The 71,436-nt window shown below is 38.4% G+C and overlaps 4 protein-coding genes and 1 long non-coding RNA gene across 6 annotated transcripts; 2 read left to right on the top strand and 3 right to left on the bottom strand.

Moving 5' to 3' along the window:
* Window positions 1-19,930: 19,930 nt before the first annotated feature.
* On the bottom strand, window positions 19,931-27,769 carry LOC148742849 (uncharacterized). 2 transcript variants are annotated; one of them, XR_016001387.1, is made up of 3 exons: window positions 21,779-27,769; window positions 21,356-21,427; window positions 19,931-20,792 (listed from the first exon to the last, which is right to left on the bottom strand). It is a non-coding gene; the product is annotated as an uncharacterized LOC148742849 (long non-coding RNA). The 2 variants fall into 2 exon arrangements; XR_016001381.1 differs by having other exon boundaries at window positions 21,356-27,769.
* A 1,918-nt stretch (window positions 27,770-29,687) lies between these two features.
* Window positions 29,688-32,610, top strand: LOC148742848 (uncharacterized). The gene is made up of 4 exons (XM_088748832.1): window positions 29,688-29,876; window positions 30,186-30,474; window positions 30,756-32,020; window positions 32,131-32,610. The coding sequence occupies exons 1-4, from the start codon at window positions 29,688-29,690 to the stop codon at window positions 32,608-32,610; spliced, it is 2,223 nt and encodes a 740-aa protein (XP_088604958.1).
* A 168-nt stretch (window positions 32,611-32,778) lies between these two features.
* LOC148742847 (uncharacterized) lies at window positions 32,779-34,881 on the top strand. The gene is made up of 3 exons (XM_088748822.1): window positions 32,779-33,000; window positions 33,346-34,054; window positions 34,154-34,881. The coding sequence occupies exons 1-3, from the start codon at window positions 32,779-32,781 to the stop codon at window positions 34,879-34,881; spliced, it is 1,659 nt and encodes a 552-aa protein (XP_088604948.1).
* Window positions 34,882-44,544: 9,663 nt separating this feature from the next.
* On the bottom strand, window positions 44,545-48,777 carry LOC148742846 (uncharacterized). The gene is made up of 4 exons (XM_088748814.1): window positions 48,707-48,777; window positions 45,777-45,859; window positions 45,171-45,208; window positions 44,545-45,038 (listed from the first exon to the last, which is right to left on the bottom strand). The coding sequence occupies exons 1-4, from the start codon at window positions 48,775-48,777 to the stop codon at window positions 44,865-44,867; spliced, it is 366 nt and encodes a 121-aa protein (XP_088604940.1). The 3' UTR covers window positions 44,545-44,864.
* A 3,506-nt stretch (window positions 48,778-52,283) lies between these two features.
* On the bottom strand, window positions 52,284-64,052 carry LOC148742845 (uncharacterized). The gene is made up of 13 exons (XM_088760432.1): window positions 63,976-64,052; window positions 62,791-62,862; window positions 62,248-62,319; window positions 61,521-61,586; window positions 60,597-60,668; window positions 59,794-59,865; window positions 58,867-58,941; window positions 58,021-58,092; window positions 56,823-57,843; window positions 55,719-55,800; window positions 55,084-55,122; window positions 54,237-54,659; window positions 52,284-53,813 (listed from the first exon to the last, which is right to left on the bottom strand). The coding sequence occupies exons 1-13, from the start codon at window positions 63,993-63,995 to the stop codon at window positions 53,674-53,676; spliced, it is 2,226 nt and encodes a 741-aa protein (XP_088616558.1). The 5' UTR covers window positions 63,996-64,052; the 3' UTR covers window positions 52,284-53,673.
* Between the last annotated feature and the right edge of the window lie 7,384 nt (window positions 64,053-71,436).

The raw sequence follows: 71,436 nt of genomic DNA, 5'->3' as shown, positions 1-71,436 counted from the left end.
TTCTCACATCAAATGAAGCACGCAACTACTTTGCACTCTGAGTATAATATTGATAATGTAATCAAAATTCATAAAATCTATTTCCACAAATTTTGATATGTTTTGTGTAACTTATAAAGATCATTTTATATTTGTATTTCACTTTCGCAGAATTTCTCACTTACGTTAGAAGGAAACTCTGCACACGCTGGTTCTACAGACTTGGACTGTATCTTTTCGGTTAACTTGACTTTATTCTTCCCAATCCAACATTACACGTTCTGTTCTACGACCTATCTCAATCCCATCTTCCTTGAGTTACAAAAATGCTATGTTTTATAAGCTACGGATATACACACCCTGATACGTAAGTCCGGAGTGGTAAGATAATTTAAGCTAACTTAAAAAAGTTCCAGTTTTGTTTTACACATTCTTCAAGGATTCGTGGTCACTAATTTCCTGTTACATCGGCTTGTTCGACAATCATAGTGTTAATCTATACATGCAGTTTTACTAGCGACTATTTGATTAAATACATCTTTGGTTTTGAAGGCTCGATTACACGACGCCGGTTAATACTTCCTTTGACATTCCACAAACCAATGTTGGTGACAAGAAATAATAACTCACTTAATCAACTACTAATTATACCGAAACAGGAAAACTTTATTATGAGCACGTGCAAACTTTTCACCACATTCACTTAGGTGAATAAAAATTGTTTTCTTTTAAAGCCTCCTTCATTTTTTCTACTATATTTCAACGAGAACAGGAACTCTATTTAAAATGATAGTTTTATCTTTTTCGACTGTTTGCCGTACTCAAAGCCTTTGTTTCTACTCAATTTTATCAAAGTGGTCGGCCAAATCAGATTAAAAACAATTATAACGAGAATAGAACCAAAGGAATGAATATATAAAAAGTCTATAAAAAGAACTGGAAACCAACGATAAGATTGATTAACGATACGATTAACGCGAGATTCAGGCAAATCTTACTAAATAAACTACAAAAACAAGCCAAATGTGACATTTTATTAGGTGCAAATTCTTCCTCCAATGTCTTGAAAGTCTTCTAGTTATACTAAAACTGCAAGAAAATCGTCTCCAAACAAGCATGTTTCTTCGTCACTGTACGCCATATTGAAAAGTTTGTAGAGCATATTCAGGGAGGCGTGACGGACTTTCAACATCAAAATCTAAACAATAGGCCGGCCCTCTGAAGTTCGCTGGATCTCATAACCAGTCCCCCTCTACTAACTATGAGAAGTGTGACTGTCAATGAACCCTTTACAATCCAGCATTAGTATTGTTTGAGTGTGAATTTTTGCAGACTCTTCGGCAAACATTAACCCTTAAAACTCTAGGTGTGACCAGTATCTAGTTTCTCCCTACAATATCACCCTGAATCACACCTCAAGGTCAGGAGAATTAAAGAAATGATCACCAAATCAAGAAGCTCTTGATTGCTACACAAATTCTCCCTATCGGCAACATAGGAAATGTATAGAGAACAGTAAAGAGAACATGCATTCTGATGTCAGGTCAGGGTGTATTGGGTAAAGCAATTACATAGCAACCGGTTAACGCTAGTTACACTCCAATAATAAGTTTCATGCTTGGTCTTTCAGTCTGAAACCCTATTTCCAATTCATCTTACGGTAACATTATTCATTATCAAAAGTGCATTTTTTTGCACGGATTTCAAGCCCTTATAATATTCCTAAAACTATGAGAATTTTTACATGTGTTTGATACCTCCAATCAGCTGCTAACACGTCACTTGCCTTTCACACCACTCTGTCAGGATGATGAACGAAAGGAAGTGCATTCATCATTCTCAATCAAAGGTCATTGGCAGTATTTCCTTGTCAGTAAAGGCCTATGGCGTTTATGTAATAAACAAAATAATACATGGCTGTTTGTAGATGTGGTCTGTTAATTTCTCTCCTTGTGTTCAACTCAATATCTCACGAGTGAGCGCAGCAAACGAGAAAATTTAACAGAGATTTAGTGTTTGCCGACATGCATGTTATCATGGCCAAGTGATTATAAAAGAGTTTATGATCTCTTCATTGTGGCATATCAGGACGCTTTTCATTAGTTACTTGTGAATTTGGGTTTTGGTGATCCGCTTCAAATCAAGTCAAACGTTTCCTTATATCTTCCCACACGTGAATTCACTGTCGGATAAAAAGTACTTTATCAGACTGTAACACTTCTACATCCACCATCAGCTCCGTACAATCCGCCAGAATACTACTTCGTCGTGACTCCATTTATATCCTGAATTCGGGGCAGGTGATTAGAGCAAATAAGAAAATTTAGGATTATTATGGCAGTTTGTTAAGGCACTGGAAATTTTCATTAAAAAAAATTCCCACATGACCTCTAAGCTGATAGAGGTACATCTAACATCAATATGCATATTATCGATACTGTCTTGAGAAGAATTTGTTTAACAATTGAGGGCTTCTGAATCTGGCGATTATTTCCTTTATTCTGGTGACCTTACTGTTTGACTCAGGGGTGATATGGTAAGGAGAAATTAGATGCTAGTAACTCTTAGGGGTCAAAGAGTTGAGGAACATGGGGGGAGGGGGTAATGAGAAATTAGATGCTAGTCATTCTTAGGAGTCAAAGAGTTGAGGAACATGGGGGGAGGAGGTAAGGAGAAATTAGATGCTAGTAACTCTTAGGGGTCAGAGAGTTGAGGAACATGGGGGGAGGGGTAAGGAGAAATTAGATGCTAGTAACTCTTAGGGGTCAATGGGTTTATGGGTTAATGGATAGTTATCTAGAACAAACCACGATTTTTTTTAAAATTTTATTTATTTAGGCAGACATGCTTGACAATATACAATGACTTCACTGGATAGTTGACAGTTTACCAACACAGATTTGACTGATACATATCACTCATTTGATGTTCGTCTTCCTGTCTTTCTGTATTAGAAAGCAGAACAAGGGTGAAGGAATAAGTCTGCTCACCTTTTGTGTCACGCCACAGATACAATTTAACTTATAATTTAGAATTACTTATTCCTCAAGTATGTGTTTATTTTTTTCGCAATCCCACATCCCCTAACAGAAAATTTAAATTAACCAAATAATACGACAGCCGCTAATGAACATTGCCGGATTACAGATGATCAGATATCTGGCGAAAGGTGAAGAATTTTTACTAGTGCTGTTAGGTATAATTTCCGTCCGCCATCTCGTTCAAATAAAACTGTTTACTTACTGAGCTGGTCTTTCAATTTGGACAAGCCTTGGAACTGATCCGGTGACAGGGTTACGAGGCTGTTTTTCTCCATGTATCTACGCGATAAATGAAATACACGAGACGCTCTGTATCACCATTTAACAGTAAAGATAAGTTTAAATAATTGCTTGGGCTTAGAAACGTTTATCGTCGGGTCTCGCTAAGATCATTCGTATCAGTTTATTCACCTCATATAAACGTTCCTCTTGAAATTATTCGTGCCTTGTTCTTCAGCAAACTGTTTCACTGCTCATCAAAGCTGTCCAAAACTTCATTAAAAGCATCGCTAGCCTGCTTTCACCGGGACGAGAAACATTTTGATCACACCACACTTGCACTGATTGTTCTGACCGCCGGTTATAATGGCTTAACGACGATTGATACTTGCGGTGTACATCATTATAATTATTATTAAAAAATATTGAAAGAGGGAGCCCAGTTCGCCATAGCGGTTTTCTGTGAGGCCCTCAAAATTAGCAATGTATGAAATAAGTAATCACGTAATTGATAAGTAAAAGCTCACGGTGGAAATTATGAAATATCTAAAACATGAAATGAACAGAAAATAATAAAATCGATGTGCAAGAGATGACACACTAAAGCCGATGTAAACTAGCTGTGCCTAGTTAATTTTAGAACATAGCTAGCAGAGCCGCGCAATCCAATTCATTATACGTAAGCGTGCCCAAAATCCCGATAGCGCACGCTGATAGCGTGAACAAATCGCTTCGCCAGAAAATTTCTTTTTTCGCGCGAGCGGCCATTGTTAGCGCGGGGAAAAATAATATATTTTGCGACGATAATGTATACATATAGAGACTTAGCCCGCCAGTCCAAAACCGAAGACAATTTTCCGACCTTTTCCCTTTGGTTAGAGTTCTTAAGTGTGGCAGAAAAAAAGAAAAAACAACGGAAAAGGAGACTCGGCATCAGCGCCGTCACGATTCGCTTCACTGTTCGAGGGTGAAATGCAACAAATTTTGAAAAAAAGACACTCTGGTAAAACCAAACAAATGACAAACTGGTCTGTTTCAACCTTCAAAGGTAAGCTTAAATTTTTCCGTTTTAAAATTGTTAAATATATATTTACAGTTGTTCTCGGGAATAGTAAAACTCACGGAGAAATTGTTTGCAAAAGAATTAACACATTTAGTTACATCAAATTACAGGTGTAGCAATAACAGTCTTTCTGTCTGGTTTTCCTTCATGAAAATAACTTTCAAATGGTTTCTTTTTAAACTCAAAGAAAATATTTTCCTATTTAAGCTTGGTGTAACGAGAAACAAATACAAACCTCAATGGAAAACATGACGGTAGGACAGCTGGACACAAACCTGCGCAGATTCTATGCCGAAGCGGGGAACAAGTCCGGGAAATCCTACAGCAAAATCCTCTCTCTTTGGTTTCAGGCACTCTATTGAGAGATACCTGAATGCACCACCCCTAAGCAGAGGGCTCAAACTGAGTTCAGATCCTCGATTTAAACGATTAAATGAAATGTTAAACGCTCAGATAGTCCGTTTGAAGCGCCAGGGCAAGGAAAATGTCACCCACAGCCAGCCATAGAGAGCGAAGACTTGATGAAGTTGAGAGCATCGCCAGCTATTGCACTGAGTAATCCACTCACCCTCCTCCTCAATGTATTGTTTCACGTTATTTTATTCTTTTGTCGGAGAGGAAGAGAAGGTCAGAGACAGATGAAGAAAACGAGCTTCAAGTCTGAAGTTGATGCTTCGGGAAGAAGATTTGTCACAATGGCGCAGATGAAGCGACAAAAAACCATCCCGGAGGAGTGACTGATGTATCTAGCAACGAGAAATTGTCAAGAATGTATGAAACACCTGAAGAGAACGACGGATACAAAGCTTTGAAGTTTTCCATGGCTAAACTCAATCCTCGGTGCGATGCTTTCTTTCAGTATCCGAGAAAGAGTTCTAAGTGGAACTATGACGATGAAGTTTGGTTCGACGCCCGACCAATTGGTGGCAACAAACTCGACGGGATGATGAAAAGCATCAGTGAGGAAGCAAAACTCTCCAAAATGTACACCAACCACAGCGTCAGAGCCACCGCAATCACCTTATGGTCGAATGTTGGTGTAGAGAACCGCCACATAATGGCAATCTCTGGTCACCGTAGCGAACAGGCTCTTACATGACAACACGCAGCCCTCGACATCACAGCTCCGTACCTGAGCGAAGTCCTTTCGAAAGGCTTGACCTCTGACAGATCCGAATCTCTTGCCACTGAAACCGCCATAAACATACAGAAAGAAGTGCAGCAAAACGGCCTCGTTGTGTTCACTGCAACTGAGAAAACCACAAGCGGCTTCGGATCTTTCTTTAACAACTGCACCGTTCAAAATGTCCACATCACTCTTGGATCAAATTTTAGCCACACTTGTTGACATTTACTGTTATACTGTTCTCAGTGTTTACTCGGACCGTTTTGCAATGGTCTAATTTCGGCAATCGATATACTTTTTGAGGCATTTTGACTTACGTTAACTCTTCTCTTGCGCGACGTGTTCGTTTTCTCAGAGAAACAGAAAATGTGGCGTGTTGTAAATTAACCAATTAAACCGCAAAGTTTCTTCTCTGTCGTTAGGAGAATTTTATATTTAATCAGGAAATAATTGTTAGATAAAAGTTCTATTCTTGAGCTTGATTTCTTTTTTAAAAATAAAGAATTAAGCACTTAAACGCAGTAAAATAAAGCTCGAGCCTTAAACAGAAAACTTGAAATAAAAACTATTTCCTATTTTGTTTAATATTTCGGCTTACCGCGAGCAATCAATTCTGATATTGTTGTCCGTTTTTCGTGTCAGATTTGATGCAAAATTCCACCGGCTATGTTCTAAAACAATTGGTTCCTGCTTTAGCGTGCTCTATCAAGTTATGGAGCACGCGGGAAGCTTGGAGAGTACTCAAGAAGCTGGAGTTACCCTCGGGTATCGCCTCGGGCACCTCTTGAACTTGAACTTTATTTTTATTTAGACACGGTAAATCTATCAGATAAAATAATAATATTATTACAATCTATTATTACAGTTACAATCTATTTTAATCTATATAAACATGATCTAAAATTTAAAAGTGAAATAGAAAAAAATAAAGAAATTCTGCTTTACATAGATGCCGTGTGTGTTTTGTCGATTCAGACGAAGAAATTGCGACAACCATTTCGGAAGGATTGAAGTGATTTTGCTTGCCGCAATTCAGGGGACAAGCTATTCCAGATAACCGCACCGTTATAGCTAAAGCTATTTTTCAGGAAATCGGTGCGGGGCAATGGAACAGCTAGTTTGTTTTCAGAGTTCCTTAGATTATATGGAGGATCATATTTAGTGAAAAGAGAACCAAGATAGTCGGGCGCAAGACCATGTATAGATTTATAGACCATGGTGGCCACTTGTATTTGTCGCTGAGTATCTAACCGTCTCCAGTTAAGTTGCACAAAAAGAGGATCTTACGCTTCTTTCGTGCTCTCCGAACTTCCCGCGTGCTCCATAACTCGATAGAGCACGCTAAAGCATGAACCAATTGTTAATTATAACATAGCTAGCAGAGCCGCGCAATCAAATTCAATATACGTAAGCGTGCTCCAAATCCCGATAGTGCACGCTGATAGCGTGGGAAAATCGCTTCGCCAGAATTTTTTTTTTTCGCGCGAGCGGGCATTGTGAGCGCGGGAAAAATAATATATTTCGCGACAATACTGGATACAGACAGAGACTCGGCCCGCCAGTCCCAAAACGAAGACAATTTTCCAACCTTTTTCAGTGGGCTAGAGTTCTTAAATGAGGCAGAAAACGAGAAAAACAACGGAAAAGGAGACGGCATCAGCGCCGTCGCTTCACTTGTCCGAGGGTGAAATGCAACAAATTTTGACAGAAAGACACAATTAAATCAAACAAATGACAAACTGGTCTGTTTCAACCTTCAAAGATAAGCTTAAATTTTTCCGCTTTAAAATTGTTAAATAAATATTTACGGTTGTCCGTAAATATTTATTTAACTGATTAAATATTTATTTTCTGACGGAAAAATTGTCTGCAAAAGTATTAACACATTTCATTACATATGTACATCAAATTACAGATGTAGCGATAACAGTCTTTTTGTCTGGTTTTCCTTCACGAAAATAACTTTTAAATGGTTTCTTTTTAAACTCAGAGAAAACTTGTTTTTATTTTAGCTTGGTGTAACGAGAAACAAATACAAACTCCGATGGAAAACATGACAGTAGGACAACTGGACACAAACTAATATTTCGCTTATCGCGAACAATCACTTCTGATATGGTTGTCCGTTTTTCGCGTCGCATTTGATGCACAATTCCACCGGCTATGTTATAAAACAATTGGTTCATGCTTTTAGCTGTGCACTATCGAGTTATGGAGCACGTGGGAAGTTTGGAGAGCACTCAAGAAGCTAGAGTTGCCCTCGGCTATTGCCTCGGGCAACTCTTACGCTTCTTTCGTGCTCTCCACTTCTCGGGTGCTCCATAACTCGATAGTGCACGCTAAAGCATGAACCAATTGTCAATTAGCGATCGAGCAAAAGCTCGTATTTAAAGTTCTTACTGAAATACGGATTTCGAAGCTTTTAAACACCCCTTGTTGCTTGAAAAAACCTTAAAGATTTAACAAATGGTAAACACCACAGCGTACACTATTGAGTTATGGATGCACGCGGGAGGTTGCTAAGCACGAAAGAAGCGTAAGAGTCGCTCGAGGCGACAGCCGAGAGCGACTCTAGCTTCTTGAGTGCTTAGCAAACCTCCCAAGTGCATACATAACTCAATAGTGTACGCTGTGGTGTTTACCATTTGTTTTATAACATAACATTGATACATTGTAGCTAAAGAGTTCCCGTTTATTTAACAAATCTTACGCGACCAGAAAAAACAAGCGCGCGCGGAAAAATAGTCTTTGCATTTGCTCACGTCAGCAGCGTACACCCATGGGCAAATGGGGAACGCTAAATTGACCAATCAGAGCGCGCGCTTTACTTTGGTTATGTTATAAATTGACTTTGTGTCCTGATTAACATCCCACTTTTTATCATATAAGGGGCAAAATTACTGAATTGTGATTGGTCAAGACAGAGAGCATTTTTTTTTTTTTTTTAAAGTTTTGTTATTGCCCCGGGCAAAATTACTTGAAAATGATTGGCTGAAAATCGCTTAGCAACGGCTGCCAAGGTAAAGAGATTTCTGTCTGTTTTGTAACAATGGCGTCCCATTTTGCGCGAGATCAGTAAGAAAACATTTTGCCCCTTATATTATAAACAAGTAATCACATGGTTCCTCGTAAAATTAAGTTTTAATATCACTTGTGTTTTCGGAAGTTGCAGAAATTGCCGTCGTCGCTGCGTGACTCGGGCAATTTCAGCAACTTCCAAAAACAAGCGTGATATTAATCCTTAATTTTACTCAGCCCCATGCGATTACCTATACAAATTTAGATTTTAAGAAGACTCCCTACTATCTAGTAGACGTTTTTTTGAAGAGATTTTTAATAGTCATGAACTCAAATGTTTTTTTAGTAACTATTAACCCACTTGATGAACCGCGTTGTTTTTTCGTTGTTACGATTTTGAACATCATTATCATTATCATATATCGCTTTTAGCCTCATGGGGAGGCGTCAATGAAGTAGTGTGTGGTATTATATTTTGGTATATAAACACTAATGAAATACTTGGCGAGCTTTCGCGCACCGTGAAAGTAACACGTTATCTTCACAAGTGAAAATATCACCGTTACTAAGGTTCCATAATAAATTGCACCTTTTGCAGCTAAAGCGAAATGGTTAGGCTTTTTGTTAGTGTTTATATAATAAGTAGAATAAGTAGAAAAAATTCAGATGTGGAGGATCGTGTAATTCCTATCACTAACTTTCGTGAATATCTGTGAAAGAGTCTAGATCTTTATTGCGGTTCTTTTAATTATGTAGATAAATTTACTCCACAACATGTAAAGAGTGTGAAGTAAAAAATTGAAATTATGAGTAGAAAAACTTCGCTGAACGTCTGAGTTTTACTGTCGGAGCCTAAATTAACTTAATCAGTTAATTTCCAGGAAGCTATTCATAATCAGAGTAAGGAAAAAATCGAGGAGCCTACAAGTATTCTACACAGAGAAAAAAGTTTCCAGCCGTTACTAAAATTCACCTGAATGATTCACTTAGTGAAGCACTGATCAAAGAAAAATCGATTTACGTACGCAGTACGTACAAAATGTCCCAAAATGTTTCTTCTTATAAAAAGTTCACCCTCACCGATTGAAGACATAAGACCACTTCTTGCCTTCTTGGTATCTATACTCAGCTTAACAAAGTAAATTTAGATAAGAGCCATAATTGGGACAGAGACGGATTCGCTCTCTGTCCCAATTATTGGCTGTTGATTTAGAGAAAGATAAACCTGGAGTCAAAGTAATGTTTTCGAAAACAAAACTCGGGTGATGACTGCTCCTGCATGAGCTCAATACACGCTGGGGAGGGTCAAGTTGAAAGCTGGATATGAAAGCAAGAAATATTAATACAATGAAATTAGTTGACACCTAAGTCAGGCAAAATATATAAACTCATGCACTGGAAGACAATATTCTTGTGAAAATGAAATAATCCGGGCGATATTTGGATCAATTGAATTTTCTTTGAAATATATTTTACTAATGTCCAACCAGGAGAAGAAGTTTAGTCGTTTTCGGGCCGGGATACCTTGAGACCAGGCTTCTGTTGTAAATTGATTACAATTGTGAAGCCTTTGAGATATAACTTGAATGACTTTCAATTCTCATGCAGATAAATCCCAAAATTAGAAAGTGCGAAGTTTGAGAACTCGGAAAGAGTCCGATTATAATGCAGCTGACTGCAACAGCAACTCGCGGAGCTTACTGTGCGCCCGCAATACGTGCATGGGTGTTATTTGATGCTGTCCCGACCTGAAGGGACTCACTAAACCTGCACTCGGTTTGCTAGGCCAATAAGGCTATTTGGTCTTAACTGGATTCTCGACTTCGTTGATGAATCGATTCTAATATTATACCAATCATCCCACTTCACCAAGAAGCAAACTGAAATCTCTGGAACGCCGATTGAATGGTGGAGAAATACAATGAACTGACTAGAAAAAGTGGGCCTTTAGTGTTTGACATGGAATATTCAAACTTTTCTGCGAAAGACTGTTGATGTAATTACGGTGGTTCTTCATGTTACTTATAACTTTAAAAATAGAATGCTTATTTAAGAGTCATTCAGGAGATACCTTTTCAAAGCTTTCTTAAAAGAAGCTGGTTTTTCATATAGTTTCAATCTTGGGTCAAGTTTATTCCAGATGGCTACACTTCTATAATAAAAGGTCCTCTGACCTGTTGTAGTTTTAAAAAGGGTAATGTTAAGTTGTTGAAAGTTCCTCGTTATACGCCCAGATACGCTGCCTCTTGTTACAAGCTCGGATGTCAAATATTCAGGGGCTTGGTCCATTTTACATTTAAATGATAAGGTAGCATCACGATAGTACAGGATGGTTTTTACCGGTAGCCAGCGTAGATTCCTTAATGTGGAAGAAATATGATCATACTTCTTTACAATGCAAATAATTCCGGCGGCAAAATTTTGAACATATTGTAGCTTATGAACATTACAAGCTGATGTGGACGACCATACTGACGAACAGTAGTACATCTTACTAAAAACAACTGCGTTAATTATAGTTTCAAGCAGATCTTTGTTAAAAGCGAATCTAATGCGGCTTAGTTGGGATACTTTCGACATGCAGGATGAGACAGTCGTAGAGATATGATTGTCAAAGGATAGTGTGGGATCGAAACTGACACCAAGGTCTCTGGCTGTTGTGAGCTGGGATGATTTCCTTTCCAAGCAGGGACAATTTAAAGTCTGGCACTTTAAGAGACATTCTTCGACTGCCAAAGACCATCAGTTTAGTCCTCTCAGGATTAAGCGTTAAGCAATTGTCGAAACACCAATCGCGTATCCGTTGCAGAGCAGAGTTCACTCTTTCTATAGCTTGAGTAGAATCATTCGCACTGAAGGATAATAGAAGCTTTGTGTCATCCACATAGCATTCAGTTGAACCATCCTGACAGATGTTTGGCAGGTAGTTTACATAAATGCTAATGATAAATAATAATGCTCCTAGTACACTCCCTTGCGGTACACCACTGACTACTGGTAATCGATCAGATAATACAGAGTTGATGCGGACTGCTTGTCTTCTTTGAGAAAGACAGCTTTCGACCATTTAAGTGCAGAAGATGATAAACCAATGTCCTTTAGCTTCTTTAGAAGAATCACGTGGTTGATAGTGTCAACGGCTTTACTCATATCAAGATATACGATTGCAGTGATTTTTTTTCTGGTCGATAGCGCGAGGAATAAAATCAGTAGTAGAGATCAGTGCTGTTTCAGTTGAATGCCATCTTTAGTTGCCGCTTTGTTTCGCTGATATTCTTTGATTAGTTGTTAAATATGAAGACAGCTGATTTAATGCCCATCTTTTGCATATCTTAGAGAGTATTGGGAGCAGCGATATTGGTCTATAGGTGTTAGCTTCTTCGTGATCTCCATTCTTGAGAATTGGCTAAACTTCGGAAATTTTCAAAAAGAGGCTACAAAAACACCACTTTCAAGAGAGGCATTACTGATGGAGGTGATACAAGGAGCGATGGTCTGCGGCAAACTCTCTTTAATTACACGAGGTGGTACTTTGTCAATTCCTGGAGCTTTGTTGTTAGGTATTGAATTAACAATGTCTGTAACCTGAGAGTATTCCACCGTGGTGAAAGAGAACTGTTCTGAAGTTGGATAGTTTCTCGGAATGAAGGTGTCCGGACCGGGCGCGTAATTAAATTTGTTAGCGAGAAGTTGATTTTTTTCTATCGTAGATTTCACAACCGAGCTAAAGAACTTGTTAAATTCGTTTGCTACGGTTTGATCATCTTTAGTAAGACTCTTGACATTCATGGGCTGTTTTGGAATACATGACCTGATTGTTTTCCAAATGCTTCTAGTGTTGTTGGAATTCTGTCTTATTTGTTTTTAAACGAATTCCCTTTGTGCGAGCCGTATTTGGAATACATGACCTGATTGTTTTCCAAATGCTTATAGTGTTGTTGTAATTCTGTCTTATTTGTTTTTCAACGAATTCCCTCTGTCCGACCCGTATTTGTGCGAGCCGTATATAAATTCGTTTGATCAAGTGTTGATGTGCTTTGTTCCATTTGATTTTCAAGGCTCCATTACGCAGGGAGAGCAATATTCATCATGGGATCATTTCTACCTCCGTTATATTATGGTTTCTACCATTCAAGAGTTTTGAAGAGTGTATACATGTCAATGATCTGTTCTCTTGGTGTGATCTGCATCATTGTTTCCGTATGGGACAAATTCAGCGCGCTCCATTACCGAATATTTAGAGCAGGTAAATTTGTCGTTCAAAACTCAATTCATATAGCAGTTTTTAATTAAGTGTCCAAAGACAAAAGGATAAATGATAATAATCACAGCGACCAATCAAAACAAAGGTTTACATTATCAGTGGCCAATAAAAGTTCAAAGTAAATACCCGCAAACTGCTTAAAGCGCGGGAAAACGCCGCGTTTGTTTTAGTTTTCCATCTGATTGGATGAAGATTGAATAAAGCTATCAGGTCTTATCAATATAGACTGGTTGGCTATGCGACTGGTGCCTAATGTTTCACATTGCAGCAAGCTATTTATTTATTTTAGTTTTTTTTTGCAAAACATATAAGCTAATGAAATTCTTTCGAAAATCACTTTTAATTGGCAAACCTTATTGTATTTATTTGAAAAGAGAGTGTCACAGCGACGGTATTATATAACAAAATGACGATACTTTCATAATATATTTACAGAGGCGCATGCGATTGAGCACAGAGACTGCCTGAAAAACAGCGAATAGAGCCTTAGTCATGCGCACTAGGTATGTACAACAGCGAATAGAGCCTCTTCCATGTATGACTTGATCTTTCTCTGAAAATGAAACCTGCATTGAAAATCTTTGATATAAAATGTTACGGAAACTTGAACTAGAAAGAAAAAGTGTCCTTTGGCTCTTTTATATTATTATTTCATACTCATTCTCACTTCAGTTTCAAATAAAACCATAATTTTGTATGTACCAGCAAGTACTCAATTCCTGTTTTCGAAGATTTATTCCCGATTCTTATTCAGTAGCCATATCTCTTTACAATAAAATGACAATTTGCATCACAGGAGAGCTCATCTCAGAAAGAATATTCCGCCAATTTGTTAAGCTGGGTGCACGCTAGTCATGCACACTAGGTATGTACAATGGAAACATAATTTGATTTCGCATGAGATTTTCGTCTCAGGTATAATGCTCTGATTTGGCTACTGTGGATTTATTCCTGTAATACATCTCATATCTTTGTATGCAGTAACTTTAGCGTACTGGCAAGTTGCGGGCGCCTGGGTCACTCTGATGTGTCTACCCTACACTGCAAGTGCCGTTACGTATGCCACTCGAATTCCTGAGAGATATTTTCCCGGCAAGTGTGACATCTGGGTAAGCAAGCCTTTGCGGCTCTTATCATCAGTTTTGTTAAATGTTTCTTGGGCTCTTTATCTTTCGTCAGGTTTAACCCAAACCGCGCACTGGAAGTTCGGTTGCTAAACATCACCAAGAAATCATATCTGTATTAGAATTATGTCCAATAATTCTTCTAAGATAAGTAGTTTAGATAATTCACCGAGGTCCTGCCCTTACGGCCTTAAGTCTACCTATTAATTCTTTAAATTCATTTTTATTGACTTACGCTCGAAATGTAAGCTTTGAAAACAATGACTAATTCACATAATCAACTCAGCTGACAAAATCAAATCTTGTGATACCTCCTACCAATGCAGCGCCACAGTTTCTCTAGAAACCGTTACTCCTCTACTTTATATTCAGTTTCAGAGCCGCCAGATCTTCCATTTGCTTGTCCTGGCCGCAGCGTTTGTTCATTTGTAAGGAATTTGTCAAATGGCACAGTACAGATTTGAAAAGGGACCTTCATGCGAAAGTTGAACTTTGTCAGAATCATTCTTTCCATTCAGAAGTGCACATATCTTGCTATGAGAGGACACGTATGAGTACTAGAGTGCCTTGTTGTCGAGAACACGTACGAGTACTAGGGTGCCTTGTTGTTTGAAGAGGAGGTCTGGGTCATAGTCGTAGAACGTCGCCTACAGGTCTCTCCAAACCGTCTTCACGGTCAGCGAGCGCATATACATTTTGAGCTCATTTAAGAGTAAATCAATGGAAAAGCGTTTGAGTGAAAAGTTCCAGTAACTATTAACATCAGGGAAGACACTGCACAACTCAGTTTGAAGTGATGCGTGCGAAAGAACAGCTTGAGTAGAGAGTCGAGTTCAATTTTTGCGTCACAGTACTACTAGAATTACTACTAAGTATTACTAATATAGTGTAAAGAGGATACAAAGGCGATTTTGTATAACGCCACTATGGGGGCGTTAGGCTTGCGCATTTCTCATGCGCAGGATCCTGAAGACTTTCGCGCTTGTATATATCTTCTTTCCCAATTGAAGGATTTCTCTGCTAAATAATTTTACAAATCGCCTATGATACGTGGGGTAACATGTCGAAGTTGCTCTGGCTATTTATAGAGTATTATTCATTCCTTTTTCGACGATTTGCGACAATTTCACATTGAATTCTTATTATGATAAAATAATCAAGCGAAGCGTTATTTTGAGCGGGTCTGTAGATCCTCGTAACGTTTTTGTATTTTAACTGGTCACTGTGGAAGTGGAACACATATGAAGCATGTCTATTCGATATCAATTTTATTGAATCTGTTTACATTGCTATTTAGAACTATACTTTTGAATGTGAAGAATGTCTTTCTTCACATTTAGTTTACTATTTATCAACCTATACGCACACACCGGAACAAGAGAATGACAAGTTAAGTGTAACCCACGGTAAATCAAGGACGGTGGAGCCGAAGCGATGGGACTCCGACTGTAACCTCCCCAATAACATGTAAAAATATGGTAAATTTTCGGGGAAAATTGCCCCCATATCTCTAAGCTGCGTCCACTTGTAACTGTTCAAGACTTTCGGCAGATGAGAAATCAAAATTTTGTGTACTGTTGTCCGTGTGTGTTCAACGTTGTGGTAGAAATGCAATGTTTTAGTGTAGTGCATTGGTTTCTTGCGCACGGACGCAAAATCTATTGGTTTTGGTACATTTCGTTCTGGACACATGTTGGCATATGGTATTTCATCGACTGGACTGGACTGGACTGGACTAGTAAAACGTGGACTAGTAAAGCGCGGACTAGTAAAAAGCGGACTAGTAAAACGCGGACTAGTAAAACGCGGACTAGTAAAACGCGGACTAGTAAAACGCGGACTAGTAAAACGCGGACTAGTAAAACGCGGACTATTAAAACGCGGACTAGTAAAACGAGGACTAGTAAAACGCGGACTAGTAAAACGCGGACTAGTAAAACGCGGACTAAGCAACAAAAAATAATTCCATACGAAGGCGATCACAAGACTTAATGGCGAGCCAATTCAGTGAGTGACAATCCCTTTTTAACCTTTAAGCTACAAATGGGTTTGACATGCACCAGATACAAACGATTTTATAAGTTTAGGCTAACAAAGAAAGAATTTTATTGAGCAGCAGTTCAAAATCTTAAAATACACTTTCGTCGTAAATTTCTCATCAGGAAACTCGATTTTTCTCTTATATTAAAAATTGTTTATTTCGCCGTAAATTTCACGGCAGAAACGCAGGAATTCGATGAATAAAAGTCGCATTAAATCTCCTTGTGTCTCGGTAGAAAGAATCTCATTGACTTCAGCTTTTCGGTGGAAGAAACACCGATTTACACACGCCATTACAGAAAACAAACAAGCAGACTGACAACTCCAAAACAGCTATTTGCATTCACTTACAATTTGACTTTCTGTGACATTTTAAAACGGAACAGAGGTAAATCTTCCAATATTAATCGTTGTTGGAAATAAAAAAATACTTTCCGTAAGATCTCTGTTTTTCTCTTTACGAGAAAATCGTCGCATGATCAGTTAACTCGTGTGTGTTTGTCACACCAGTACTGCTGTTTCTTCAAAAGCGTATGCTTCTTTCCTCTTTAATTGACAGGTGTCACATCGTGACAGTTACTTTTCAAAAAAAATGTTTGAAAATTTGTTCGGAAGCCTTTTAACTACCTTTACAAATAAAAATGTTTCGGCGAAAGTTTTCTCTTTAATTTGAAGAACCTGAATGATTTAGAGCTACAATTACGATTTTAATTACGGGAATATCCTCCTTGAACTTAACAATTTGATAGCGAGTGAGTTATAAAGAAAACAAATGTTATTCAAATTTAATTTGAATAACCCGAATGATTTAGGGCTACAATTACGAGTTTAATTACGGGAATATCCTCCTTGAACTTAACAATTTGGTTGCGAGTGAGTTATAAAGAAAACAAATGTTATTTAAATTCAAGAGAAAACTTTCGCCGAAAGATTTTTATTTGTAAAGGTAGTTAAAAGGCTTCCGAACAAATTTTCAAACATATTTTGGAAAAGTAACAGTCACGATGTGACACCTGTCATTTGAAGCATACGCTTTTGAAGAAACAGCAGTACTGGTGTGAAAAACTCACACGAGTTAACTGATCATGCGAAGATTTTCTCGTAAAGAGAAAAACAGAGATCTTACGAGAAGTATTTTTTATTTCCAACGACGATTAATCTTCGAAGATTTACCTCTGTTCCGTTTTAAAATGTCACGGAAAGTCAAATTGTAAGTGAATGCAAATATGTGTTTTGGAGTCGTCAGTCTGCTTGCTTGTTTTCTGTAACGGCATGTGTAAATCGGTTATTCTTCCAACGAAAAGCTGAAGTCAATGAGACTCTTTCTACCTAGACACAAGGAGATTTAATGCGACTCTTATTCATCGAATTCCTGCGTTTCTGCTATGAAATTTACGACGAAAGTGTATTTTAGGATTTTGAACTGATGCTGAATAAAATTCTTTCTTAGCCTAAACTTATAAATTCGTTTGCATCTGGTGCACGTCAAACCCATGTGTAGTTTAAAGGTCAAACAGGGATTGTCACTCACTAAATTGGCTCGCCATTAAGTCTTGTGATCGCCTTTGTATGAAATTGTTTTTTTGTTGTTGTTGTTGTTGTTGTTAAGTCCGCGTTTTACTAGTCCGCGTTTTACTAGTCCGCGTTTTACTAGTCCGCGTTTTACTAGTCCACGTTTTACTAGTCCGCGTTTTACTAGTCCGCGTTTTACTAGTCCGCGTTTTACTAGTCCGCGTTTTACTAGTCCGCGTTCTACTAGTCCGCGTTCTACTAGTCCGCGTTTTACTAGTCCGCGCTTTACTAGTCCGCGTTTTACTAGTCCGCGTTCTACTAGTCCGCGTTCTACTAGTCCGCGTTTTACTAGTCCGCGCTTTACTAGTCCGCGTTTTACTAGTCCACTCCAGTCCAGTCCAGTCCAGTCCAGTCCTCGAAATACCATATGCCCTGGCAAATCATGTGACTGTAAGGAATTTTTGCTCCGTCCTCCGTGTTCATGCATAAATCCTTGTCGTCTTTAGCAAGCATTAGCCCTGATTCTGGTCGTTAAGTGAAGAGGTGTGCTTGTAATATTCCGTCAACTAAGGGAATTTTTGGGAAAAAAATGATCACGTTATAAAAGAAATCGGCTAAATTCAAGTAAATAAACCATGCCGTAATACCTAAACCATTTAAGTTTTTCCAGACGTCAAAGGAGCTAGGCAATCTGCTAGTGCTTCTGGGATCGTTTGCGCGTCAGTCAAAATGGCGCCTGATCATGAATGTGCACGCTGTTATGGCCAGACACTGATAATCTCGGCTATTACAGCCCTTAAGTATCTTCTGACACTTCACTTTTTGAAGCTGCTTTGCGTCGAAAGCAGAGAGTGGGATAGCATGTCTACGAAGTCTTACCAAGAGAACGTGAAACGTACACGAGGGGTTACTTGGCGCTTCGCTCGCTTGTTAGGAAAAATTTAGCTTGTGTTGATGCGGGAAGCAGACAGCTTACGATCACAAGTAAGGCTCCTAACATGTATTTTAACCACACTTCAAGTAACATACGCAGTAATGATAAAGTGTTGATTTCTAAAGATATATGCCGCTTGACATCACAGCAAAAGGTGCCAAAGATCGATCAATGCGTTACTTCTTTGGTGGACGCGCTCTAGTGCCTAGATCTTTTGCATTTAAAAGAAAGCTCCATGCGATTAAAACGATTAATTAGACGTTACTTAAGATAAGAGATTTAATTTTACTCGCAAGGACTTCCAGAGTGCAAGTTAACTTTGTCTGAAGCAATAGTAACCCAATCAAGAAATTCAAGGATGCGACATCTATCTATGGCGACCACCAATTAATCTTGTATACGGCATGGCTTTAAAAACTTTTAATGTTTCCATCTTTTTACTCGTGTTCAATTGACCTGAATTTTCAGTGAATGGTTTGAACCAGGGAATAGCAGTCAGTGGTTTAGGACATTTGAAATAAGAGTCAAGTGGCTCTTCCTTTCACTCAAATCTTTAAGGGGTTGGTTGCCATTACCCAGAACAGTCTATTCCAGAGCCACCGTTATTCAGATGATAACACTTCACACTTTTATTATGCAACTGTCCAAAACTGTTATTTTGGATTTACTGTCTAGAACCTCCTCTGGCTCTTTGAGCACATTTGAGTCTCCACAAAATGACCATGCTAAGGTTTCCATGGATTAAAAATTAATAAGAATAGGAAGTTTGGGATTAGGAGGAAAAAAACAAAAAAGACATCTTTTGATCAAACTGTGATACTCTTACTTTATTAAAACACAGGAATCTTTTATAAATAATTGAATTGAAGGGAAAACATACCACAACATTTTTTAACTCAGCAAGAATGAAATTTTAACTTAAAGAGAACTGGAAAAAATTATGTACTTAAGAACTTAGGTGCTAATTTCCTTTAAAGAATTGGAAACAGTATTGAAAAATTTACAAGTAATGACTCAAAAAGTTTCAAACTGATGAAAAACACAGAAGTAAATTTGAGACAACTCAAACATTCCACTTTATTCCTAAATAGGAACCTTAACTCAGCCTCAAATCAATGTCTGCCTGCCTGCCTGCCCACCAAAACTCCAACCAAACACTTACCCACCATCTCCAAACACCATAACAACCACCCTATTCCTCTTTACCCAGGTTAAAACCCTCACCCTAGCCTGTAACCCTCCCCATCTCTAACCCAATCCCATTTAATCCCCACCCATCCAAACATTTTACCTCCCCAACCTCCCATGATCCTTTTCAGTCATAGCCGCATTTGCAAACCCCCGCCCACAATAGTAGCCCACCCTCTGTCCCAATCTGTTTCTTAGTCCTTACCATCACCACCACTCCACCACCCATACCTTCCACCCAAAACATTTGAGTTATCGCAAACCTACTTTGCTTTGACATCAGTCTGTTATATGGGAACAACATTCTAAATTTCCTCCTGAATGTCCGACAACCTCTAAATTAGAGTAATATGATATGATATGTTCAAAAAATACAATTCTTTACTTAATATATGGTTTTTTGGATCTAACTACATGCAGAGTTGCTGCAGAAGTCATTTATTAAACCTTTTCAGCAAGTTTTAGAGTTCAAATAATCTATATAACATGTTGATTGAGAAATCTGAACTTTAACCTCAGCTAAGTACTTCAAGAAAATTGTAATGTGCTAAGACTTGAATCATTTTCCGAAAAAAAAAAAAACCTTGTTAATTTTGGATTTTATCCCCTGACCTGAAACACTCAGATTTCTCCATAAGTAATTAGTGGATTAAAAGGTTAGTTAATGTTAGATTATAAGCTTTAAAGAATATTATGGAGAGCTCAGAATGTTCCAAGTGCAAAATGCCCAAATTTTGGAAATGTCATGTTTTAATTTCCAACACCCCGGATTTTAATTCAAGTCTAAGCATGTTTTCTTGGACACAAAAAATTATTTTATACCAAGTTAAAGTTTTTGATATTTGTTGATTGTCATTCAGCTTGGTGAAATATGTATTACATCGTACAACATATTGAGAGCATCTAATTAGTTCTTGCAGTGTCAATTTTGGATCAAAAACTTTGGCAAGGAAGCTTTTGGTTTTTATTCAAATTCTCCTGGTCAGTGCCTTTGGAAATTTCAAGAAAAAAGTATGGAGAATATGCACACTAATTTTAAGGTGTAAGAGGTGATTGCACCTTGGCTGGACACGTAAACCCGAAAAAACCCCGCATAGGGAAAAATGGGGACCATGTTCCCCAAACCTGTGCTATGGTGATTGAACCCTCTGGGTTTGAAGGTAGCTTAACAATGTTTTACCCTAAAATGTTTTACTACTGTAATTACACAGCCTTTGTTTGTTACTGTCCTTTATGAAAATGCCTTATCTCCTTCTTAGGCACCAGTAGCTACATTTGTAGAGGCTGAAAAAAAAAATAAAACAGCAGATAATTTTAATAATGTTGTGAAGAAAGTAGTATTAGTTAAGTGCTAAATTTTTGTAACCTATTTTGAATTATTTGGAATGTTGATTTTACCAACACTCAAAATTTTCACTCACAGTTATATCTTTTAAATGTACATTTGCTGCTTGGGTTGATGTACTGTATTCAGAGCATCTGCAGATTCTTTGAATTCAAAGTGGAAGAACACGCTAACACTCTGTGAAGTGTATACTCATAATAACAATGTACCACAAGGTACTGTGCCAAAATTCTTTTAAATGTCAAAATCCCATTATCTAATTTTTTTCGTTAAAAATAACATAGCAGCAGTGTAAGGAATACATGATTTGTTTTGTTTGAAGACGTAGATTTTTGTTAAAGGATGTTACAAGAGTTAGATTTGAAAGTTAGTCCAGAGCAATGAACCTGCATGATTGCTGGATACTTTCTCTGAAATTATTTTGTCTCATGAATAGTGATTGTCTCTTCCTTATTCTTGAAGTGTAACTTACATCCTAAAAACTCAAAGAGAAAGGACCAACCTTTAAGTTTTTGTTTCCAGCATGGGGCTTTATAGCTGCTAAGGACTGTTTGCTCATGACTGGTCTGATAGGCTGTCAAATGGGTATAACCACAACAAGAATTATATGCCATTTTGTGATTCATGCAGTCTCCATATATTTCAAGAGTGTTATAAGTGTTTTTTTTAAGTTCCTTTGCCTAACACCTTCTATCTGACAAGTTTGGGTGTTCTCATTACCTGTTTGCTGGATATTGTAGTGATATTATTTGGGAGAGTTAATAATTTCCTTGAGGTAATTAAAGGGTTCAATGCTGACCTGGATAGGATCTATGAATTCCTTCTGGTTTATTTTGGTGCTTTCAAATGATCAGATTTCCTGGAAACTAATTAAAGCCTTCAGGCTGTTCTGCATACTGTATTTGTGACAGTTAAGCTTACTTACCTTTTCAAAAGGCTGAGAATGAGTGTCTGAGCTGGAAAAATAATAAGAATTTGTTTGTTTGTTTGTCTGTAGTCTGAATTCCTTTTCCTGTTATTAATCTAGTCGTTTGCCCTGGAAATAAGACTTCAAGCTCCCAATATAAAAATGTTACCATGACTAACCTTGTTTTGATGAGAAATAGACAGAAATAAGAGACATAACTAGCACTCACCTTTTTTACTGTTAAAAAAATGTTTGAGAACATACTGGTTAGTAATATGATGAGTTATAGAATATATAAGAAGTATTATTGATACTCACCTTTTTTGCTGTTTAAAAAAATGTTTGAGAACATACTGACTAGAAACATGATGGGTTATAGACTGATACAAGAAGTATTATTGATACTCACCTTATTTGCTGTTTAAAAAATTGTTTGATAACATACTGATTAGGAACATGATGGGTTATAGACTGATATAAGAAGTATTATTACACGACTCGGGCAGTCAGAGAGCCAATAACTAAAATCAACCACTCAAAATGCTCTATTGCCGGTCAATATTCTCTAAGTATTGGACCGCGCACTGTCCTGAATGGTCACGAATGATACCGCACTTGTGTCCCTTTGAACTTCAGTCTTATAATAAATCTCCTATTAACCAAGCCTGCTCAGGACTGTACTGGAAGAATATCGGCCCTTGAGCTTTTTTGTACGGACCTCGCTGCACTCGGTCGGTACTGTCAAGATCTCAGGCTGATATTCTCCCAGTACAGCCCTCGCACTTGGTTAATAAGATATATTTATTGATACTCACCTTATTTGCTGTTTAAAAAAATGTTTGAGAACATACTGATTAGGAACATGATGGGTTAAAGACTTATATAAGAAGTATTATTGATACTCACCTTTTTTGCTGTTTAAAAAAATGTTTGAGAACATACTGATTAGGAACATGATGGGTTATTAAGAGTGATATAAGAAGTATTATTGTTACTCACCTTTTTTGCTGTTTAAAAAAATGTTTGACAACATACCGATTAGGAACATGATGGGTTATAGACTGATATAAGAAGTATTATTACACGACTTGGGTAGTCAGAGGGCCAATAACTAAAATCAACCAATCAAAATGCTCTATTGCTGGTCAATATTCTCTAAGTATTGGACTGGGCACTGTCCCGAATGGTCCCGAATGATACCGCACTTGTGTCCCTTTGAACTTCAGTCTTATAATAAATCTCCTATTAACCAAGCTTGCTCAGGACTGTACTGGAAGAATATCGGCCCTCGAACTTTTTTGTACAGACCTCGCTGCACTCGGTCCATACTGTCAAGATCTCAGGCTGATATTTTCCCAGTACGGCCCTCGCACTTGGTTAATAAGATATCTTTATTGATACTCACCTTATTTGCTGTTTAAAAAAATGTTTGAGAACATACTGATTAGGAACATGATGGGTTATAGACTGATATAAGAAGTATTATTGATACTCACCTTTTTTGCTGTTTAAAAAAATGTTTGACAACATACTGATTAGGAACATGATGGGTTATAGACTGATATAAGAAGTATTATTACATGACTCGGGTAGTCAGAGGGCCAATAACTAAAATCAACCAATCAAAATGCTCTATTGCCGGTCAATATTCTCTAAGTATTGGACCGGCCACTGTCCCGAATGGTCCCGAATGATACCGCACTTGTGTCCCTTTGAACTTCAGTCTTATAATAAATCTCCTATTAACCAAGCTTGCTCAGGACTGTACTGGAAGAATATCGGCCCTCGAGCTTTTTTGTATGGACCTCGCTGCACTCGGTCCATACTGTCAAGATCTCAGGCTGATATTCTCCCAGTATGGCCCTCGCACTTGGTTAATAAGATATATTTATTGATACTCACCTTATTTGCTGTTTAAAAAAATGTTTGAGAACATACTGATTAGGAACATGATGGGTTATAGACTGATATAAGAAGTATTATTGATACTCACCTTTTTCACTGTTTGAAAAAATGTTTGAGAACATACTGATTAGGAACATGATGGGTTATAGACTGATATAAGAAGTATTATTGATACTCACCTTTAATGCTATTAAAAAAAATGTTTGAGAACATACTGATTAATAACTTGATGATTATCCACTGATATCTGCATGTACATGTAGGAGGCATTAGTATCACTCACCTTTTTTGCTGTTTGAAGAAATGTTTGTTAACATAGTGATAAATAACAAGTAAAATGATGTATGTATTTGTAAGAGAATGATGGTGCAACCAAAATAGGCTAGTACACTTATCTTGTCCTGAAAAAAAATGCAATAAATTGTCAGCCCCAGATAATGGCACTTACCTTGTTCCTGAAAAAAGTTAGTTGTTAGTAACTATGACTTTCTAAGAAAGTGACACATAGAGAGACAGTCTTTTTTTAAGAATTTTTTATATGAACATCATTCTTAAGTTTTCAATGAATTTGCATGTGTATATTTTGGTGACACATTAATTTTTTTTATGTTATGGAACCATCAATCTTCAGGTCTGCTCCAAAAAATGGGCTCGGAGCTGCTAGAATTAAATCCCTGAAAAGTAAATAAATTAGTAATCTTGTAGTTAAAGTCTGAAGGTAGGTTTCTGAAGAAGAGTAACACACACAGGTTGTTTTTCTCTACTTTTTGAAAATATTACAATCAGTTGCTTGTTAAATTCTTGCTAAGGGTGGGATGCACTTTAAATTTCCTAAATGAAAAATTAAGCATCTGCAGAAACCTGAAGTGTTCCTGTGTCAGTAAATGTCAACACCCCGATTGGAACACTCAGGGTGTCCCAGATCAGGTTTAAGAGGTTGGCTAGTTAATGAGTAAGGGTCGTTATCAAGCTCTTAGACAGTAAATTTGATGCCAATTGATGTTGAAATCGAAAGACGGAATGATAGCCATAGTGAATTTCAAACCGAAAGCCGAACTCGGAATAGAATAAAACACACCCACCTGGTGACAACTTGGAGACCTTGCCCTACCTTTGTAAGGGTTGGTTGCTGCACACATGAGGCCTCTGTGATCCAATATGTCAAGAGAAGAGTATTCTATTCCCCAGCATTTTGAAGACAGCTTGGAAGCTGGTTTTTAAGACAATTGCTTTAATGTATGAATCAAAAGCAAATATTTTAACTGGGCCATTTCTTAAGACTAATATGAGGTTTCCTCTCCATTGTGACTCCTCATCTGCTCCATAATGTTAGTTGATGTGTTATATTTTTGCCCAGAATTTGAACTGACAGCTGTTATGCTATCAAACAATTATACAAGTAGTTTATTGTCTGTCACCTAAGCTGGTGTGTGCAGTTCCCTATTTCCCACTAAATGAAGTCTTGTGTCCAAGTCTTGTTATTCTGCATAGGAGCTGATGTAGAGGGCTAAAATTTGCAGTTCTTGCCTCGTAGCTCTAAGTGTTTTAGTCTTCAATAGAAGCTGTAAGGAGGGATAAAGGTTCCAGTTCCCCTCCTAGTCTTAAGTCTTGTTGGTCTTCTGAAGGGGAGATGGAAGGACTTATTATACTAGTTCTTGCCTCTTGGGCTTAATTTTGTTGCCTTACACAGGGGTTGAAGTGAAGGACTAGGTGGTGCTTGATGGACTTCGTATAGTTGCAGTTGATCCAGAGAAGGGACATGGTGTTTTAAGGGCTGTAGGCTGGTTTCTTCTGGGAAGTAAGCAGCTGTATTGTTGTATTTCAAGTTAACCATTTTCTCTCCAGTTGCAAAGGGCCTAGTAAGATTAAAACTATGCAAAGGTTTAATAAGAGATTTCCTTCTACAGCATGCCAAGTGTACTTGAACTTTTTGCATGTGATTGACTAGTTGGATAATTTGTTTTTTTTTAAAGCTAACTGTTGATAACTTAGTCACTGAATTTTCTCTAGTGGCTTAATGCCCCCTAAAAAGCTTGAATCATTTTTTAAAATGAGACCAATACTCCGTCAATTTATTCTGAAAAACTGCCTTTAAATGCTTTGTTAATTAACTTGTTGCATAATTTACCCCTTAAAGGTATTCAACTGTTTGAATTCTGAATGTTCTATTAGCAGGTAAAATGGTTACAAATATCTTTATGCTTTTGTTATATTTTACCTTATTTTCCATAGCCTTGTGTTGATGATCTCACTAAAAAAACGACCTGAAAAGACCAAAGCATGCATGCTGTTATGTACACACACAAAGCTACAGTCAACTGCAACTTACCATCTGCAGAAAGAGCTTGAGATGAATAGAGTTCTTTTCTTCATATCTATCTTAACTGGTCCATGAGATCAGCTACAGCAGCATCTTTCCTGGAATTAGTAACGGTTAGTAATATCTTTTCTGGAAGTGGAAATGTTAGCTCCCGAAAATGAGCTAGTCTGTAAAGTGCACTTAAAGTGGTTTCTCAAACAGAGCGAGGGTCATTGAACTGCCAAAAAGCACATTTGTACCCGAAAATGGGCCTCTTCATGCTGCCCTAGAGGAAAAGTTGAGTGCAATTTTGCCTCCAAATGGGCCCAGAAATCCTGAAATAAAAGATGTTAGTAGCACTTACCTTCTTTCTGGAAAAAATGTGGTATTAGTTTATGTTATGTTGATTGCACTTTGTAGCCCATTTATTTCAGAGTAAGACACAAAAACACAGAGTTTTGCGATTTTTATTTTTGAAAATGTTACATGAATCATTTTATTAGTTAATCGTCTTGGGTAGGATGCGCTTTCCTATATGAAAAATTTAGCATCTGTGGAAACCTCAAGTGTTCTTGTGTCAGTAAATGTTGACATCCCGATTAGAACATTAATGGTGTCCCAGATGGTAGCTAGCTAACGATTCAAGGTCGTTACCAAGCCTATATACAGTAAATTGGATGCCAATAGGTGTTGAAATCGAAGGTCGGAGTGATAGCCGAAGTGAATTTGAAGCTAAAAGCCGAACTCGGAATAAAATAAAACCCACCCACCTGGTGACATCTGGCAGACCTTGCCCTACCTTTCTGTGGGTTGGTTGCTGTACACACGAGGCTGGGATGTTGAGTGAGGAGTTGATTTTGCCAAATTTGGTGACAGCCTGTAAGCTGACTTGTCAAACAATTGGCTTAATGTATGATTGAAAAGCAAATATTAATACTGGGCCATTTCTTAAAACTATATTATGTTTTCTCCTCTCCATTGTGATTCCTTTTCTGCTCCATGATGTTGGTTGATGTGTTGTATTTTCGACATTAATTGGCCCGCAATTTGGACTGACAGCTATTATGCTGTCAAAATACAGCATACACTTAGCCTAGTTTATTTTCTCTTTGACCTAAGCTGGTGTGTGCAGTTCCCTATTTCCTACTAAATGAAGCCTTGACAAGCGGCTTCAACTGGAGTTAAACCACTAAACATGATAGAAGTGGCAAATGAGCTCACTTCCCAGTTGAATGGCCTAATTTATCCAGTTAAATATATAGGAACTAAATCGATGTCTGGTTGAACCTTTGGCCAAAATGGGTTGCCGCAATAATTTGTACAATATATGTAATATGCTTCACTAGATTGCAGTCTATGGAATTGCTGCTATTGGGTGAAACATTATAAAATTGGTATTTGAGGCGCTACTAAGCAGGGAGCTCCAGCGTGGAAGAGTGGATGTTGATGTCCATGGTTGAAGAGCCATTGTAGTCCTGGGGGATATGTGCACAGTTCATCCAGTCGTGATGTAGAATCAAGGCCGAAATTGTCTAAAGAAGAATCTTAAGCCGAAACCTAACCTAAGCCGAAAGTACCTGAAAAGGAACCCTATTAAAATTAAGGGAAGAAGAAAGGGAGGCCCAGCCAACCCCAGGGGACCCAACTAACTTAGCTAACTACATTGAATTAAGCCGAATGACAAATTTCCAGACTTCTGTCTAAAATTTAAAATGAGGTTCAACCAGTGCTTTATATTATAGTCCCTCTCGTCCAACCCACAAGGAATTCTCTGACCTGTTGAGTTTGTCTTCCATCAGTGTCTTCTTACTGACTCATTCCCAGATGATCATCAGAGTAAATGCATGTAACAAGATGTAGCAGACATTGGAAAGAAGTGAAGAGAAACTCGATTTGTGGTCTCATCTTCCCAAACAGTCCAATTCCCCAAATCTTTGTATTTTCTCCATCAGAATCAATCTGGAAGGAGTCAGCCTTGACTTGGTATGTGTTAGCTGGGAAGCAGTGAGAAAAGGAAAGGTGACTGGAACGGACTAGATCAGACTGGACTGGGGTGGACTGGAGTGGAGTGGAGTGGACAGTTGGAACTGGAAGTGGACCAGTTTGTGAGGATTGAGTCAGGAACCGCATGTTATGGCCAGTAGTCAATGGGAGCTGAAAATTGATTAATGAATAATTTTATATAGAGTTAGTGATATAAACTGTAGTACTGTTATATTTTGATTGCAAGAAATTGTTTGAACATTGGCAATGGGAGAGAGAGCATTAGAGAGAATTTCATGATTAGGCTAGTTTCTAAGGTTTCCTTTACACACTAAATAGAGCATGTCAATTTGTCACACAGGATAAGCAAGGAATTGCTTATCCTGTGTGACAAATTGACATGCTCTAGGAGTAAAAGTCACTCTGAAAACTTCAAGAATGTTGTGAATATGAAAACTGAAAGTTGTAAGGAATTCCTTAGGAATACTTTTATTGGGACACAAATGGAAACTTGACTGGGATCTTCAAAACTCCTTGTTATGCACAAGGGAACTTTGTCCTGAGAGGCTGTCTGTTCAAATACGAGGTTGTTGTAATGCTATAGTCATCTACCCACCTTAAATCTGCTTGTCCAGTGTAGTTTCCTTGTGGCTGACTTTGGGATGTTGTGATGATTGATCCCTTCATGATATGTGTCAGGGCTGTTGACTGTCTTCATCAGCAGCATTAATTTAGTTCTGACATAGTTACAGTTGCACTAGTGCACAGTCTTGCCTAAAGGCTTTAAGCACTTACTTGAATGGGTTTGAATCCCACTGAGACCAAAAGATCTTTAACTTTTTTTGTTTTTGTTCTTATTTTTGCAACTGTTATGGGTTTGAATCCCACAAAAGTTTTGAGTGATACTCACCTCCGTTGATTTTAAGTCTGTCCTTTGTCGTTACAGCAAAGCATGTCTTGTATTAAATTGGCTGATCTATTGTAAAGCTGTTAATCAGGCCTTGAAATCTTTTTTATTTCTTTATTTGGTGGTTCTTCGGGCCCAGACCCGCAGTGGGAGGATATCACGCCCCCCCAGTGAGACTGGACTTGTGATGAGACCACCCTACTAAGGACATTTTTGTTGTGTTAGTACTATGGGATATAGGAACATGGGCTTTTCGCTTGAAGTTAGCAGTCTTTTCGTTGGATTAAAAGGAGTGATTTAAACCATTGTCGAAAGTTGAAGTTATTTAGTAGTCTGAACAAAACATGGTCCTTCGGAGCCGGATCTGAGAAACCTTTGGGGAAGCAAGACACTAAGCAGAAAAGTAGACATCGAGATGAACGATTACAGGATTGAATATGGCAGACAACTGTGCATCGTCAGCGGAGGAAATTGTGAGTGAAATGTCTTTCCCAAGTCAAAGCCGAGTTACAAAGGAGAGGATTACCAGCAAAAGGAAAGAAATCAGCTCTCATGGCTCGACTTATTGTTGCTATAAAACAACAAGAATCTAATCTTCCATCTTTGCAAAACAAAAGTAAGGGATCGACTCATATAGGCTCTAAACAGGCCTTGCCAGCTGACAACGTGCCTGCAGCATCATCTGGTGAACTTTTGTCGTCACAGTCTCCTAATCATCAGTTAAGTAATTTTCAGTTGTTAAGAAGGAAAGAAATGATCCTCAAGATGGACATTAATGCTGTGTTACAAGTAATACTCAAGACAAGCAAAAGCCCCAGCAACAACGTCATAGAATGGAAAATCGTGTTCAAAAGTTGAATGGTTACATGGAGAGTTGCAGTGAGTTAAGAGAGGAAATTATTGCTCTTATTTCTGATGATGAAGTAGCTGAAGAGGCTCAAAGGTGGAGTGACTATCAACGAGTGATTGATAATGCTTTAGACATAGCTCAAGAGTATATATCTATTCAGGCAGTTTCCAAGGTAGACGTACAAACTGCTTCGGGTTCAGCGGAGCAAACACAGTCATTTAGAATTACCAAAACTTGAGTTATCCAAGTTTGATGGAGATGATTTTAAAATTTCAAAATTTTTGGGACCAATTTGAGGTTGCTATTCATGATAATGACAACGTGCCAGCTGTTCAAAAGTTCACCTACCTGTGTTCAGTGCTTGAAGGGATTGCTTATCATACAATCGAAGGATTTGAAGTCACTAGTGCTAATTATCAGCATGCTGTTGATGCTCTGAAACATCGCTTTGGTAGGAAAAGAATAATTATTTCATCTCTAGTCAAGTCAATTGTCCAGATCCAACGAAGGAGTAGAGTTTTTGCGAGATCTCCATGATACTCTAAAGAATCGGATTAGAGCACTGGAGGCCCTAGACGAAAAACCAATGACCCATTCTTGTATCCTCCTTCCAATATTGGAAACCAAACTTCCACCTGAGTTATCCGAGAAATGGGAATTAGAACTAACTGACACCAACGAAGAAAGTGTTGATCTTGAACTTTTCTTCAAGTTCCTGAATAAACAAATGATTTCCAAGGAGGCCGGCAAAAGGAATGCTTATATGATTGGTGAGAATGGTGGGACAGCTAGAGGAAGTGGGGACGAGACAAGGATGGGGCTGGGGCAAGGAACACCCGGGAGAAAGTGTTTTCAGCAGCCGCTCTACTAGCAAGTGAGACAAATTGGAGAAGTTATGCAGCTTGCCATGTGTGTAAGGAGCAGGGACATGAAATCTTTATATGTCCAGAGCTTGAACGAAAGTCAGTTGACAAACGTTGGCAGTTAGTAAGGGAGAGCCGGCAGTGTTTTAACTGTTTAAAGCCTGCAAATACTTTCCACTATTCTTCAGTCTGCCGCCAACCCAAGTGCAAAGTTGAAGGATGTGGCCGGCATCACCACAATGTACTTCATGGTGACTGGGATCCTGCCATGGAAGAAAAGGGACATACAACGTTAAGTGGATTCGTGGCTTCATACAACTCCAAGATGCAACAAACCTTATTACAGACTGGGACCACCATGCTGGTTTCAGACGATTTCCAGAGAGCACCTGTAAGGGTTTTGTTTGACTCAGGAAGCCAGAGGTCTTATATCACCAAGAAGGCTGCCGAATCATTTGCCCTTGATGGACCTTCTGAGGTCCTTAGTGTCTCCATGTTAGGGGGAGAAACCAGTCAAACGAAGAGAATGAAGAAAGTCCGGATCTCACTTGCCTCTGTTCAAGAAAACGTTTCAACGCCAGTTAGCATGGAGGCCCTCACCATTGACAAGATCTGCACACCACTAGAACCAGTGGAGCTCAGGCTAGAAGATTATCCCCACCTGCGGAACTTGATACTTGCCGACTCGTTCCCTCGTGGACCAGTTAACGTCGATACTTTGATAGGGGCAGACTTTTACTTTTCATTTATGAGTGGTAAATGCAAGAAAGGGGAAACCACTCATGCTCCCACAGCAGTAGAGTCAACACTTGGATGGATTGTAGGAGGACCCATTCAGGGTCTTCCTTCCAAGAACACTCAATCCATGCTGTCTACTGTGTGCATTGATCCAGTTACAGACATTCTTAAGCATTCTTGGGAGCTGGAATCTATTGGAATTGTAGATAAAAGGAATACGGCCATGTCCTTAGAGGAAGAAGAGTCTGTTAGACAGCTCAACGAGGGACTGAAGTTTGATGGTGAGCATTATGAAGTACCGCTGTTATGGAAAAGTGATGCTCTGCCATTCAAGTCAAACTACCTCCAGGCAGCCAAGAGACTTGAGAGTGTCAAAAGACAGCTTAGAAGAAACCCAGCGAAAGCCAATGCTTACAAGGATACCATCAACCAATACGTAGATAAGGGACTTGCCGTAGAAGTAAAGGAAGCTGTTGATGATAACGAGAAGGTCAGGTATTTACCTCATCACACAGTCTTTCGAGAGGACAAGAAAACTACAAAATGCCCTGTTGTTTTTGATGCTTCAGCATATGACAAGCATGAGGTATCTGTCAATGACTGTATTCTGTCAGGGCCAGCACTTCAACCTAACCTGGTATCAGTATTACTTCGCTTCCGAGCACGTAGTATTGCACTTACGCCTGATGTTGAAAAGATGTTCCTCCAGATCAAGGTTGATGAACGAGACCAGGACGCTCTACGATATCTTTGGAGGGGTCTACAAAGTGATAAACCACCGGGAGTGTACAAGCTGCAAAGGTTGGCATTTGGTGTTAATTGTAGTCCATCCTGGCCATTGCCACAGTTCAAAGCCATGCTAAGAAATGCAGTGAAGAGTTCCCTGATGCATCAAGGGAAGTCCTGTCGAACATGTACGTGGATGACCGCCTTAGTGGTGCTGATAATGTTGAAGATACAGTGAAGTTACAGCAGTCCTTAAGTGCGATGATGGAACGAGGTGGATTTCATCTGACAAAGTGGGCCAGTAATTCGAAGAAGGTCCTTAGCCACATTGCAGAGCAAGATCAGGCAGAGTCCAGTACTGTTGATTTCAATGCAAGGGAACCGCTCAAGGCACTGGGAATATGTTGGAATAAACTAACTGACTGCTTCCTCTTTAATGTGCCTCCAAGTATGCTGGCCGTTCGTGACCCGGAAACGAAGAGAAGTCTGTTGACCATTGCATCGAGGGTTTTTGACCCTATGGGACTAATCACACCATTTACAATCAGAGCGAAAATGTTGTTCCAAGAACTATGGTAGAAGGGTTTACAGTGGGAGGACCAGTCAGATGAGGATATTGCTAAGCAGTGGAGGTCGTGGAAATCAGAACTTTCACAGTTAAGTTGTATCACCATTCCCCGCTATTTCATGGAAAACATTGGATGAAGTTCTAGAATAGAGCTCCATGGCTTCGGTGATGCTTCACCTATGGCATACGGTGCGGCAGTCTATATCAAGTGCTTGGATGAAACCGCCCATGCGTCAACACATCTTGTCATGTCCAAATCAAGGGTGGCTCCCGCAAAGGCTGTATCGTTACTGAGATTAGAGTTACTTGCAGCCGGTGTTAACGCAAGATTGCTGAAGTTTGTTGAATCCCTAGTGTTAACACTCAAAGTAGAGCAGGTAGTGTACTGGACTGACAGCATGGTAACTCTTCAGTAGATCAGAAGTTCAAGTAGCCAGTGGAAGACATTTGTAGCGAACCGCGTTGCTGAGATTCAGTCCACATGGGACCCACACAATTGGAAACATTGTTCAGGGGAGGACAATCCTTCTGACTTACTTACACGTGGAGTGCCCGTAAATGTCTTAGCTGATAGCAAGTTGTGGTGGTGTGGACCGTGCTGGTTATCTTCTCAATGCCTGGCTGAACAACGAGAGTCGCCATACGAATTGACCGAGTCTGTGGAGAAAGAAAGAAAACAAAGGGTGACAAGAGCGTGCGCGTTGATTACTATGGAACCAGTAATTGATCCATCTTGATATGAGCAGTGGCTGATTCTAATCCGGGTAACAGCACTTGTGCTTCGAGGTGTTCGAGCTTTTAAGTCAGGAATAAGTGCAGGTTCCAAAGAGCTGTCAGCCGAGGAGCTGCAAGATGCCAAGTTGAGGTGGTACCAGGAGATACAACAAGAGGTGTACCAAGCAGAGTATGAAAGGCTGGAGGAGGACCTTCCTTTACCAAACACCAGTGCTATATTAAAATTGGATCCTTATTACGACAAGAGAGATCGCTTGCTGTGGGTAGGAGGTAGATTACAGCACTCAGACTTGTCAGAGGGTACCAAACGTCCAATAATCTTACCACATAGGCATGCGGTAGTTGAGAAAATCATACAAAGTGTGCACAAGGAGTTACTTCATGCTAGACCTGAGGGCACTCTTTCGGTTCCACGACAAGAGATCTGGCTCACCAAGGGACATCGCGAAGTTAAAAGAATCCTGGAAAAGTGCCTTGTTTGTCGACGTCAACGAGTTGGTCCATGTTCACAGAAAATGGCGCCACTGCCATCAGAGAGGGTGTCATTGTCTCCAGCCTTCACTCACGTTGGTGAAGACTTTGCAGGGCCATTGTTCGTACGCGGCAGTGCCTCCCCAGAAAAGGCCTACATATGCATCTTCACTTGTGCCTCCTCCCGCATGACCCATCTAGAGCTTACGGATGACTTGTCCACTAAAGAGTTCTTTCAGGGATTTCTTCGTATGATCAGTAGACGAGGGCTCTGTAGAACCATCTGATCTGACAATGCAAAGACGTTCAAATGCGCTGACCGTGAGATCCAACAGTTGTTCACACAAGGGTCATCTGTCAAAAAAGGATTGTGGGACAGGATAGATCAGGAAGAGCTCCAGGCCAAATTGACCTCCAAGGGAATCAAGTGGAAGTTTGTTGTCGAGCACTCCCCTTGGCATGGTGGCTGGTGGAAAAGGCTGGTGCATTCAGTGAAGGAACCTCTTCGCAAGATCTTGGGCAAAGCGCTGTTGTCCTATCAGGAGTTGGCCACCATCCTTGCCAGGATTGAAGCCGTTATTAACTCGAGACCGCTCACCACAATAAGTGACAACATAAGAGATCTAACGCCTATAACACCAGCTCATCTTGCTATTGGAAGATCCCTGTTTAACTTACCGGACTTCGTAGATGAAATTTCGGCAAACAAAAGCACAACAAGGCAGCGATATCTGTACCAGCAGAAGGTTATTAACCATTTCTGGCAACGGTGGCGGGGAGAGTACTTGCATCAGTTATCCGTCAGAAAGAAGTGGGTGAATGAACAACCAGCCCTCAAGATTGGAGATGTAATGCTGATTTCTGAAGACAAGGTGTCGAGAGGAAAGTGGCCGATGGGAAGAGTTGAAAGATTGTTTCCTGGAAAAGACGGCTTGATTCGAACGGTGAAAATCAGCATGGCTATGCTTGGAACTACATGTCAGTACTTTGTAATTAGCGCTTATAGAGAGAATAATTATGTTGGGATATGTAGTAGCTGCTTTAAGAACCGTTACAAGGTCAATCACTTAAAATGATTGCCGAAAACTTTGTTGGAACTTTTGTGATGACTCACTACAAAACCTGATGCAGATCTTCATTGCTATGTGTGCAAATCTGAATTGCAGATCTTTGGCTCATAGCGATAAAACATGTAAGCACTTTGAAGAAAGTGCTGGGGATGTACATGTACATTGTGTAAGGTGGTTTTGTACAGCTCACTCTACTTAATCTAGAAGCTAATTTATCTCTTTAATTCTGATGAGTGACCAGGACAGAATTTTCCTTACATTATCAACACAATATCAAGCAGACAGGTGATGAGGAATAAAGGAACACATCAACCAGGGAGTTATTAGTTGATCCAAAACCAAATTCTCCAAGCTAACATCTTAAAAACTGGCAGACAGTGAAGAGTATTATTCCACGAAACCTTGGCAGTGAGAGGGTTATCAGTCTGCAATAATTTCTGTCAGCAGTTGCCCCCTTGAAAGCGAGCTGCACATCTGAGAATGTAAAAGAAAGCTTTTAAACAATGGAATAGTATTCCATACTGGCAAAGATTTAGTTGGCTGTAATAAAGAGAGAAATGACAGAGATGAAATCAATATTTATAGAACAAGAGGATAGAGTCTATTTCAGTAAGATAGCGGCCATTAAGGAAGATAACTACAGACCCTAGCAACCTTGTTAGAGAAAGAGTTTCAGGTAGGGATATAACAAGTAGAGGTACAACACAATTGGGTCCATAGATTTTCCTTGTAATACTTTGGCAGCATTCTTTTTTGTAGGAGCCAATTGAAACCACTGGACATTCCAGCTTTTGCTTCTTAGCTTCAAGTCTTGTCTTCTCGTCTTCTCAAGGTACTAAAGTTAAGGAATACATAATCCAGTTCTTGCTTCTTATCTTCAAGTCTTGTCTGTCTACCAAAGGAGTTGTAGTAAAAGACTAAATATTCCAGGCCTTGCCTCTTAGCCTCAAATCTGTTCCTTCCCCTTTATGAGGTGAAGTAAAGGAGTAAACAAGGCACTCTTTTCTTGCAACTTCAAGAGTCTTCTTCTATAAGATCTAAAGTGAAGTTCTGAACATTCCAGTTCTTGCCTCTTTGCTTGAAGTCTTGTTTTTTTTTATATAGAAGCTGAAGTATTCCATTTCTTGCCTAATAGCTTCAAGTGTTGCTGTGGTCTATAGGAGCTAAAGTAATGTTGTCTTTTTTAGGAGCTGAATTGAAGGACTAACTATTTCATTTCTTGCTGCTTTGCTTGATGTCTTGTTGTCTTCAGTGAAAATGAAGTAGAGGACTAAAATATTCCATTTCTTGTCTGGAAGCTTTAACTGTTGATGTCTTCGGAAGGAGCTGAAACGAAAGACTCAAGATTCCATGTCTAGCGTCCAAGTCTTGTTATTCTGCATTGGAGCTAAAGTAGATGTCTAACATTTGCAGTTCTTGCCTTGTAGCTTTAAGTGTTTTTGTCTTCCATAGAAGCTGTAAGGAGGGATAAAGGTTCCAGTTCCCCTCCTAGTCTTAAGTCTTGTTGGTCTTCTGAAGGGGAGATGGAAGGACTTATTATACTAGTTCTTGCCTCTTGGGCTTAATTTTGTTGCCTTCCACAGTGGTTGAAGTGAAGGACTAGGTGGTGCTTGATGGACTTCGTATAGTTGCAGTTGATCCAGAGAAGGGACATGGTGTTTTAAGGGCTGTAGGCTGGTTTCTTCTGGGTAGTAAGCAGCTGTATTGTTGTATTTCAAGTTAACCATTTTCTCTCTAGTTGCAAAGGGCCTAGTAAGATTAAAACTATGCAAAGGTTTAATAAGAGATTTCCTTCTACAGCATGCCAAGTGTACTTGAACTTTTTGCACGTGATTGACTAGTTGGATAATTTGTTTTTTTTAAAGCTAACTGTTGATAACTTAGTCACTGAATTTTCTCTAGTGGCTTAATGCCCCCCAAAAACCTTGAATCATTTTTTTAAAATGAGACCAATACTCCGTCAATTTATTCTGAAAAACTGCCTTTAAATGCTTTGTTAATTAACTTGTTGCATAATTTACCCCTTAAAGGTATTCAACTGTTTAAAATCTGAATTTTCTATTAGCAGGTAAAATGGTTACAAATATCTTTATGCTTTTGTTATATTTTACCTTATTTTCCATAGCCTTGTGTTGATGATCTCACTAAAAAGACGACCTGAAAAAACCAAAGCATGCATGCTGTTATGTACACACACAAAGCTACAGTCAACTGCAACTTACCATCTGCAGAAAGAGCTTGAGATGAATAGAGTTCTCTTCATATCTATCTTAACTGGTCCATGAGATCAGCTACAGCATCATCTTTCCTGGAATTAGTAACGGTTAGTAATATCATCTTTTATGGAAGTGGAAATGTTAGCTCCCGAAAATGAGCTAGTCTCTGAAAGTGCACTTAAAGTGGTTTCTCAAACTGAGCGAGGGTCATTCAACTGCCAAGAAGCACATTTGCCCCCGAAAATGGGCCTCTTCATGCTGCCCTAGAAGAAAAGTTGAGTGCAATTTTGCCTCCAAATGGGCCCAGAAATCCTGAAATAAAAGATGTTAGTAGCACTTACCTTCTTTCTGGAAAAAAATGTGGTATTAGTCAATATTATGTTAATTGTACTTTGTAGCCAATTTATTTCAGAGTAAGACACAAAAACACAGAGTTTTGCGATTTTTATTTTTGAAAATGTTACATGAATCGTTTTATTAGTTAATCGTCTAGGGTAGGATGCGCTTTCCTATATGAAAAATTTAGCATCTGTGGAAACCTCAAGTGTTCTTGTGTCAGTAAATGTTGACATCCCGATTAGAACATTAATGGTGTCCCAGATGGTAGCTAGCTAACGATTCAAGGTCGTTACCAAGCTTATATACGGTAAATTGGATGCCAATAGGTGTTGAAATCGAAGGCCGGAGTGATAGCCGAAGTGAATTTGAAGCTAAAAGCCGAACTCGGAATAAAATAAAACCCACTCACCTGGTGACATCTGGCAGACCTTGCCCTACCTTTCTGTGGGTTGGTTGCTGTGCACATGAGGCTGGAATGTTGAGTGAGAAGTTGATTTTGCCAAATTTGGTGACAGCCTGTAAGCTGACTCGTCAAACAATTGGCTTAATGTATGATTGAAAAGCAAATATTAATACTGGGCCATTTCTTAAAACTATATTTTGTTGTCTCCTCTCCAGTGTGATTCCTTTTCTGCTCCATGATGTTGGTTGATGTGTTGTATTTTCGACATTAATTGGCCCGCAATTTGGACTGACAGCTATTATGCTGTCAAAATACAGCATACACTTAGCCTAGTTTATATTCTCTGTGACCTAAGCTGGTGTGTGCAGTTCCCTATTTCCCACTAAATGAAGCCTTGACAAGCGGCTTCAACTGGAGTTAAACCAGTAAACATGATAGAAGTGGCAAATGAGCACACTTCCCAGTTGAATGGCCTAATTTATCCAGTTAAATATATAGTAACTAAATCGATGTCTGGTTGAACCTTTGGCCAAAATGGGTTGCCACAATAATTTTTACAATATAATTTGGTTGAAAATGCTTCACTAGATTGCAGTCTATGGAATTGCTGCTATCGGGTGAAACATTATAAAATTGATATTTGAGGCGCTACTAAGCAGGGAGCTCCAGCGCGGAAGGGTGGATGTTGATGTCCATGGTTGAAGAGCCATTGTAGTCCTGGAGGATATGTGCACAGTTGATGCAGTCGTGTTGTAGAATCAAGGCCGAAATTGTCTAAAGAAGAATCTTAAGCCGAAACCTAACCTAAGCCGAAAGTACCTGAAAAGGAACCCTATTAAAATTAAGGGAAGAAAAAAGGGAGGCCCAGCCAACCCCAGGGGACCCAACTAACTTAGCTAACTACATTAAATTAAGCCGAATGAGAAGTCACCAGACTTCTGTCTGAAATTTAAAATGAGGTTCAACCAGTGCTTTATATTATAGTCCCTCTCGTCCAACCCACAAGGAATTCTCTGACCTGTTGTTTTTGTCTTCCATCAGTGTGTTCTTACTGACTCATTCCCAGATGATCATCAGAGTAAATGCATGTAACAAGATGTAGCAGACATTGGAAAGAAGTGAAGAGAAACTCGATTTGTGGTCTAATCTTCCCAAACAGTCCAATTCCCCACATCTTCAGTATTTTCTCTTTCAGAATCAATCTGGAAGGAGTCAGCCTTGACTTGTTATGTGTTAGCTGGGAAGCAGTGGAGTGGCCTGGAGTGGACTGTTGGAACTTGAAGTGGACCAATTTCTGAGGATCTAGTCAGGAACTGGAAGTTATGGCCAGTAGTCAATGGGAGCTGAAAATTGATTAATGAATACATAGAGTTAGCGATGTAAACTGTAGTACTGTTGTATTTTGATTGCAAGAAATTGTTAGAACATTGGCAATGGGAGGGATAGCTTTAGAGATAGTTTCATGATAAGGGTAGTCTCTAAGGTTCTTTACACATTAAAAAGAGCATGTCAGTTTGACACACAGGATAAGCAAGGACTGGTCTTTTTATGAGTAAAAGTCACTCTGAAAACTACAAGAATGTTGTGAATACGAAAACTTAAAGTTGTAAAGAATTTCTTAGGATTACTTTGATGTCCACTAGATCGCACGATACCAGAAATCTTTCTCCCACAAAATCTGCCAAGGAGATTGGCCGACACGTTGTATCCATCACGAAACCCAAGGGTACATATCATCACTGCAGGGCTTTCTACCAGAAATCTTTAAGGTGAAATTCAACTCCACATAATGCCCTTTTGGAGCTTGGAAAAGTTGGCTTAGGGAAACTGTGGCACAACTCTGTGAAGGCATACTTCCGCCATTAGCCCAGCTGCTTATGAAATCAAGAGAAAAAGATAGGACAGTCAGTAAGGTTCCTAACTGAGATCGTGAAATATGTCAATGTCGCCAAGGCTATGAAAAGATAGCATCTCGACTAGAAGCTCTTTTCAAAGTCGTTTCAGGGAACGCTCAATATGACGTTTTGATGAACCTTAATTTTCCCCCCTACACTGTCACCCCCCCTGAATCAAACATGGAGGTGACTAGAATAAAAGAAATGATCACCAGCCATTCGGAGACCATTACATTAAACGATTGAGAAATTGGCCAACGTAACTCAGACGGATTACTCACTGAAACCTAACTGGTAAATATTCAGATAAATCTAGATGTCTTTAACCACCTGATTTTGAAATTAAGCACCCAAAACATATTGCAGATTCTTTCTGAGTGCAAAAAAAAAAAAAAATGAAATTAAAAGCGAGAAGACATCGTAGCCGGCACCCGAAGCTCTTGTCTATTTTTATTACGATAATTCAATTCGTAAGCTACACACTCTTTTTCTTTTGTTGTTTCAGGTTGCTATCAAAATTTGATGAGTGGAATTTTTAATTAAGCGCCTTTTGGGCAGACTGTTCTCGTATAAAATGTAAATGACATTACGCGAGCGCGCGTTTGATGCCAAACAACAAAAGTGAAAAGTTAAAGATGCTGAGCGCAGTGAATGGGGCCCTTTTTCTTTTTTGTACAATTTTGGAAATCATCGTTTTTCAGTATAATGTAGGCAAAAATTGAAACAGTAAAACCGCTAATGCATTTTTTTTGTTGACTTCAGGCGCCGCATAAATTACGGCACAAACATGGTCGTGATCTGCTGCGAATAAAACCAACCAGACTCGAGAGAGAAGCAGAAATCAACTTGAGTGCTGTGTTTTCTCGTAATTTCCCAAGGAACAGTAACTATATTTTCTTAATGCCCTCCAGCCGGGGTTATCCACAGTGTGTCTCCCGTGCGCATATCATTTACTTTCTCGCGAGTTATTTAATGCACGCCTGGATATTTAAGGAATTAACATGCGGGCTATTTTCATGAGAACAAAAACCGAGTTTCTAAAATTAACTAATTCCAATCCTATTGAATAGGTTTAAGTAACACATTTAGTCTCTTAACTTGATACTCCATTAGATAAAGAGAACAGTGCTTACAGAAAGCAATAATGAAAGCCCAAAAGGTCCTTTTGGACAACATCATCCTGTTTTCTGCGGATGGCCTGAGGGGAAGTTTGAAGATCGATTAGAGTTTCAGAATATACTCAAATAAATATATCTTATCAGAAGTTTTGTTGTGTGGTATTGCTGGTTGTGTTTACGAATTGTGCCGTATTTTGACGAGCCCGTAGGGCGAGAGATTTATTATCCAACACGCCAAATTATTATTTCAGTGCGGGCGAATTTCGCGGATATATCTGGAGTACAAATATCGCGTGATCTTTGTACTCGTCTCGCGCATTATTTTTACTATATGAAGCACATTTGGATAATAAATATATCTTATTAGACGTTTTGTTGTGTGGTATCGCTGAGTATTTTTACGAGTTGTACCGTATCTTGACGAGCCCGTAGGGCGAGTCAAAATACAAATAACGAGTTTCAGCGCGGGCGAATTTCGCGGATATTTATTTACGGGGAGTGCGTGACAGAAGTATGCGAAGCGGAACGGAATTGGCGCGTTGTTGTGTTGCTGTTTCTATTTTCTTCATTAAATGAAGAAATTTTCTGGTCGTCAAGCTGTTTTTCTTCGTTCGATTCAACTAATGCACTTGGATCTATATTTGCCAGCCATTCTGACTCTTCGTCGTCGGAAATATGATTCAAATTGTCCGCCATTTCTTTCTTATTTCGTAACTACAATCCAATCCTTCGCTTGCGCGATGCAAGGAAACCTGGTTAACCGGTACTCTACAATAGACGAGTACAAATACCGCGTGATATTTGTACTCGTCTATGGCGTTATTTGTACTCGTCTAGGTGTAGTTGGATAATAAATACATTTTATTAGACGTTTTGTTGTGTGGTATTGCTGAGTATTTTAACGAGTTGTGCCGTATTTTAACGAGCCTGTAGGGCGAGTCAGAATACAAACAACGAGAAAAAATACTCCGGCGATACTACACAACAAACGTTTGATAAGAGATTTACTATCCAACACGCCAAATTGTCATTTCAGTGCGAGCGAATTTCGTGGGTATTTCTGGAGTACAAATATCGCGTGATATTTGTACTTGTCTCGCGTGTTATTTGTGCTCACGAAGAGCATTTGGATAATAAAGTAAAGTAATGGATAATGCATTTTTATCCAGGTGAAGCGCACTGTATTTTCGTGGAATCTTGTGATACACGACAGATCTCAGATTCCGCGTCTGTCTTCCTCACAAAGAAGTTAAAAAGGATAAAATGAAGCCATATCATAATCGTCATGTATTATATAAATTTTTGAAGACACTGCTGTACAGAACTGAAGCTTTAACGGGGACTTCTCTGAACCATATTTTAGCACATTTGACTACTGAATAAAAACGATTTATGTTGTCACAATATTATGAAATTGTCCCTAAACTGGAAAAGAAGGTTGGTAAAGAAATTCTTGAAAAAAGTAATTTCTCCCCTATCTTACGATTACATTTTCTCCAGTGATGTAATGTTCAAAGTTGTCTTATTCTTCTACGGTATTTCTGCTTTATTCGAGCGCCAGAAAGAACGTGTCGCGGTAAACAATTCACTGTATAAAAAATGTGGACATGTTGTTATTATCCCTGCGAACAAATCATAAATAACTACTAAAATGTAGTATGGGAAACAGCGTTAATCGGTTTTAAAATTTCTGAACTTCGATTTCATTTCTGAGGATTGGGCCAAGATTTTGAGGACAGGCCTGAGTAACTACGATTTCTCTATCAGCCCTTTAAACGAAAAAAATGGAGAGGTAGTCTGAATAAATAATTGCCATGTTTAAATTCCATGGACGCAAAAAATGTTTTTTTTCCCCTGTGGAATTGAAATATCATCCTTTACTTGGTTCTTTGGATGTCATAATTTACTGTCATTTAGTCTTATCTTTCTTTGTACATTTTAAATATCAAAAAGGAATAAATACCTGAAATATATTTTCGCTGCTCCCTCGCTTCGATTCAGATCGAGTGCCTTAAAACAGCAATGAAGTCATACGCAAAAAAGCAGGCTGCATACGGCTTTTCCAGATCATTATCTTAAAAAGACATTCTAATGAGGGAGTTTTCCATTCATTTCAAGTCACAATGGACGACATCCTCAAACATGTGTGCTATAACGTCAGGAATTGTGCCTTCCGCTAGTTTTGCATTTCTATAGATATAAAAGGTTTTGTCAGTTTTACATGGCGTGAGTCACCAGCTTATTACTGTTTGACAACGAAAAAAAAACCAATAACATTTTATCCAAAGGAGGCTTCTTAACGGGTTTTTCAGTAATTTAGAAAACATATATCAATAGAGACAATACAGAAAAACCAGCAAACTTGGAAAATTGAATTGATCATTTTGAGGTATGCTGTCGCCATAGAGATAGATGTTACGTCTTTTATTTTAAATTATACTCAAGAAGTTAGCCGAGTTTATGAACTAGACCCAGTTTCTTGCCTCACGTCCAAACATATTCAACAAAGATTTTGAAATCACATGTATGATTTTGGACCAATTTACTCTCCACTTCAATGACATAACTAGTTTACACTTAAAAGTCTTTGAAATCACACTTGGACAACAGATGTTATGCCTCGATCAATTCAGAGCTTCAACATCGCCTCTTGTGGGCCAAAATATGTACTGATGCCCGACCCAACTGACGGATATCATAGTCATTTTTCCTTTTTTATTCGCCGGGGGGGGGGGATGAGGGGGAGGGGGATAAAAGTTAAGATCAGTGACACCAACCCAATCCTCCCTCATTTTTATACTCCTCTGCTACTGTCGCACAGTTTAATAGCACGTTTTCTTTTACTAACTGAACACCTTAAACCGGCCATCTTTTTTATATGAGGGTTTCTAACATAAATGAACACAGTACGCATCTTCTGATTGGTCAGTTCAGTTTCCAAGCGGATGCTTTATTATAGGGCCCGCATTTGATCGGTGACAACTAGTTATGTCATAAGAGCAATGAAAGGCGTTTTTCCGGGCTCCAAAACACAATCAAATAACTGGGGACGTAGAGAAGATACGAAGGCGAGTGATTTTTAAACTTCTTCTTTGAAGTTTTTTTATTTAGGTTCCAGTACAGCTTCTTTTGAAAGCCTCTCTTTTTCAGAGCATTCTTTTCCGTTAAAACCAGCTTATCACATATTTGAGAACTGAGATATCTCAGCGCTACATCGCTTATCACTGGTTTATGTAGTTACAAAACACTTTTCGAAACTTATTCTTGTTTTTCTCGTTGCCATGTTCCCACCAATAACGTAGCTCCATTTTCTGCCTTTAAAAGCACACACAACTCACAATTCCTCTATTCGCTCCGACGAAGGGCTAACGCTCGAAACGTCAGCTTTTGTAATCGTTACGGTGGCCAATTTACCATTTCAACTTTGTTGATATATCCAAATTACTTCTCGAAACCGACTTTGAAATCAGGGCTCTACAGGACAACATCGGATTGAACTTAACAAATAACTTACACTATCTTTGAAGCTTTTCCTGGTACTGAAAAAGAGTTATCACATAAAATAACTAGTGTGGACAACTCTAAATCACCAAGAGATTCTTCATCTAACCACTCAGAAACTTCCTCTTTTGATAAAAATTTTTTCCTTCCATCATCAACGCAATAATTCTCAAGTAATACCCCACCCCAATATATTTTCCACTCATCCTGGCTTCTGTTTCATCCTGACAAATCGCATAATTTGGTGAGAGGTCCATTCCAGCCGTTTTATTTAATTTGGTTTAGTTGCTCCCCTGTCTGATAACTTCCATATTTGGTTTGTATAATTCTCATTATCCTGACAAGATTGTCACGAATGCTTGTTGTGATCCCTAAGGCTTCTTGTATGTGAAACTGCACCCTTGCTACCACAACTGTGGTGTGGAATCTGAAGCTCAAGCATTAATGCATCGTCCAAGTCATTACCGAAGTCACAATCACCAACTTTACGTTGCGTAACAAAACCACTATTGTCAAATTACGTTACATCTTGTTTATTTCTTGGGACACCATCTTCGTTCAAGTTGTTCTCGTTTGTATTAAGCATCTCTACCATTTCATCATTCCTAGAATCATTTAGTTTCTGCTCGCATTCAGATAACAACTTACAAAGCTCTGGATCATCAAAATCATTAGTTGAAAACTCGTCAAACTGAAAAGTGAAAATACACGGTTTTGAAAGATTTTTAAATGAAGTAACAAAAGAGCTCATGATGAGATTAATAAACCACACTCCATGAATCGTATTCAAATCATTTACACAGGGGAATGATTATTCAATTACCTCACAACTTGACAACGGATAGATTTCCTGTGGCTTTTCTGAAAGTAACCAAACGATACAGGGTTTGCAATTGCTTTTTTTGAACATACGACAGTAGGCTATGACTAGTTTATATGGTAAAAAGTCTTTTATCCCCTCAATGCGTCCACAAATAGCGCAACCGATAAAGCTTTCCCAATGTTTGGGTAATTAATAGATGAGTCTGAAATTTAGTTAAGCACTTCTTGCCGTTAGGAATATACTCCAGACTTCTCCCCGTTTATTTTTTAAGGCTTCAGCTTTATTTTCTTACTTTTGCAAAGCCTGGAAAATTTTTCGCAAAAATCCATACCTTTCTTATAATTTTAAGAGTGAGCATCTCTTGACTATCTTGACTATCTTGTTGAAGGATTGTGAAAAGCTAGAATAGTGCTGGTAAAGATCTGAATTAGGTGGTAGGTAGATAGAACTGAAGGTTACTTCTCCAGTTCCTGGAAAAAACCATGCCATACTTTGCATTTCAACTGGAACCTGTGCGAGAACTCTCCCTGAATCGTTCTTCTGTATTTTAAGTCTGCTGCCCGACAAATCCTAAAAAATGTTGTGTTTTCGGCAGCCAGACCATACCAGGGGAACGATAGTCAATCCCTCTACAGTCGGGGTCGTGGCATTTCTGGTAGTAAGCACCAAGTCTCAAGTCTGCCACAATCCTAGTATAAAAAAAAAAATTAACTGCGTGTTGGTGTATTTTCCAGAATCATTGATTCACCTTTCTTATAATTCATGGATGATATTTTGTTTATTAACCTCATTTTCTTTAAAGGGAGTTTGGATAGCCTCCATCATTCACCACTTACAACGAAATGTGGGTTTAAGTTGACTACTGTAAATCATGTCAACAACATAAGTGCCAAGCAGTAGAATCATCGTGATCGAAACCGAAAGTAAACACATTGCAAGGCAAAGAAAATACATGCATTTTATATGATAAGCTGAATAACACGTGCAGTCTGATTGGTTCTTACTTATGATCTATTAGAGGAGAGACGCATAGATGACGTCACCATTTACATTATTTGCTTTATAACAATATAAATTAAATAGATTTCAAGTTGCAGTTATAGATCACAGAAGACATTCAAATGTGGAAAGACTTTGTTCTTATCACATTTTGACGTTACCTGTGACCTACTACAGAACAGATGCACGGAAACATGGTATCTGCTTGTTCTTCATTGCTAAAAGAGTGGCTTTTTGGCTTACACCACGTTGTTACTCTTGTAAAAAATTTCCTGTTACAATCAACATCAGATATATTTTCCAGGTGGTGACAAACATACTGAAAAAGAGAAAAAATATTCATATTTATTCCAGAATTGTCATAGGAAGAAAAACTAGGTTATAAAGGACAAATAACTATAATTGAAGAATGTGCCAAAACATTAGATACTTTTGGAAATGGAAAGACTCCTGGTAATGACGGCAACCTGCCAAATTTTACAAAACTTTTTGGAGCTCTGTAGGTGAGCTCACGACAGATATGCTTTTACCGTATTTACCCCTGTATAATGCGCGCCTATGTATGATGCGCACCCTTGTTTTTAACCTAATTTATCAGAAAAAAAGTTTTTCACGACAAAAAAAGACAAGTTAAATACTCGTACAAGTATTTATTAAGACAACAAGAATGTGAAATTTACTATATCGTGAACATCAATATCTTTAATTTGCTACTTAGTTATTTATGACATTATTGAAATCAAACTTAAGAACTTCAAGCGAGGACTAGCTAATTTGACGATTCCATGGCCCGGTAAATATTATGAGTGTGCAACAATATGATTTTGTGTCATACCATCGTATCTTTAGAATTTTCAAATTTTCTGGCCGTAAAATCAAGTAAACAACAATATAACTACGATGAATTCCACTGCGTGCCCTTAGTACATATAAGAAATTTTCGTGTTTTCGCCTATAACAGCAAATCAAGAACTGCTTTAAGTAAAGCTTTTGTCCTGAAATATTTCTAGCTCGCTTTCTTCTTGCTTCTCATCGAAAAATTCCATGTAACATGAGATCTCCTCAGAAGCGGCCAAATTTGCATATGCACTCTGAAATCTGATACATCCTTCCATACATACATACAGACATACATACATACATACATAAGCTTTATTTATCCTCGGATCTCAGTGTAGCTTACAAGCTAGTATCTCCGCTCCTAAGTACTAATTTTAAAAGTTACAGCAAGAACAAGGCTAGAATGATAAAAATATAATTCATAATATAATAATATAATAATATGATAACCATTAATATAATAATATAATGTAATATTAATGTAATATTAACAGAAACCGTGCTATAACAGTTTGCGCGTAAACTCACTATAATCTACAGTCCTTCTAAAGTGGTCAGGGAGGGAGTTCCAGTACTTAACAGATGAATAGCTAAAAGAATTTAGACCCTATGTGGTTGTAAACGGCTTGGGAAGTGATAAAATATTGGTGCCCCTTAGCATTAACTATGCCCTTAGGGAGTAAGCAGTAGATCTTAGCTTGATCAGTTGTTTCAGATAGCACGGATATTTATCAAGATCAAGATGGAGACAGTTGAATATACAAATCATCATATTTTGTATCCTCCTGTTGGCTAAACCACACACACCTGCCTTGTCTAAAGATCATCATAGTTCGAGTCCCAGTCCTTTAAAACAAATCTTAAAATAGTCTTAAAATAGTCAAAAATAGTGGGAACTTGATGTGTTGTAGGGTATAGGCACTGCCAATTTTTACTAGCTTTTCTAGACATTTGGTACAAAAATGTGCACAGGTGTTTGTGAATAGAATTCATCTGAATAGAGGAACAAAAAATTAATGTTTTTCAAGAGTGAAGTTCAAGAAAAAAGTGTGGGCTTGTAATATTGTCAGTATGCCCTATTATCTTCAAGTCATTTCTCAAATCAAATGTTAAGTTTGAAAATTTATGAACATGAGAAAGATCACCAGTACTCCCCAGTGTTACTTGGGGCACTCTCAGTCATATGATGCATTTAGACCGACAGAATTTGAGTGACGCTACTTTATGGATTATAATGAATAATGTGTAATTTCCACTTAGATACTTAAACGAGGAAGAAGAGAAGGGAAGTAGATTATGAGAATAATGAAAAAAAAATATTTTGCATTTGTAAATTGAATTCATTTCAATACATTTGTATCAGAATTAAATTTAAAGCTGACAAGCTGAACAAAATTGGAACATAACAAAAAAGAAGTTCAGACTTTCTCCTTGAAGCTCATCTTTTCTCTTAATTATCAAGAATTTAATGTCTTATTCACAGCAGTGGTGCTTCCAACTTTATTATCATCTAAACAAGAAAAGCTGAAGAAGGGCTTTAATATCCAGTGGGTCAGTGGGCTTGTAATAATCAGATTTATGTATTTTCTTGTTCACAAGTAGATGGGCCAATAACCGGGGGCCAGGGTTAAACATGTGTATGTGGCAGTTTACATTATCCCCTCCTCCTCCTCCCACTAAAGAATTTTTATTCTTACCTGCATGAAGCCACTCCTTTAAACAAATACAGTATGTTGTCATTTGCACCAAAACTTTCCCTGCTGGTCATCTCTGTCAGCAGCATGCACTATTACTTCAATCTGCCATGAAAAATATCAGCATGTAATTATCTCCTGCTGTACAAAAACAGTCACTCAAGTGACTGGAATTGGGGCCACTACATGCATGTACCCTGTTATTTATCATAATCACAGAGGAGAGTGCTGTACCAGCAACTAAAACATTGAATTCTGTAGAATCAATATGACCATCCTACACAACTATGTAACACGAGTGGCGATATTGAGCAACCCTGTCACCATTCCCGCTTTTTCAAACTTTGCTGAATAAACTTGCTTTGTTTCTTGTTTGGAATAATGGCTGCAAGATTTGTAATAATGTGGTGGGCGACGAAGATGTTAATGCATTTTCCAAACAACAAGAGAAAGAGAACACAAAAGTTAAATTAAATGCTGTACGATTGAAACATTTTCAATTAATGAATTCCTTGATGCATTTTGTTTCTCGTTCGTCAATCTACTATACTGAAGAAGGAAACAATTAAATTTTATCCATTTCACGCCTCATTTCATGACCGACATTGAGGGTAGTAAAATGACTTTGCGCTATATTTCAAAGGAAGGATTTTGAATGTTTAAAATAATCGCACAGATTTCTCGGTGTTTGTACGTTGTGACTGACGAAAAAGAAAACCAAATAATCAAAGTGATGGTCCATTTTTGAGTAGTCCAACAAGGTTCTGTCCGTGGACTTGAGGTCATTGTTTTGTCCACCAACCCATTGCTTGGTGATCAGTTCTTTCAACATATGTTAGAGAGTACGTAATTCTCCTAATAAGGCACATTTCATAGACATTGAATCGGTTGAAAATCTTTTCAAGAACTCTCACCTGTCGAAGTACAAACGAGAATTTCATCGAGGCGGGTGGTAGCTATTTCACACATTCGATGTACAAAATAAAGAGAATACTTTTTCTCTAGAACAGGTTACCAAATGTAACACAGCTGTCCAAACGAAAAGTCCAAACTAAACAGCGCGACATCAGTTCTTTCACGACCAGAATAAAATTCCGTCCACCATTTTGAATGTGGTTCCAAGGAAACTGGGTCAAGAGGTAGTTACGGCCAATCAGGAATAAGAAAGTGTCTTCAAAGAAATCTTCGCTTTTGATTGCAAAATCTGCATTTTGACTTTCAAATCCAGATTTTGGATTTTACGGTAAAACATGAAATCCAAAAACGGAATACGACGTTGAGAAAACCGTCCTCAAGATGGATCTGAAATCCAACTCCAGATCGCATGGATTTCTATGTTTCACTACTTTTGGGAAATCTAAAGAGGGATTTGCAAAACTACAGCTGTTGTAGGAGAGGTCTCAGTAAGATTCACCGGGAGCTGTAAAACGGCAAAGACATTAGCTTTCGTTCATTAGCTCTAGATTTGAAATACAAATCCATTGTTAAGGACGGATTTTCAGCATCGAAATCCGTTGGTCCTTTTCATGTTCTAGTGAAAAATCCCAAATCTGGAATTCCAAATTTAAATCCAAATTTCCCAATGGGAAGCACGCCAAGGTCAGAGTCGTTTTCCCAACATTCCACTTGCATTCGCAGTTTTTTGGACTCTTTTAAATAGAAATAAGATTATTCTCATAAGGTCATCAACTTAGGGCAGAAACAATTAAAATGCCTTTGGCTTTTCGAATATCAAGGCTATCTTCGGCTGCAAGTTTCTTTAAAGTTACTTCCCACTTTCAAAAGCCGAAAAAAATTTTTTTTCTTTTATTGGACTAGATTGAAGTTACACATTTTACCTAACGTTTACAAAAAGAAAAATTTAAAAATCTCAAAAAGCGTCCGACTTATTTACGAAAACGTATTTTCAAATAAAAGTTGTTAAATAAGGAAGGCGTCATAATCTGGTAAAGAGGCGAACCCCCTGCGGGGATATTGGCGGCAACCTCATGTTATTTCCATATTTTGTTAACATCGTGCACTTATCAAAAGCCACACGTGGAAGTCCTCTACTAGTGGAAAGTATTTTCTCAAAAAACATAAATCAAAATTAAAGAGGAGACTTCGAGCAAAGACAAAAAAAAAGGTCCAAAGAAGAGAGAAATGGCACCATTTTGTTAAGGGAAAAGAAACAGTCACGGCAATCCTCTCCACGCTGGCATCCAGACTGCAAAGAAAACAAGAAAGCGCCATCAAATCTACATTTGTCCTACATAAGGTTAAAAACGAGGTTCCTTTAATAAGCAAGTACCGGTCTTGATACCAAACATAGGCAATGGCCTCGAATCGTATGAAATCATGAATGAACCTACCCAAAGGAACTCATCTCAGCGATAACGGTATAAGTTAAGCTGTCTTTCGATTTGCTGATTTGCTTTCAGCAGTTTCTCCAACCTCACTTTTTTTTTTTGTCGCGGGTTTTTCCCTCGCCAATTTTTCCCATTACTCAATGTTCAACAGAACGAGATAAAAAAAAAACGTGACTGCTATGCAGTACTTTTCCTGGGAAAATTTCGATCCGACTGTCATTGATGCCAGGAGGTCCCGTCTTCCCATTGGTTCGCTGTTTCAGGAGATAATCTCTTGGTTTGGCGCTATTTGTTTACAAACCTTTAGGAACTGAAATCTCGCATTTGGTTTTGAGAGGTATAAATACACTTAGAGCGAATTTATAGGTTATGTAGATTTGACCGATTTTCCTGAGATCTCGCCAAAACATTACAGGGATAATGACAAACGAATGTGTGACAGAAAATTTTAATATCTGAAATATTTTCTACGTGGTTCATTCATGCAACACGTTTCGCATATTTTACGCTACTCTAACTCTAGATACAGATATCTAGAGTTTATAATCTCTTGATTGCGGCCTATCAGGACGCCTTTGATTGGTTACTTGAGAATGTGGGTTTTGGTGATCTGCTTTAAATCAAGTCAAACGTTTCCTAATATCCTCCCACACGTGAATTCACTGTCGGGTGAATAGAACTTTATTAAACTGTAACATTTCTACGTCCACCATCACCTCCGTACAATCCGCCAGAATACTACTTCGTCGTTGTTACATTTATATCCTGAATTAGGGGCGGGCGATCAGATCAAATGAGAAAATTTAGGATTATTATGGCAGTTTCTTGAGGCACTGGAAATTTTCATTAAAAAAAAATCCACTCATGACTTCTTAGCTGATAGATGTACATCTAACATCAATATGCATATTCTCGATACTGTCTTGAGGAGAATTTGTTTAACAATTGAGGGCTTCTGAATTTGGCGACTATTTCCTTTATTCTGGTGACCTTACTGTTTGATTCAGGGGTGATATGGTAAGAAGAAATCAGATGCTAGTAACTCTTAGGGGTCAAAGAGTTGAGGAACATGGGGGGAGGGGGTAAGGAGAAATTAGATGCTAGTAACTCTTAGGGGTCAAAGAGTTGAGGAACATGGGGGGAGGAGGTAAGGAGAAATTAGATGCTAGTCATTCTTAGGAGTCAATGGGTTTATGGGTTAATGGATAGTTATCTAGAATAAATCACAATTTTTTTTTAAATTTTATATATTTAGGCAGACATGCTTGACAATATACAGTGACTTCACTGGATAGTTGACAGTTTACCAACACAGGTTTGACTGATACATATCACTCATTTGATGTTCGTCTTACTGTCTTTCTGTATTACGTCAGTAACACCTTTTTTCTTTCAATTTGTACGAGCTTCTGCAAAATTTACTTAGGAGTAGAGAGAGCAAAAAATCCAAATGAATAAATATTTGAGCCAGATACACATGCATCATCTGACCTGAGCACTTAGTACATGCGTGCCGTGGGGTAAATAAAATTTATGGCATAACATTGTCAAGTAATTCAGCCATCTACTAATTATTTAAGATCTCGCATTTTTTTCCCAACAAATCATGAGTAAGATATCGATAGGAACTTGGAATTGGATAAATACAACTCAAGGCCTTGCATTGTTAAACTACACAACCTTCTACTAAACATAGCGGAAGTTACAGTTGCGATGAAATAAATCATGAGTAAGATATCATTAGTAAATTTAGACTGAATAAATATGATTCATGGCTTTAAGCATTGTAATACAACACAGTCATCTACTAAACTTATCAGATATTACCACTGTGATGACAAAATCATAACTAAGATAACTTCAGGTTGAATAAGTATGATTCATGGCTTAGCATTGCTATACAACACAGCCTGTTACTGAATGCTTACAGTAGGTAAGATACTCATGCTGACTTCAAATTGAATAAATGCAAGTTATGGCTTAGCATTGCTATACAACAAGCCATCTACAAAATATATCATAAGACGTTAAGATTGAATAAAACAAATCATAAGTAAGATAGCAATATATGGTAACTGATTTAAATTTAATAATTATGATTCATGGCCTAGCAATGTAATACAACACAGCCATCTACTGATATCAGCGTTGAATTGAATAAATATGATTTATGGCTTAGCAGTGCCAAAAAACCCAGCAGTGTACTTAAAATCTTACCATTTTTAACAACTGACATGTAAATAAGGGGTGAAAGTAATCTTTTCCTTAGCAGCCTATTAAGTTTGCCTGCTGTTCAGATCAGACCCTAAATATTAAACAACGCCATATGCTGCTACTTTTTCTACGCTTAGCACTAACTGAACTAAAATTCAATCTACATCTGAAATAATTTTATAAAAGACTACTCAAAGATTAACTACTTATCAAGGAAAAACCCTTAGAGATTAATGTTATGGGTAACTTTATCTGCCGGTCTTTTGGAATGACCTCTTGAATTGATAACCGTAACGCAACTGCATTTTGACGCTATTAACGAAAACTACTACAGGTAACTACTTAATCAATTCCAAATTAAATTTGTTTCACAAAGAATGCACTCCATTGAGAATACAGTGTTATTGATTACACACTCGTTTCTTTTATGCCATCGATCGCTTCGTAAAACTGATCAAGGTCGCTGTCATCGTCAAACGTGGCCAGCGGTGCTCTTGGAGACTCTCGCCCTGAGGCTGCTTGGAGATTTTCATCTGCTTTGTGTTTATCTGTTGCATAATAGCATGACACAAGGCAAAAAGAAGACATTCAGTAAGTTGCCCTGCGTTAAATACCCATACTCTGCTGAGACTAATTCATAGCGAGATTGTTATATAAAGTGGGGCACCGTAGTACTACGCAAATCTTGCAAAAGCGCTTCCCGAGAACACTATCTTGTCGTTTTGCGGAAAGAAAAACAGTTCCAAGCCTTTCCAATAAGAAAAAAGTTATTTCACTATTCGAGTAAACCGCACAATGTAGTTCAGCTGGATAACGAAGGTGACGAGATTGTAGAAACAAACAATTTGTTTAAGGAATAGCGAGGAGATGTTGTTCACTACTAGTCCTCCAAATTGATGAAAAATATCTCAATGCAACACAGTTATTTTCTTTTTTTCAAAGGAAGCGGAGGCTAGAGCTGGTATACATACCCTTATTCGCGATGGACTGCTCGTCTTCCCCAGCTTCCTCGTCCATGCCATCTTCATCTTGCTTCTCAGATTCCTCGAAGTCCTTTTTTAGTTCTTCGTCTTGTTTGTCAGTCTCATCTTCAATGTTATCTTCAACGTGTCCTTTGGATTCTTTGCAGTCGTTTTTCGAATCTTCTTCTTGTTTGTCAGGCTCATCTTCCATGTCATCCTCATGTTGTTCTTCAGATTCTTCTTCTCGTTTATCAGGTTCGTCTCTCTGATCTGATTGGCCTTCTTGGTCATCCTCTGGTTTTTCATCCTGTTCAGTCTCATCTCTCTCTCCAGGCTGTTCACGATCGGTCTGCTCTGCATTTTGCTCATGCTCACTTTGATCTTTCGATTCGTCATCACTGTCATCACTCTCTGCTTCTCGATGGATTAGAACTGAAAAGAGAAAAGTTATAAAATAAAAAGTGCTCTGTACTACAACTGCTACTTCCTATGAGCTTTCTCTTGACAGTATTTATTAAAACAATAACTTTGATGGCAGCTCTTTCAAAAAAAACAGATCAAGGCAGCAATGTTCATAAAGTAGCTTCTCCCATAAACATCAGCGGCATTTCTTTTGATCTTTACCCGGTAACCTTGGCATTTAAATGGGGGCGACGGCTACTAACGGGATTTAATTTCCGGTCATTTTAAATGTTTTTTTCTTCGCCCATCCTGGCCTCCGACTGCAAGGGTTAGTTGGTTCAGAAGGCATGAATTTTTCACTCTCTTACCGATACTAAAGGGCGGAACCTCTATTTACGCCTCGATCGAGCGACTTTACCCCCATGTTTACTTGAGCCGAATAAATGTTTCATACCTTCTTCGATGACTCGCATTTCCATGCCCTCATCTTGGCCTTTAGAAAACAGTTATACTATTAATCAAGCGTGTTCAAATGGCATTTACCTTCATGATTGTAAAATCAGTGAGCTGGTCGGTGTGTCAGATCTAAAGCAATAGTCAGCGTCGCCGAAGATAGTATTTTTAAGATAATCAAGCAGAAGTGCAATCACCAGAAGGTTATCGCGTTGCTATGAAACTTAATCAGATTTCAAGAACTGATGAAATTTGGTGAAACAACCTTGCACGACAAATGCTAAAATCAATTAAGGCTGACATCACAGAGGACCAGTCTTAAATATGCAAATCCACTCAGCAGGACTCTGGTGATGACTTTCCTTCAGGTTGTCTTGATGTACCCTCAACCGAGAAAAATTAAACTAATCAAAATTAAGTCTAAGCATTGCTCAAAGTGAGAAATGAATTTCTCATGCCTATGGTTGTTCGGAGGACAGAGGTTGTACAAAAAATTGCTTGATCTAATGTCAATGTTAAGTATATTTTGACGTAACCCTCAGTAGAACAGGTTTGTTTTGAGAAACCGCGTCTTCAACGCACGACAAAATGATGATAGTCCTTACTTCCCAAAAACATGGTTTTCGATAAACGTACCTTCACTGTTTTGATTTCGTCCGCACTTTTCTATCAAATAGCCCAAGAACTGTTGGAATTTAGGACTCATAATACGTCGTACCTAGATACAAGGCGTCAAGAACAAAAATAGACAGTCAAAGAATGTATATGGCCACTGGTGAAGCACAATTTTAATAGCATTAAAAAGGCCAGAGCTGTTATAGTGACGCTAGCACGTAGAGTTGCAGAATGTTTGTCTCACATGCTAAACAGAAAACCTGCCTCATCCCACATAATGATAAGTACCCTGTTCCACAAGAGAAAGATGATTCAGGAATATATTCTCCAATTGACATTGAGCCAGTACTTAAAAGTGGTAACAAATAATAGTATTCAAATAATAATAATAATGCTAACAATTTTAATATAACAATAATTTAAAGGGGCTAGCTCGAAAGACTAATGGTTTCCAATCCTCTGGACTCGAACATGCCTATGCTTCTTTTGATTCGCTTGTCAATTATGAATAATTTTCCTATTTTATTGCAATTCCATATTTTGAGGCTCTTCTTTTATTATGCGTAAAAAGTATTCGGTCATTCCGCGTCCCAAAATAATCCGCAACTCCGCTGATCCACCGTTCTATTGTTTCTCAGTTCCTCCGTTCCATCATTCTTTTGAAGAACTGAGGGTATCGTATTTCGCAGCTTGCTCGCTTCGCAAATTTAGCAGCTCTTTTCGGCTTAACTCGCTGATTCAAACTTCAAAATGCACTCTTCTCAAAGAAAAAATTCCTCAGAGTGTTCATTATGTACAGATCACATCTACTGAGATATTCCCGCAGAAAAAGTTTGATTTAAATTAAGCGTCGGTGGATGCCACTGTAAAATTATTTTGAGTTCTTTATCGTTAAAAGGTGATACGTTTATGCTGCGTTCTGTTTTCGCGAGGGTTTTTTTTTTGAAAGATCAAGGTCAATCCGAAAATATCCAAATATCAAGTACCGCTAAATTTCCTTCGTGCTAAGCCAAATGTTTTGCTTAAACTGGTTCATTTTACATTCTTCACGGCATGGAACAAATATTTATGAAAGTAACCTCTAAATCTCAGCTTATCAAAGATATGAAGGTTGCGAGTTATTACCTGTTTTGTTGATAAAGTGTAGAGAATGGGATTGATGGCAGAGTTAACAGGTAGAACAAAGACTGCGATCCAAACTGCCAGGTCACCAGGTGTACGGAAGGATTTTTCCAAGAGAGACCTCAATCCAATTACCACAATAGGCAGCCAGCAGACACAGTCGGTAAGAACAATGAAGAACACTCTTTTGGCGAGCGAGGCCTCCCTCCTCAGATCGGCTACCCTTCGCTTGGCTTTCATTTTCCTCTCTCTTTCGGTCCCTTGCTGAGCCAGGCGCCGGTTTGATGTGCAGGATTTGTAGATAATCATGGAGTAGGCCACAATGACGAAGAACACAAGAGTAAAGTTTAAACCAACAAACATGGCAACAGAGTACTCCCAGCCTGAGTGCTTATCAGCAGAAAGTTGCAATGGGAGACATACAACTGATCTGCCATAAAAGTGGTGACCTTTTTGGCGACTACCAAAGTAGTCGATGCCCACCGTGGGAATAAATGCAATTAACCCACCAACAATCCAGATAAGGGAACACAGAAGATGCGTAACCTTGATTGTAAGGGACTTTCCACGATAGGGGAACAGAATATTCTTAACCCGGTCGGCGGATATCAGACAAATCGTCATAACAGACACTTCACTTGACAACACGGCAATGGCACCTGTTATCTGACATGACAAACTTGAACGCCAGTTATAGTCATGCAAGAAATACTGCCCTGCCCAAATGGCATCCATTACACCTATTATGATAAGGTAGATACCCATCAGTCCATCAGACCCGGCCAAATGTATCAACATGATAGACTGTATCTTATTCTTCTCCTTTGTCTCCTTAAACACCAACCGCCACACGATGACAAACACAGCACCAACTAACGACATAATTCCGACAACCCAGAGACATATCCTAGGGGCTCGATCTCTGAACATAGTTTCACAACTGGCGAAGCTGTCGACATAAGCAAAGTCGCAATCTGCGTCCTCCTTCGTCAAATGGCAACACATCAGGTTGGTGTCTACAGTCCTACGGTTAATAAAAAAGAGTTGAAATGAATCCCAAAAGGAGAAGAAAATAGAAAATTTCGATTCTGAATTTAAGACAATGAAAGGGTAATAGTAATACTCTACATGTTGTGTTATTGTATACAGATAAATGAAATTTCTCAATTGAACATCTCCAGACATCATTCCACTGACTTACACTGTTATTAGATTTCTCATGTTCGAGAAGAAACCGGCCGGCAGTTCTCGCATTTCGTTGTAATGGAAGTAACTGCAAATTACAGGAAAGCGATTCAATTCAACATCACTCGCTAAGTTATAAAGATGCTGCTGTCTTAAGCCCAAGTATTTTCAAGCTTTCGGGCTCTCTTCTTTTCCTTTGCTCCACCCAGTTGTCACACCCCAAAAATTCACCTCTTAACACTTCGTGAGACTCCCTGGGATTCAGAGGGGTGGAAGGAATTGAAGGGTATACCACTGTCAATGAACAAATTTTCCTAAATCGCGTTGATACCCATACAGTTAGGAACCTGAGGAATGGGAAAAGTGGGCATTTTAGAAGACGAGAGAGCAAGTAACCAAGTCACACATCTGAATACGAATAATTCGTTACTGGGTACGTAAAACATACCTATTGTGTTGAGATGTGTATACATGCAATATTACATCGGTAATCTACTTGAGAGAGGACGTTTAATTGAGAGGAAGCCCTCATTTAGTTTTCCCGAAAGTTCTTCAGTGGCCAGATCTGATCATGATTGGTTTTAGGAGTGTAAAATTTGCGCGTGACTAATGGTATAAACTATGCATTAATATACAAAGTCCGTCCTTAGCTTTACACTCGTAGAGGTATCTATGGACAACTCGAATAACGTAACACTCAACTTGCATGATTAGGCTGACTGGATTACTTGTCCGAAAAAATAGGGGAAGGGACGCTAATCCGAGAGTTAAAGGCATTGTCTCCCTAGAACTTGGAATTCACTCTCCTTGAAGCTTACAATCCCACGTACATCTTGAATATTTGCAGCTGTTTCATACTCACAGGAATCGAATACTCGGCGCGATATCTTTGAATTGCTCGTTGCTCACTATGCGGATTTTGTTAAAATAAAAGCTCCTGTAAGTGACGATAGAAAGAAAGGATAATTCGTTAATGACAAACATGAAAACATGAATTTAGATAAAAAAAAAGCAGGATAATTAATTGTGGGTGAGTACGAGTGACCACGCGTGACCACGCGTTACCAAGAGTGACCACGAGTGACCACGATTGTCTATGAGCGACCACGAATGATCACTTCTTGCCACTAATTACTCGCATGATCAAGAGTAACTACTGAGCAGTAACCAGAGGAAGGGAGGAATGGTGGCACCCTCCTACTTCCCGCCACACGAGCCTTTTATCCGGTATCAATAACTCGTCACTCTTCTCCGTCAACTTTTCATTTTTGTTGTTTTGTTTTTATCTTTTGTTTTATATTTTTACGTATTTTTGGTATTCATTGCTTGTTTTCTTTCCATTCATTTCCCTAAGTTCCTTCCTTCTGCCTCTGGGCGGAAACGGGCTCATTACATAACAATTATTGACAGCAAAGTAGCTCTGGGAACTACACTTTCAATGAAGGAAGTGATACATTGTTTGCATATGTCAGTCTCCGGGAATATGGTTTATCAACGTTGAAATCACAAATTTTTGGACAAATTCACCTGATGATAATGAAATTATGATGTCAGCCAAATTTATAACTTCTTGCCCTTGATCACGTGTAGCCACTTGTGGTCAATTTTGGTTGCTAATGGTCACTCGTGGTCGTTCGCTGTCAATCGTGGTCACTCGTGTATAATTTTTGACACAACCTTCTAAAATGACGGATATGCAGAACATGCGGACGAATGCGCTCTCACAAGACCCCAGTTTTGCAGTGCTTCACTAACTTCGATTAAAAATGCTAATGAGAAATAGACTTACATAGACTGCAGGTTTGTTAAGCCTTCAAAAACTCCACGCGGCAGGTATTGAATATTGTTTTCATAAACAGCCCTTGAACGACAAAGAAGACAAATCATTATCACCGTGACCTAAAGTACAGAAAACTCTAGTTGCAAACAATCTTCTAATTCCTTTATCCACTCTACCATGTCTTATCACAAAGATATCTTTATAAACTACGTGACGCTGAGAAGAAGATTGCTACGGATCACTTTAAAAATTAGGTAATGGTAGATAGCGGTTGCCTTGCTTAATTCCAGTATGAGTATGCGCCGATTTATGTACGAGAAACAATTTCTACATTCCTTTAGTAATTGTCTTGTTTTTTTCTCACATGTGAAATCTTGCCAGTGAGATCCGAGTTGGCACTTGCTATTCTGGATAATATAGCAACTTCAAACTCGAGCAACGTCATACGCGATCCTGGTAACCTCCAAGGTGTTTGAATCTAAGCCAGCCAAAGCACACTAGTTTGAGTAATTCAACAAAACCTTGAGCAAAAGTGGATCAGGGAATTAGTCTGCTCACCCTTTGCATCACGCCACGGATACAATTTAACTTATAATTTAGGAGGTTACTTATTCCTCGAGTATATGTTTTTTTTCTTTCGCAACCGCACATCCTCTAACAGAAAATTTAAATGAACCAAAAAATAAGACAGCCGCTAATGAACACTGATTTCAGATGATCAGATATCTCGTGTAAAGTCATGAATTTTACAAGTGCAGAGACATAATTTCCGTTCACCATTCTGTTCATATGAAATTGCTGGGTTTACTTACAGGTCTCTCAATTTGGACAGGCCTTGGAACTGATCCCGTGACAGGGTTACGAGGCTGTTTTTCTCCATGTATCTACGCGATAAATGAAATGCACGAGACGCTCTGTATCACTATTTAACAGAAAATATATATTTAAATAATTGTATGGGCTCAGAAATGTTTATCGTCAGGATCAGCTATGATTATTTGTATCGTTTATTCACCTCATATAAACGTTCCTTAAATTACTGGTTCCTTGTTCTTCAGCAAACTGTTTACTGCTCGTCAAAGTTGTCCAAAAATTCATTAAAAAGCATCGTCAGACTGCTTAAGACTGCTTTCACCGGGACGAGGACATTTTGATCACATCGCGCTTGCACTGATTGTTCTGATTGTTTTGATTGTTCTGTAGTGTGTGGTATTATATTTTGGTATATAAACACTAATGAAATACCTGGCGAGCTTTCGCGTAGAGTGAAAGTAACACGTTATCTTCACAAGTAAAAATACCGCCGTTACTAAAGTTCCGTAATAAAGTGCACCTTTTTGCAGCTAAAGGGAAATTACTAGGTTTTTATTGGTGTTCATATAATAAATATTACATGGCCGCTTAGGGATACGAAATTTATCGTCTCGTGTTGAAAAGTATCTTTCAAAACTCGAAGAGAAAGTTCGCTTCTTCGCGCGGCCATGCGATATCCACATGTGCGTTATCTTAACAAATATAATAATTGATGATTCTTATTTTGTGCATCTATTTTAAAAGTTACTGTATATTTTTCGATTAAAATCCTTAAACCAGCTTTTAATCAGGTCTGAGAATGTCAGAGAAATAATGGGTCGGTACACTGATTCTCTGTTTTTACCCAAAGCTCTCTTTTCATTTCTGCCCATTAAACAAGACACGCACTGAACCAGTTTTTGTTACAAACACAAATCACTTACAATGTTTCTATCTCGGAGAGACTTTTTAACTTTGGCAAACGCTGAAGTTTGTTATTGGAGAGAAAGCTTAAAAAGAAAAAACAAAGGAAAAAAGCTGAAAAGCAAGTTAACTGCGTTGGTATTTGAGACTCTCGGGGAGTTTTTTATCCCAAAAGGGACCTCGTGAATTGACATTAAAACTTAACTGTTTATTTTTATTTTAGGTGAGTAGCAAAACCTTTTATTCCCGGACTTGAGAATGTGAAAAAAAGGTGCCAATTGTACTTCTGCTGTTTAAATGGTCGTTTACATATCATGACAGGAATTCCCTTCTCAGTGTTGGTGCATCGAAACTATGAATTCGAACTGTTGAATCTTGTAGCAGTTGGCCTGTAATAATTTAAACCTTCCCTGATCGCTTGGCAAAAAAAAAAATGAAGTCACAAGTCAAGTGGAGAAAAGCGTTAAACGAGACAGTCAATCTCACTTTTTTCATCTATATTCTCTTTTCACTGCTATTGGTGACCACATCCACTAAAGTTAGCATTATATACCGGGGCGGAGAGGTTTCAACCTCTCCCTACTCTGTTATATACTGAGGCTAGTGAGGCGCATGCAGTAGTTTACGTTGATATGTTTATTGTAATAGCATTCTATTTGCAATGGCCGCAATGCAAAGGTTTACTAAAATCTCTTAAAAGAAATGTACGGTTTCACTCGCTGTAAAGGCGTACAAAATGCCACTTACAGCCTTTTCAACCGAGTAAGGTTGCCAAAAACATCTTCCGGAAGACGCTGAATTTTGTTGTTTGACAAATCCCTTCGAGAAAAACTGGTTAGCTAACATTTGAGAACACAAATTTTCCTTGGAAGATGGGAAAGTCCCGCTCCCAAGTATTTCTGTAATGTGAGCCAAATCAGCTAGCTGATAATAACATACTAGTAATTTTTTTACTAAATAAGGAAATGAAAACCTTTTTAAGCGTCTTTAAAAATATCAATTATGACCAAGAATCTCCAATATGCAGAAACTGGACTCAAAGGACATATTTATTCCATCGTTAAAAATGACAGACCTTCTGTTACGACAATAATGGGAGGGAAACCTTTCATTCTATTATGACATCTATTATTCAAATAACACTTTACTCAGTAATTTCCAAATGAGCAAGCTCAGTACGAGAAAGGTAGAAATGAGCGATATTCTCAACTGGTTTGAATCACCATGTATGAATGTTAACACTGACCTGTAAAGGACTTTTTTTTTTGTACATAGAAAAGTCCTACTTACAGTACTTTCAGTTTGGTATTACTGCTTAGTATCTCTCGTGGCAAACTCTGCAACTGATTGTAGGACAAGTCCCTGAAAAAACGTGTTTGGGGAATAAGATGATTGCCAGCGAGAAAAAAAATAAACAAACAAACATTCAGTTAATAAACTGCATTTCCAAGGGCTATGTGGAACTCTGTCATTTCTGTCTTGGATGACCTTTTCTTCTGCCGAAATTCTTATCTGATAGAGCTTAGGCAGATGTAGTTCATCAATCAGTTTTAGTAATCAGTTGTAGTAATCAGTTTTAGTAATCTTTGAAAACTTGAAAACTCCCTCTCTGGGAAACATTCATATTTCCCTGTCCAATTTTTTTGGGTTTTTGTTACGTTCCATAAATAGATGCACGTTATTCGATGGTTTAACAAAGTTGTAAGGCAGACGGATGATTTCCGAGTTGCGTAGTATTTATTTTCATTTTAGCGGGGAAAGATGCAAGCATTGTGCAAAATTTTTGCATGTCGAATAAGGGAGAAAGTGGATTCAGTTGGCTATAAATCGAAATTTCTTTCTATTGGATTAGCTTTGCACAAATGTTCACAGAGGTGAGCGCCAGGAAGCTGGTGAAGTCATCTGTACACACCCAATGTCACGTGACCCAGAGCAAAAAACAACCCAATGCATATGTCATTATTAAATTTACGATTTGACTTTTTTAAGTCTCCTTTCGTTATGCAAAATTACAAGCAGGCATTCTGAGTTAGCATGAAAACGTACAAAATGAGAGTAAAAATGTGTCGACAAGTCCTTTTAAGGGTAATTTCTCTGTTTTGTTTTTTTAGAATTCGTCAAACCCGTGTCTGCGTTTCAATAAAGAAATATTCTCTTTTTATTTAATGCAAAGGAAGAAAGTGCAACTTTTCGTTTTCGAGAGTGGCACCTTTTTTGTCTACAACGGAAGTAAAACTTCATTGTGACATTCTCTAGCTTTGGAACGTCCTGTTTATGAACTACTCACACAAAACTGAACAAACTCCATGTCCGACTGGTTAACTAGTGGCTCCAATAAATAAATCAAGAACGAGAAGTGTATAAAACCATATTTTGAACTGCTTGAGAGCAATAGATCACAAATGCAATACAGAGGAAAGCAATATTAACGTTGACGAAGAATTTTTGAAAACAAATCACAAAATTTATACTTACACTTCCTCTAATGTGGACATCTCTTGAAGAATGTTTCGAGGCAGCTTTTCCAGCCGATTACCACTCAACCGCCTACATATAAAAAGCGATAAAAAAGATCCTATTGTACGAAAGATGCTTCAAACTTAGGGCAGAGATTTTCTGATTATATTATTGTACCTAGGATATCCACATCATAAACGCTATCCCCATTTTTGACGTTATTTTCTAGTTTAAGTCTGTGTTAGAGCGCAAAGTTTCATCATATCTTCGCTTTTAGTTCCAGGATATAGTTGCAGTTTTCCTACCTTCGAATACGATCATCGTTTAGTACGTGTTAAAGAATAAATGTGTAAAACATTTTCTAGAAGAGAGCCCTGATCCCTATGTTTATGTTTCGCGGGTCATTTTCAGCCTTGCTATGGTGTTTGCGCAGTTTATTTTCCAACACGGCGCCGAGGATTTTAATACCGGTCTTTTGAAAGTTACTATTCGTTTCTTAATTTTTAGCTCTAGCCATCAAATATACTACAACTGATTTTCGTCAAGCAGCATAGCGTTTCCAAAAACCTTCTGGTCCATCTGAAGTAATCTTGTGCATGCTGAGGAAGTAACGTGCCACAGGACACTACTCCCTCTAAATTAGCATCGATAATTTATCGATAGAACCATTGTGTTAAACACCTTTCTTTGTCCTCTTGATCGACTCTTAGTAAGATATACGAGCCCGCAGGATACAGCAGTATTGTGCCTTTCAAATGATCGTACTGTGCAACTTGCTCGAGTTTTCCATGCCAAACTGTTTTTTAATTTCTGTAGTGCTAGTCATGTTTAGGTATTTCTAAATGTGTTGCACAACCAAAGTAATTAGCACCTTCGCACAAGCACCTAGAAATGCGCACGCACAAACACTTAACTACCGTATCAGCACCTGTAGATACGATCTACATAAATCTGAAAACGTTACGCCGTTAAATGATTACACTTTGGATACAAAACTAAACGTTTTCAATTGAAATCATGTTCACCCTGCTGCAGGCACATGCGATCACGTCAGAAACAGAAGAGAGCAAGGAATTTCCCAAATGTTTGCTTGAAATGGTGTCAAGTAATTGCTACTCACAAATATTTCAACATATCTTGCCCTGTGAAGAGATCTTCGGATAAGTCTTTTAAGTTGTTGTTTCCCAGCCACCTGTAAAACGCATAAAAGTTAAATGCCATTAGCATTTGAAAACATTTTCATTCCTTGAACTGACTAGAATTTGCAAGAGGTCCAACTTTTTGCCTAACTAAAGGTTTGTTTGTTTTAGAATTCACATCTACATGTACTCGATATTATGATGGCTTGAACATTTCTCATTTTGTTTACCAAACTATGATTGGAGCGTAAGTATACTCATTCGTTGCTGTACTTGAGTCTAGCAGGTCATACCATCATAATTTTCCTATTAGGGTAGCTTCAACTAAGGCATGTCTACGTATATTTTATTTTCATCTTTCAATTATTAGATAAAAATCGTATTTAAGCCTGCGAGCCAAATTGCACTCGGTAATGATAAATCTTGATAGACAGAGGAACATCAACACGTTTAACCTAAGTTGAACATGGAATAATATTTCTAATAAAATATATGTCTAAGTTATAGGCCATTCATATGTCATCCAAAGTAAAAGATAGGATGTTTGTAAGTCGTGCCTTTTTGCCCCTAACTGTTAATTATTTTGTTAAAGAGGATTTCTACAAGTGCCTGATGTTTATCAAATTCAGTGGTTTACCAGTACTCAATCCTATCATCAAAACAAACTTAAAAAAGGTTTGATTCAGTCGTGGGTGAGATTCAGTTTTAAATAAAACGATCATATAGGAAGAGTAATCACTCCAAGTCAGTGGCAGTCAGCTATATTAAGCTTCAGAGCGAATAACTTACAGATCAGTTAACTTGTAGCGCTTGAACAGATCACTCGGTAGAGTCTCCAGTTTGTTGAAATCCAGAGTTCTATATAGAAATATACGGTTTTTCATTGTTCAGTCGGGAGTGTAGGATTTTATTTTGATTTTGTCCACAAATGTAAACAGACAGACGTTTCTAAACAATGTACGTGTGCAATTTCAACGAGCCATTGCAGTGCTCACTGATATAGAAAGAAGGAAGATTCAAATGAATTTCAAATCAGTCTAACTATGTTACAGAGAACAGTTTGACGGTCAACATTACTTATCAATATATTAAATGAGCGTGACAAAATTTTAAGTATATCAAGTACATCAGCTCTATCATATCAAACTTCGCCTATTGTTATGGTATAATTTGTTTTCGGGCAATGGCTCTATTGTTTACACCGGATGGTTTAAATCGTGCTTAGCAGGCATCGAGTTCGGTCAAGAATTTTTTGGTGTAACAATTTTTACCTCGGGATAGTATCCTTGGGAATTTATGTAGCCCAAGAAAATTGAAGTAAGAAATAGTGTGGGAGAGGGAGAAGTGATTGATTGCCACTAAACAAAGGGCAGCGCTCATTTCAGAGCTTTTGTTGTTAGGACCACTTTCTTTTTCCTCTTTTCTGACTTGTTCAATCTATGGCTCCAGCTTGGGTTTTTGGTATTTGAAGAAGAATCAGAATGGATTAGATCCCCTAGAAGTCAAAACTCCTGTTATACCACAAACTAAACATCCTAAATAAATACTGTAAGGAAACCGTCGTTTACCACAATGCAGCTGAGGAAGGGTTCATAGACTTCCACCTTAATATTATAAGTTGACATCAATAGTAATAAGATGCACTATAGACTTTGAATAATTATTTTCAAAGAAAAATCGAGGAGGAGACGTCCTTTTGGTTATTCCGACGGTACCGAAGTGCAGAGAAACCTTAGGAAATTTATTTTTTCACTCTCACTTTTCTAATAGGACAGTGCATCTTTCTGGAGTTTTTGAAAGTTCTTTATGAATTTGCTCTAAAATGGAAGAACCAAACTGACTCAAAATAAGTCTTGAAGCTGTAATTTATCACTAAACGTAAGATGAAAGCAAAAGCGAGCTACTTCTCAGGCTCAGTGAAGCATCTAAAAACCTGTTTATTTCCTTTTCTTGGAAACCTTCAAAACAATTAAAGGAGCTAGCTGTTTTTTAACTGTCTTTGCCCTCCCGTCAAAAACTTTAGATGCTTTTAGTATTATAATGCGCGCCTTTCTTCATTGGCAAAAACTGTTTCAAAATTTGAATGATCAATGTTCAGTTTGTTTTTACAGGAAGTTCAGATCAGTTTAAAAATACGATTGACGTAGAACAGAATGTATTAACCAAAAATTAATTACGTATGTCAGAGAGCTCACAAAGTTACCAGCAGTTACCAATTCTTTAATTCGAGGTATGTAAGGCTACGCTGAGCACACTTCGCTCGCTACCAGGTTCAATTCATGAATCCTTCCCACTGCGGAGACCACAACTGAATATGTACAGTCATCGTAACTCCTTTTCAATAATTTAAGTGGTTTAAGAATTAGCAGTACATTCAAATCGAAATTGCCCAAATTGTCTTAGAATCGACAATACAAAATTGTTCACGTTCCGAGTCACCATCTCGGAGGAGGATATGTTGTAATATATATTTTAAAACTTTAGATTTGGTAGAATTACTGATCCAAAACGGTATAAGACTCCAAAACCACAGAACTTACATGTTTTTAAATCCTTTCGCCCGCCGATATATACGTGGTAATTGGTCAGAGGACAAGTTCTTTATGTTGTTGTTGTTCAAGAAACTGCATTGGAAAAAAGGAAAACACAAGATAGGCCTGTCAAAAAGCAAGTAGGTTAACAGATTAGTTTCTTTTTGTGCTGCCATTGTAAACTTGAAAGATAACAAGAAATTTGACCACATCAGACAACTTTCTTAACATTTCATGAAACAGGAATTATCAAGTGCTCCTGATAATATTTTTCTTATATAAAGAAGTCGATGATTAGACGGCAGAATGCATGACTTTTCTTCTGTCGACGAAAGGAAATGCTTCCTTAAGATGTAAATATAGCCTCTCTTGTGATACCATGAAAATATATGAAGTTCATATATTTTGTACTGCGGTATTAGATACATATGATGCACGATCCTCGCAGTAGATAGCGCTATTTAAGCTTGTTAGCTCAATTGGTAGAGCGCTGCACTAGTATCGCAGAGGTCAATGGTTCGAATCCCGTACAGGCCTGATTTTTTTCAGGTCTGATTTTCGCTATTGCTTCAACAGCGCTATCTACTGCGAGGATCGTGCATCATATGTATCTAATACCGCGGTACAAAATATATGAACTTCATATATTTTCATTGTATCACATTTATCACTTTCACGGGTTTATTACGAATCAACTTAAAGGCCTGCTCCCAGTTGGCTTGTTAGCTCAATGGGTAGAGCGCTGCACTAGTATCGCAGAGGTCAGTGGTTCGAATCCCGTACAGGCCTGATTTTTTTCAGGTCTGATTTTCGCTATTGCTTAAATAGCGCTATCTACTGCGAGGATCGTGCATCATATGTATAGCCTCTCTTTTTACGCAATAACTACCAGACACAATTTCTATTTACTTCTCTGTTTTAAAAAGCTCTCTTTCTATTGATGTTTTGCCACGTCATATACCATATGCCAACAGAAAATTAAATCCTTATCTCGATGTCTTTACATAAATTTTTAATCAGGTGCTTGAGCAGCTTAGCGAGGGAAACAGACTCTATGAAATGGACTAGATTCCATTTACAATAGAAATTTGCTGAAGAAAAGTCAGCAGAATAGTATTTGGACAAGCTGAAGATAAACTGCTAAGTGTTTTGAATTCAATGTTATTCAGTTGGGAACAGATTGCTCGCCAGGCTTCCGTCGGCTTGAAAATGAAGGAATCAATGCAGAGTAAAGACCTGTGCGATTCAAAGAGGATCATTCCGATAGAATCATAAAGTATGTCTGATTTGCCAAAAAAGACGAAGGGGTGGAGGAGGCTTGGCTACCCTTCTACGATATCTGTCCCACCAAAATATCAAAATGTCGATAGACATGTCTTGCAAGTTGATGTTTCGAATTGTGAATTGTCTTTATGCTTGCTTCATAGTTAAGGGTTGTTGTAGCTTTGAACCCAGAAAAGGGATGGGAAAGGTATCAAAATATTGAGGCAGCACAACGCTGCATGTTTTCAAGAACTTACATCCCAACTGGTGGTGTATGACGTTGAAGTAAAAGTGGAAAACCTGAAACATCTTTATCACGCAGTCAGTTGATAATCGGTTCTGTTTACCCGAGAACAGCTATTTTTATACAAATCACGAGAATAGAGCTAGATAAGGTGGGAAAATCAGTCAGCAGCCCCATATCAAGCGGGACAAACATTTAACTCACAGTTCTTGAAGATCATAATTCTCAAAGAAGGCTCTTGAAGGTAGGTGTTCGAGTTGATTATACGACAAGTCGCTACAAAAAAGTAAACAAAGAATATCCAAGTTGGGAGATATGAAAGATTCGAGAGAAAAGACAGAAGAATATCATCCTTTAAAATGAATTTTTAGATATTCTGGAATTAAATTTACAACTTCGGGAACCAGGCTACCTACGAACCTAGAAGGCGCGAGACTGTAATGCACAAAAATTGAGCAACAGAAAATGGTCAATTAATCGAATTGATGGGAGTGGATTCATTACAATCAAGTTAATGAGGGCAATAAATAAGGGTAAAAAAAGAGGCTGCACTGGCTGTGATTTAGCTACAATGAAGCGATATCGCTGGGGAGTTAGTTGTTGAGGTTTACCGCTCTACCAGCTACCTAAAGCTAGATTGAAAGCCTCTCCCAGCTTAAAAGATCACCCAATATACGTGGTATGGCATGCTTCACCACCTGTTCATTCCCGCACCAGTCAGTTGACCTTGGATCGCCCACAAGTCCCAGTAAGTTAGTTGGGATAAAAATTTTTCTAGGCAAAAACATCATCACACGTTTCCGAGATAGTTCATTTGGTCCAAATGTTACCGCTTACAGCTTGAATTACTGATTTAGCATATTATTTTCAGCGAACTAAGCCTAGGATGGCTGCGCTAAATGTCAAATTGAAAGAAATGATGTATTCTGACTTCATTTAGTTGTCAAAACTGAATGACCCAGTGCTCAAATCCCTAGTGATGATTAATTCACCGCGAAGAAAAGTCGTGCTGAGAACTGAACCCAGTCAAGAGAGGATAACGTGTCTCCCATTGGCCCATTTAATAGATACTAAGGAGCCTTGTGTGGATTGTCAAGATGGGAGTTAATTAGATTTAACTTGCCATTAATCAGATAAACGTGACAAATTTAAATACGTCGAAGAGTTACTCTAAACAAGGCATTCTGTGACTTGAAACGTCAGGAGAGAAAGCACGGGATGAGAAATCTAAGCAGATCATCGCTTGTTGTTGATCTTGTGACACTCTAGGTGCTAACTAAATCATTCCAAATATACGTTGATTCCAGTAACTTCCTTCGTCGGTGAGAGATTTGCTGCTGATTCCGGCAGAGTTGCTAGTGTTTACTAATCCTTCCATACTCGAGATATCAGCATGCACTCAACAACTTGTCTAAAAGTGCGTTTTCCTCGCTCTGGCAGCCTCAGCATCTAAATTGTGACATTTCTGTCTTTTTTTTATCGAGATTGCTTACTACAGTATTCAGCACGTAGCAACAAAATCGCACAAACGTCATGCGAGTGATCCGTGAGCCCCCCTGAACAAGATGACTTCCGAAATGTTCAATCAAGAAATTTTTTTAGTTACTTAGGAAAACTATTGTGATCCAGCATTCCAGAACAACGACCAGGCTCTCACACGTGTAACCTCGAGCACATAGTTCGTGATGCACGCACATATATTGCAGGCTTTTTCTTCAAAAAGCATGCAGAAGAGTGTATCCTCAGAATAAGGGTCATACGAGAATCGGAAAAGACTTTTCACGAATCCGAGTATCAAGTTTACAACACGATCAACCTTCCAGGTGCTGTTTTTCGAAATCTGTTCGTCTACTTAAACAGTGTTTTTCAAAATTCCTACTCTGGACATTTAGTTTCACATAGAAAATAGTGTCTAACAGATTTCACTTTAGTCTTATTTTATAGTTTATTGATATTTCAAGGTGTTAATGATAAAGATCTGAGATAGTGTCGTAAAGGTGGTTTTAATGTAAAACGTATCTCATAGAATAGGAAAGTGGTCAAGATAGGCACTCGTCCTCTAGTTTACCGCCATTTCAAATACGAACATACTCCTTTTTGCGTACAATAACTTGACTTTTATCTCCCTTTGGTCAATATTGAGGGCGGAAATTCTTTACAGGTACACGTGCTATCTCAGTGAAACAACTGTGAAACACGCAAGAATCTCTGAGTATAGTGACGCTTGAGGCTCCGATTGGGTGGTTTAAATACGGAATAACCGAGGATTATCGCTCACAAGTTCAGGATTACAGAATAAAGC

This window comes from Stylophora pistillata, chromosome 1, assembly GCF_964205215.1.
Source record: "Stylophora pistillata chromosome 1, jaStyPist1.2, whole genome shotgun sequence".
Taxonomy (NCBI): Eukaryota; Metazoa; Cnidaria; class Anthozoa; order Scleractinia; family Pocilloporidae; genus Stylophora; species Stylophora pistillata.
Note: the sequence above shows the minus strand (reverse complement) of the source record. Positions and strands in the feature narration are given on the sequence as shown.

What these genes read in the sequence shown, in the direction of transcription:
- LOC148742848 (XM_088748832.1), top strand. Translation starts at nt 29,688, where the DNA reads ATGGAAAATCGTGTTCAAAAGTTGAATGGTTACATGGAGAGTTGCAGT. An exon ending in CTATTCAGGCAGTTTCCAAG is followed by an intron (nt 29,877 to 30,185) that starts GTAGACGTACAA and finishes TTTCATCTCTAG; the next exon opens with TCAAGTCAATTGTCCAGATC. An exon ending in AGATGTTCCTCCAGATCAAG is followed by an intron (nt 32,021 to 32,130) that starts GTTGATGAACGA and finishes TGTTAATTGTAG; the next exon opens with TCCATCCTGGCCATTGCCAC.
- LOC148742845 (XM_088760432.1), bottom strand. Translation starts at nt 63,995, where the DNA reads ATGTCCACATTAGAGGAAGT. An exon ending in ATGTCCACATTAGAGGAAGT is followed by an intron (nt 62,863 to 63,975) that starts GTAAGTATAAAT and finishes ACGTTTTTTCAG; the next exon opens with GGACTTGTCCTACAATCAGT. An exon ending in ACACTTTATCAACAAAACAG is followed by an intron (nt 55,801 to 56,822) that starts GTAATAACTCGC and finishes CCTTGTATCTAG; the next exon opens with GTACGACGTATTATGAGTCC.
- LOC148742847 (XM_088748822.1), top strand. Translation starts at nt 32,779, where the DNA reads ATGGCATACGGTGCGGCAGTCTATATCAAGTGCTTGGATGAAACCGCC. An exon ending in TGTACTGGACTGACAGCATG is followed by an intron (nt 33,001 to 33,345) that starts GTAACTCTTCAG and finishes TGATATGAGCAG; the next exon opens with TGGCTGATTCTAATCCGGGT. An exon ending in GTTCTTTCAGGGATTTCTTC is followed by an intron (nt 34,055 to 34,153) that starts GTATGATCAGTA and finishes TGTTCACACAAG; the next exon opens with GGTCATCTGTCAAAAAAGGA.
- LOC148742846 (XM_088748814.1), bottom strand. Translation starts at nt 48,777, where the DNA reads ATGACCAGCAGGGAAAGTTTTGGTGCAAATGACAACATACTGTATTTG. An exon ending in GATTGACTATCGTTCCCCTG is followed by an intron (nt 45,209 to 45,776) that starts GTATGGTCTGGC and finishes GGTTACTTTCAG; the next exon opens with AAAAGCCACAGGAAATCTAT. An exon ending in ATCCGTTGTCAAGTTGTGAG is followed by an intron (nt 45,039 to 45,170) that starts GTAATTGAATAA and finishes TTCACTTTTCAG; the next exon opens with TTTGACGAGTTTTCAACTAA.